This window comes from Hordeum vulgare, chromosome 5H (genome assembly GCF_904849725.1).
Source record: "Hordeum vulgare subsp. vulgare chromosome 5H, MorexV3_pseudomolecules_assembly, whole genome shotgun sequence".
Classification (NCBI taxonomy): Eukaryota; Viridiplantae; Streptophyta; class Magnoliopsida; order Poales; family Poaceae; genus Hordeum; species Hordeum vulgare.
In genome coordinates this window covers 172,460,493-172,532,581 of record NC_058522.1, presented here as the reverse complement: position 1 = coordinate 172,532,581, position 72,089 = coordinate 172,460,493, and positions in this window count along the sequence as shown.

The following is a 72,089-nucleotide window of genomic DNA, read 5'->3' as shown; positions in this document are numbered from 1 at the left end:
TATCATCAACGAAAGTCATGACTTCTCCGATCCCACTTTCAATATTATTGCAAATATCATAATCATCATGAGGCTTAAACAAATTTTCAAGATCATAAGAAAAATTGTCACCCCGATCACGATCATTGCAATAAGTAGTGTACATAGCAAAACTAGCATTGACAAGCTTAGGGTTTTGCATATTTTTAGCATGATTGTCATTAATAAAATTTATAATGAAATCATTGCAATCATGCTTTTCATTCAAGGAGCCCTCGTGAATCACTTCATAAATTTCTTCATCACGATTTTCCGATTCACGCATCTCAAGAAAAACTCCATAGAGAAAGTCAAGTGCACTCAACTCACTAGCAAATGGTTCAACAAAATTGGACCTCTTAAAGAGATTAGCAAGTGGGTGAGGTTCCATATCACTAGATTTTCAGCAAGCGAAGATGCAATCATATTAAAGGAAGATAGCACACAAGCAAAGGAAAGAAAGCAAAAAAGGCAAATATTTTTGTAAATTTTTATTTTTCAGAAGTGGGGGAGAGGAAAACGAGAGGCAAAAAAGTAAATGAAAGAGATGAGTTTGCGACACTTACTTGGATGAGCTTCACCTAGAACTTGATCCTCCCCGGCAACGACGCCAGAAATCCTTCTGCTGCCTCTTGAGCTTGCGTTGGTTTCCCCTTGAAGAGGAAAGGCTGATGCAGCACAGGAGTAGTAAGTATTTCCCTCAGTTTGAGAACCAAGGTATCAATCCAGTAGGAGAATCAAGCCAAGTGTCCAGAGTACCTGCGCAAACACAAACGAGCTTGCACCCAACGCTATAAAGGGGTTGTCAATCCCTTCAAGATTGATTGCAAAGTGAGATCTGAAGGCGGAAAGTGCAACAAAGTAAAAGGTTTAAGGCTGAAAATATGATGTGAAGTAGACTCGCGGGCCATAGTGTTCACTAGAGGCTTAAGTGTGTCGTCCATTGCACGACGCTTATCCTCCAACATAAGGGCCTTATTAACCAGATCGCTGAAGGTCCGGCATTCACATACAACCAGCTGTTACTGAAGTGACTGCTTCAGTCCTTCCATAAAGTGTTCCACTTTGGCGGCCTCAGTGGTGACATCTTCTGGTGCATATCTTGACAGGAGGTTGAACTTCTGCAAATACTCCTTGACGGACCCACTCCCGTGGCTTAAGGCTCGGAATTCCCTCTTTTTAATGGTCACCATTCCGAGAGGAATGTGAGCAGCGCGGAATCCCTCTTTGAACATAGCCTAGGTGATGACTTGCCCTGCTCGCATGATCTGAAATCCATACCACCAAGCTCTGGTTCTGCCTCCGAGATAGTGAGAAGCATAGAGTACTTTCTCATAATCGCCAGTACATTTGTCCAGCGCGAGGAGGTTTCTATAGTAAGGATCCAGTCATTGGCATCCAATGGTTCAGTCATCTCCGAGAATATGGGTGGCGTAGTTCACATGAACTCAGAGACAATGGAGCGACCATTGCCATTCCCGTTCTATGGCGGGTTGTTCACGAAGATGTGAGCCAGCTGCTGAATAGCGGCATTATTGGCTTGATGCTCCTCTCGGACAACTTGAAGGAACCGAGCCATAGTCAAGCTTTCAGGAGGAGGTGTGATAACCCACAAGTATAGGGGATCAATTGTACCCTTTCTCGATAAGTAAGAGTGTCGAACCCAACAAATATTCCCTCAAGTTATATTGACCACCGACAGAACTCTACGCACACTTTACGTTCTATTTACCTAGAACAAGTATGAGACTGGAAGTACTTTGTAGGTGTGATAGGAAAGGTTTGCAAGATAATAAAGAACACGTAAATAAAAACTAGGGGCTGCTAAGATAAAGAAACAATTATGTTAGTTTAACGAGTGTGGAAAAGTGGTGGTAGGAGTTGCGGAATTGTCCCTAACAATTGACTACATTACTAGAACGATAGCAAGTTTTATGTGGGAGAGGCCACTACTAGCATGTCATCCCTTACTTGGAATTATCTGCACTTATGATTGGAACTATTAGCAAGCATCCACAATGTCGGGACCCCGATCCGAAGCCATAGGAATCCGGCCTGTAACACATCGCATCTCTTTGCGGTCTCACGCAGGGTTATCCCCACGACTGCAGCCTTACCTTAGCCGGGACCGTTTGCGCCTTTTGACTCGCGTATGCAATTGTGTCGCTAGCAGTCCAATGTCAAAGAACCGGATCGACATGTCTAGTCATAAGCTAAAGCGGTAGTGCCGTACAAGGACAGGCATACATGACCCAGCAAAGTAGGTGTCGGTCATCGGCGGATGTAGACGAGTCGTAGCAAGCTACAAGGACTCCATTACAACGCGTGACATTTCCCAAAGGTACAGACACAGCAGCTAAGAAGGACACATGCCGGTCAACCAATGTGTCCGGAGCAATAGCGAACTACCATGGCTTGATGGAATCACAAAGGGGCATTTCCCCGTAAGGAGTTCTACTAAGGCATACGACTAGGTATTGGAACCCCATACATATCAAGTACAACACACATACGCATGGCATACCAATATGTATAGATACATCGATGGCATGACAACATAACCACAAACATACAACTTTATTTTAAAGGCTCGGATGAGCCTCACACATAATATTACAAGGTAGGGGTCTCACGACTCATCATCACAAGTCATACACACAATTCTTACAAGCCAGCGGAAGTTTTAAAACTGTCTGAGTACGGACAGATGGAAAGATAAAGGCACAAGGCCTGACTATCTACAGACCCATCATAGGGCCAAATCGTAGCTGGGATACCAGCTACTCATCATCGTCGATGTCTAGATAGAACCCTCCAATAGGGTCATTAACAGACCTCTGCAACAATTATTAAGCAAACGTGAGTACAAAAGTACTCATCAAGATTTAAGGATAAACTATCTACTCATGCAACGATCAACAAGGAGTGGTGGGGTTTCATGCGGAAAGTCAGCATTTGACTCTTGGCTAGACAACTTGCATTTTTAAATAGTTTAGACAACTTTGATTATTCGCACACGAGTCCAGTAACACCACAACAATACTCCATCGTGGAATATTTCTGTATTCCTACGGGAATGCCATCCACGACACTCACACTTATCTTGAAAATTTTATGAGTAGCCATTATAGTTATCTATGAACAACATATGTTTCCAAGTAGTCCATATCCGCGGACGAGGCTATTCAAAGAGATCATAACCCTGCAGGGGTGTACTTCTTCACACACGCTGTCGCCACTTATCGCCATGTGCACGTCATCCACCTCGGCAACCTTCAAGTCGAATACCAGCGAGGGAGTCGGCCACGACCATTAACCACACTAATACATAGTCCAGGTCTATCGCCTATCAGAGGGTAACCCGCACGGAAGTCCGACCGAGGTTTCTGCCACGGCCCCAAATGATGTGCGCAGGGTTCCCAAGCCCACCATCCGGGTGCCACTTGGTACACCGTGACACTACTTACCGCATCATAGCCCACCTCTAAGGTCAGCGCTACGCACGCCCTCCATCATGACTATAAACACCAGAAACTACTTGCAACTCCTGGATCGAGTATTAAGCGATTAATAAGTTGAGAGGGTCAATTAAGTATCCCAACGTGTGGTAGTATCTAGTCTTGGATTACATACACGGAACTCAGTTCCCAAGGACGGTTACAATGAAACAATCCTCCATGTACTCCTACATAGCCTTACACCGGTACCTTTGCCAAATCAGGTTCAACACATGACCTTTATCAACTCAACACATTCTCACGATCCCGTTCATCACCCAGATGACGGACCATACACAACTCTAAGCATAGCATGCATGGCTCAAGCATCGGCCAGGTATGCTAGGTTGCAAGGTTCAGCTATTTACCGTGACAAGGACAGGTCATGCAAAGGAAGTGAGTTCAGCTAACGTGGTAAAAGCATTGAAAACAATTTGACCTAATGCAATAAATAATAGCAGGAGCGAGAACATGGGATTTATCGGGCTGATCAAAATGGTTGCTTGCCTTGTTGCTCAACAGAGGGGTGATATCCGTCAGTCGGATAATCAGACGTATCCGGAGGGGCGGAGCCTACCGGAATATCAACAATCAATCAATATCAAACATATGCAACAAAATGATGCATGAAATGCAATGTAGCATGGTTTGAAATAACTAGCAGAACCCTTTGGGGTGATCTTGATTTGAAATCATAATTCAAATATCATTTGAATTATAATTTATCACCTTCTTTTAATTGATTTGACCTGATGATGTTTCATAACTTTGTTTTTCATGCATGAAAATAGCACCATTGGATTCCTTGGATTTTTCTGATCCATTTACATATCTTATTTGTCAAATTTGGAGTTATATTCAAATTTACATATATTATTTGTCAAATTTGGAGTTATATTCAAATTTCTATGAATTTCCAAAGTCTTTATTGCATCAGCATGACATCAGCAGGTCCAACTCGCCGTTGAAAGTCAAACCTGACCAGTGGGACCCATGGTCAGTGACTGTGGCCAGTTTTTAGTTTAAATTAACTTAATTTACTTAATTATCAGGGTTGGACCCACATGTCAGTGTCTGTTTAAGTTAATTAAATAAGTTATTTTTAATTTTTAGTAAACTTAATTAGCCAGGGTCTGGCCCCACCTGTCATACGCTTAGGGGGGTCAGATCCACCGGCGGCGAGGTCGATCTCACCGGCGGTGAGCTTTCGACGACCACCAGAATGGCGGAGGGGCTCGGGAATGCATCTCCGACGACCAAACGCACGGCGAAGGGCACCAAACGAACCAGCGCATAGCCGTGGTTCCATTTTTGTTGGGGATGATGCCGGTGATGAGCTTGGCGGCGGCTGAAGCTCGGGAATCGTCGGGGTCATCGAAACAGAGGGCAACACGCACGGGGCTGGGCTCCTACAACATCTACGCGACGCACTGAAGCCATTGGTGGCCTCAGATGGACGAGCCAATTACCGGAGAGCTACCGATGACGAGGTCCCTGGCGGATCTCGTAGGGCTCCGGTGGAATCGGGGCCTAGAGGAAGTGATCGAGGGGGAAAACTTAGGGGAAAGGACCCTGAGCTTACGGGGAGTGCAGAGGCGTCGAGAGTGGGCGCGGGGATGGCCTGACGAGGGAGAACGACGGCGGCGAACTCCGGTGACCCAAGGAAGAAGACGATGGATGCTCGGCGTCTCAAGGGTTCTTGGCGTCGCGCGAGTAGCTGAGGAGCTTCACGGAGTGAAGGCGAATCCGTTGCGCGGCTCAGGAGAGAGGGAGAGGGGCAGGAGCGACGGCGAGCTCAAGCTTGAGCTTGTAGTCATCGCGACCGAGAGGGGGAGAGAGAACAGAGCGAATGGGGAGGGGATGAGCTCCGGGAGGCCTTCGGGGAGCTTATCCCCGTTGCGCTAGCGCGACGCTGCGGCCAGGCAGACGCACAGGTGCGTGGCCGCGCCAGAACGAGCGGCGGCCACCTCCTACTGCTCGCTGGCAAGGAAGACGACGGGGAGCAGCTGGTCCTGGGCCAAGAGAGCGATAGGTAGTGCTTTTTCATTTTCTTTTCTTTTCAGTTTCTGCTTTATACTTTCTGTTATTTGTTTTGTTTTATTTTTGGCTACAAACTATTCCTAAAATAGTTTGAAAAATACCAGAGTGTTAGTTGGAATATTTCCAACGAGGCATGAAGTTTTCAACATTTTTGGAAACTTTAAATTATTTGAAATCAAATATATAATTGATTTCAGTAGCTTTTAATTTCAATTTAAAATGCCAAAAGTAGTTTGAAAATAAGTTTCATCTCTGATATCTTGTTTTCTATATTTATCAGAAAAGCTGAACTTTTCTTAAGGCCATTTTGGGTTCATTGATTTGACATCAATTTTGAAATGCTTTTGAATGAAGGGTTGCTAGGGTTTTTCTTTGGTTTTCCTGCTTTGATTTTGGGTTTTCATTTCATTTCCTTGGATGCATTGAAAGAAAACATGAGCACATCTTACTAAACCTAATAGGGATCAGGGATGTGACAACTCACCCCCACTCAAAAGAATCTCGTCCCGTGATTTGGAATTCGTCGGGAATAGCGTGGGGTACTCAAGTCGGAGATGATCGTCTCTTTCCCATGTTGCTTCCTTTTCAAAATGATTTGACCATTGCACTTTAAGAAACTTGAGGTTTCGACGTCGAGTGGTACGCTCAGCTTGATCAAGAATACGCACAGGGTATTCTCGGTATGAAAAGTTATCTTGGAGATCAAGCGTTTCATGGTCAACTTCACGGATAGGATCCGAAAAGCAACGCCTGAGTTGCGAGATGTGGAATACATCATGAACCTTGGAAAGATGCGTAGGAAGTTCCAATTGCTAGGCAACTTCTCCTCGTTTGGCAAGAATGCGAAAAGGACCAATGTAACGAGGAGCCAACTTGCCCTTGATACCAAATCGATGGCTACCCTTCAAAGGTGTCACCCGAAGGTAAGCCTTCTTGTCAACTTCAAAGGTCACAACCTTATGAGGACGAACATATTGGCTCTTTTGACGAGACTGGGCTGTTTTCAACTTTTCACAAATAATGCGAACTTGCTCTTCTGCATCCTGGATCATGTTTGGACCAAAGAGTTGCCTCTCGCCGGTTTCTGACCAATTAAGAGGTGTTCGACATCTTCGTCCATAGAGAACTTCAAAAGGAGCTTCGCCCAAGCTTGATTGATTACTATTGTTATAAGCGAACTCAGCAAATGGAAGGCACTTCTCCGAATTCATACCGAACGATATAACACAAGCTCGGAGCATATATAGTAGGACTTGATTCACTCTTTCTACCTGACCACTTGATTGAGGATGGAAAGCAGTGCTAAAAGATAAGTGAGTCCCCATGGCATTTTGAAAACTCTCCCAGAAGCGAGAAGTAAAGATACTTCCATGGTCTGAGTTAGTCTCCAGAGGAACACCATGAAGAGACAGTATTCAAGAGATATATAAGTCTGCTACATGGCTAGCTGTGATACTCTCACGAACTGGAAGAAAGTTAGCTACTTTCGAAAGACGGTCAATGACCAAAAAGATAGCATTATTTCCTTTCTTGGTCTTGGGAAAACCGGTGATGAAATCCATACTGACTTTATCCCATTTCCATTCAGGAATAGCCAAAGGTTGAAGGGTGCCAGCAGGCCTTTGATGTTCTGCGTTAACTCGACGACCAACGTCGCAGTTAGCAACGAACTCAGCAATTTCTCTCTTCATCCTAGTCCACCAAAACCTGTGGCGTAGGTCCTGATACATCTTAGTACTACCAGGATGAATGGTGAGAGGAGAATCATGAGCCTCCTTAAGGATCAATTTCCGCAGACATTTGCTCTTTGGAACCACTAGACGGTTCTGAAAGAAGACAACACCTTGCTCTTTGACAGAGAAATCCGTAGCGTTTCCGCTAGCAATATTCTCCTTGATCCTGGATATAACCTTATCATATGCCTGCACGACTATGATTTGATTCCTATGAGTAGGCTTCGCCACCAGGGTAGAAAGGAATCCTTGAGGAACAATGTGAAGATTTAACTTCCGAAATTCCTCATAGAGACGTGGTTGACCTCGTTGTAGCATCAAATTGTTACAATAAGACTTACGACTTAGTGCATCAGCCATAACATTGGCCTTCCCCGGGGTGTAAGTTATCCCTAAGTCGTAATCCGTGATCAACTCAACCCACTGTCTTTGCCTGAGATTCAAATCCGGCTGGGTGAAAATATATTTCAGACTTTGGTGATCAGTGAATATTTCGCAATGATTACCAAGAAGGTAATGTCGCCAGGTTTTAAGTGCATGGACTTCAGCTGCAAGCTTAAGATCATGTGTGGGATAATTATCCTCATTTGGACGCAACTGTCGAGATGCGTATGCAATCACATGACGATCCTGCATGAGAATGCAACCTAATCCTTGTCGCGAGGCGTCGCAGTAGATAACAAAGTCCTTAGAGAAATCTGGTGGTAGCAACACAGGTGCGTAAGTCATGCGTCCTTTTAGTTCCTGAAAACTATGCTCACACTGTGGTGTCCACTCGAACTTTTTATATTTCTTGAGTAGTTCAGTTAGAGGCTTTGCAACCTTGGAGAAATTCTCGACAAAGCGGCGACAATAGCTCGCTAGACAAAGAAAACTCCTAACTTGCTTAACCGATTCAGGTTGAGTCCAATCAAGGACAGCTTGAACTCTCTCGGGATTGACAGCAATACCCTTACCAGAGATTACGTGACCTAGATAGGTCACTTCTGGTAACCAAAATTCTCATTTTGAAAACTTGGCATAAAGGCGATGCTCTCGAAGTTTCATAAATACCATCCTTAGATGCTTGGCATATTCTTGTTCGTTCTTCGAGTAGATGAGAATATCATCGAGGTATACTATGACGAATTTATCCAAATACTCCATGAAGATTGAATTCATCAAGCGAGAGAAGGTGGCTGGGGCATTGGTTAAACCGAAGGACATGACGGTGTACTCGTATTGGCCATAACGAGTGACAAAAGCCGTTTTTGGAATGCCCCCGTTCTTGATCTTGATTTGAAGGTATCCAGCCTAAAATCCAATTTTGAGAAGACTGAGGATCCAGCGAGCTGATCATACAGATCGTTGATCCTGGGGAACGGATATTTGTTCTTTATGGTGACTATGTTAACTGGTCGATAATCTACAACCATCCGATCCGTTCCGTCTTTCTTCTTGACGAAGAGGACGAGACAAGCCCAAGGAGAAGAGATAGGACAAATGAAACCTTTATTCAAGGCCTCATCTAATTGCTTCTTAAGTTCGGCTAGCTCCAGGAGTGCCATCTTATATGCTCTTCTGGCTATTAGAACGGTTCCCGGAACAAGGTCTATCACAAACTCTACATCTCTGTCAGGTGGAATTCCTGGCAGTTCCTCTCGAAAAACATTTGGGAAGTCACGGACTACCGGAATGTCTTCAAGTTCCGGAAGAGGGTTGGCATTGAGGGAATAGAGTTGGCATTTGGCAACTCGAGTAGAGACATTGACTATCTCACCCGAGGGATGTGTAAGCTAAACATTTCTAGAATGAGTATCAATCTTGGCATAATGCGGTGACATCCAGTCCATACCCAAGATGATATTGATATCCGAATATTTCAGGGCTATCAAGGATGCTAGAAAAACTAGCTTGTCTACTAGAATTTCATTGTCATAGATTGTCCTGGAGGTTTGCCACTTACTAGCAGGGGTTTGGACAACCAATAGGATTGTCATATCAGGGAAAGACATGTTATGCAACTGTGCATAACTTTCTGAAATGAAGGAATGAGATGACCCAGTGTCAAAAAGAACAGACACTGGGTGATGATTAACAAGGAGCGTACCCAAAATGACGTCGGGATCCTCTGCAGCTTCTTCTGCTGAAACATAGTTCACACGGCCACGTGCAGGAGTTGGCTTCACATAGTAAGCTTTGCCCGACTTGCCTTGCCCAACGGACTTTTTGGGTTTCCTGGCACCCATATGCTGAGGACACTCTCGGGAATAGTGCCCTGGTTCTCCACACTTGTAACAGATCACCTGATTGGCATGTGGTGCAGCATTTCTAGCTGGACCACCATAGGTTTTTGCTGGAGGGTTGGTCTGATTCGTCTGAGCCGCCCCATAGGATGGCCTCGGAGTGTATCTTGGCGGCAGAGAATTATTTGGGACACACAGCCTGCGTTTTGGGAAAGCAGAACTAGATGACGAGCCAGAGTCACGGGAGTGCTTCTTGGTGACTTCATAATCAGTATGACCAGTCTCGACACTGATCGCCTTGTTGACAAGAGCTTGGAAGCTTGTACATTCGTGGAGGCGCAAATCACGACGAACTTCAGGGCTCAGACCCTTACGGAATCTTGCTTTCTTCTTGGCGTAAGTTGACACCTCCTCTGTTGCATAGCGGGCTAGGTTACCGAACTCCCGGCTATAGGCATCCACAGTCAACTTTCCCTCGGTGAATGCACAGAACTCCTCTCTCTTTCTGTCCATCAGGCCCTCTGGAATATGGTGCAGACGGAAGGCTGCACTCAAGTCTGCCCATGTGGCTGTTGGTCCGGCAGGACGCATAGCTTCAAAGTTCTCCCACCACAAATTGGCGGGTCCTTCCAGAAAGTACACCGCAAAGGTCACCATGTCGGCCTCAGAAACATTTGTAGAGCGAATCTTGCACGATATACTGCATAGCCAATCATCAGCATCGAGGGGATCGACGGAGTGATGGAACTTTGGAGGATTCAGCTTCACAAAGTCATTGAGGGACACTGCATCATTCCTAGGCTGACGAGCCGTATTTTGCGAAATACGCTCTAACAGACGGTTGGTCTCCCTCTTGTTTCTCTCTGCCTCAAGCATAACTTCCGCCAGAGATGGCGGGTGAGGCAGTTCCTCCTGCGATGCTTGACTACCCTCTCCTTGCTCATGAGCAGGGGCACGGTTCAACCTGGTGAACACCATCCTGACAAACAAACTCACAGCTTAGACCAATATCAACATCAACACTAACTATGGATTAAGAATGCACTGAACACATCGAATGCGGAAATGAATATCCGAACAACATGGTAACAAGAAACTGCTATATATACAACATGGTTCATACACACCATTACAAAGTTTAGTACAACCTTAACCGAAGATCAAACTACTGAAAACGTGAAACTATTCATCAGAGGCTTTCCAAGATTCCTATACATTATTTATCTATGCCTCCGGAATTCATCTCACGACACAAGCATACTCCACAAGACACACACGACTATGGAAGTATAACTACTACCATAAGATCCTTCCACTCACGGTTTCAGGCATGCGCATAGATCATCTCATAAAGATTGCCTCCATGGCCTGGGAGCTCAACCTGCGGATTAGGAAATACTCTAGCCTGAGACCCCTGGAATCCATAAGGACACGAGTGTGGCCTTGTCCCCTGACTGGTGATAGTAGAGATCCCCGAAGAGGAGTGACTGCTCCTATAGCAGGCCAGTCAACATGAGCCGGAAGATGGGTCCTAACAGGGTTCAGCATGTCCATATCTCCATACCCTGTGTGGACTACAGGTGCCAGATGTGTCAAAGCTGTCCACAGACGGGCACGTGTAGCATAAAGCTCCATACGAAGGACACGAGCATCCCTGTCTCTATTCTCTAGCATCTCAGCAGTGGACTGCAGCAGCGGATCCACCATAGAGGAATCAAAGTAGACCCCACTGAGGTATCCTTCTTCTCCTGGCTGAGAGGCAGGAACATAGCAGAACTCTGAATTTTGCAACAATGCATGTCTGGCCCTCATGATGGTCAACATTGAATAGGCAGCATCTTGTACTGCCATGTCAAAAGTGACCCCCAATCCATAAGACCAATGGATCGGCTCCTCAGCTCCACGGTAATCTCGGAATACCCTAACAGTGCAGAGGAACTGACTCTGATTAAAATCTCGGTACTGCTCCTCCAGTGTGTACTCTGGGTACCAGCGGTAACCTGATACTGCCATCATCCTGACTAGCATGGCCGAATAACCCGGCATATCAATGCACCTAGTCAAATGGACCACCTGACGAGAAGGCCGGCCAGGCATCTGAAAATAGAGAGTAATGCAAAAGCATTAGAGCTCTGAAGACAAAATTGGGCAGCATAACGATTGTAAATGATGAAAGCGTAACCACTCAACTACCAAGTTCAATTCCATGGTCATCAAAACTTACTTTCTTTTCCTGGGAATAAAAGAAACTGGAAGTAACTCTCGACTCGTTGTCCTATAATCTAACGATCAGAAACATGAGCCTAAGAGAAAGATAAGTAACCTAGTCCTTAATCCCCGCAGAGGAGACGAGGATGACCAGAATAGAATAAATTTAGAAGAGAAACAAAAATCTTACGTTCCCTTCCACAAACAATTCCCTCATGTATAACTAAAGCAATTCTAGACTCAACTGCGACCAGTTTGGCTTAGTAATCCTACAGTCAGTCAAGCTCTGATACCAACGCTGTCGGGACCCCGATCCCAAGCCATAGGAATCCAGCCTGTAACACATCGCATCTCTTTGTGGTCTCACGCACGGTTATCCCCACGGCTGCAGCCTCACCTTAGTCGGGACCGTTTGCGCCTTTTGACTCGTGTATGCAATTGTGTCGCTAGCAGTCCAATGTCAAAGAACCCGGATCGATATGTCTAGTCATAAGCTAAAGCGGCAGTTTCGTACAGGGACAAGCATACATGACCCAACAAAGTAGGTGTCGGTCATCAGCGGATGTAGAGGAGTCGTAGCAAGCTACAAGGACACCATTACAACGCGTGACATTTCCCAAAAGGGACAGACACAGCAGCTAAGAAGGCCACATGCCGGTCAACCAATGTGTCCGGAGGAGTAGCGAACTACCATGGCTCGATGGAATCACAAAGGGGCATTTCCCCGTAAGGACTGCTACTAAGGCATACGACTAGGTATTCGAACCCCATACATATGATGTACAACACACGTACGCATGGCATACCGATATGTATAGATACATCGATGGCATCACAACATAACCATAAATATAAAAACTTTATTTAAAAGGCTCGGAAGAGCGTCTCACATAATATTACAAGGTAGGGGTCTCACGACCAATCATCACAAGTCATACACACAATTCTTACAAGCCAGCGGAAGTTTTAGAACTGTCTGAGTACAGACAGATGGAAATATAAAGGCACATGGCCTCACTATCTACAGACCCATCCTAGGGCCAGATCATAGCTCGGATACCAGCTACTCATCATCGTCGATGTCTAGATAGAACCCTCCATTAGGGTCATTAACAACCTCTGCAACAATTATTAAGCAAACGTGAGTACAAAAGTACTCAGCAAGACTTTAGGATAAACTATCTACTCATGCAATGTATCAAGAAGGAGTGGTGGGGTTTCATGTGGAAAGCCATCATTTGACTCTTGGCTAGACAACTTGCATTTTTAAATAGTTTAGACAACTTTCATATTTCGCACACGAGTCCACTAACACCACAACAATACTCCATCATGGAATCATTCCGTCTCCCTACGGGAATGTCGTCCACGACACTCACACTTATCTTGACAATTTTATGAGTAGCCATTATTGTTATCCATGAACAACATATGTTTCCAAGTAGTCCATATCCGCGGACGCGGCTATTCGAATATATCATAACCCTGCAGGGGCGTACTTCTTCACACATGCTCTCGCCACTTATCTCCATGTGCACGTCATGCACCTCGGCAACCTTCAAGAAGAAGCCCAGCGAGGGAGTCGGCCACGACCTTTAACCATGCTAATACTTAGTCCAGGTCTATCGCCTATCTGAGGGTAACGTGCACGGAAGTCCGACCGAGGTTTCCGCCACGGCCCCAAACGATGTGCGCAGGGTTCCCAAGCCCACCATCCGGGTGCCACTTGGTACACCGTGTCACTCCTACCGCATCATAGCCCACCTCTAAGGTCAGTGCTACGCACGGCCTCCAACATGACTAGAAACACCAGAAACTACTTGCAACAACTGGACCGAGTACTAAGCGATTAATAAGTCGAGAGGATCAATTAAGTATCCCAACGTGTGGTAGTATCTAGTCTTGGATTACATACACGGAACTCAGTTCCTAAGGACGGTTACAATGAAACAACCCGCCATGTACTCCTACATAGCCTTTCACCGGTACCTTTACCAAATCAGGTTCAACACACGACCTTTATCAACTGAACACATTCTCACGATCATGTTCATCACCCAGATGACAAACCATACACAACTCTAAGCATAGCATGCATAGCTGGATAAGGCACATCATGGCTCAAGCATCTACCAGGTATGCTAGGTTGCAAGGTTCAGCTATTTACTGTGACAAGGACAGGTCATGCAAAGGAAGTGGGTTCAACTAACGTGGTAAGAGCACTGAAAACATTTTGACCTAATGCAATAAGTAAGTGCAGGAGCGCGAACATGGGATTTATCGGGATGATAAAAATGGTTGCTTGCCTTGTTGCTCAGCAGAGCGACAATATCCGTCAGTCGGATATTCGGTGGAATCCGGAGGAGCGGAGCCTACCGATAGAAATGACATCATTCAATATCGATCATATGCAACAAGATGATGCATGAGCATGGCATGAAGATGAAAGGTTGTAGGCTAATATAGCTACCATTTATTAAGTTGAAGTTGATTTGAATCAAGATTCAAATATCACTTCAAACCAGGTATTTTCGAATACCCTTTTAATTGATTCGACCTGATGCTCAGGTCATCTTGTTTTAACATGCATGGGAGTGATATGTTGAGTTGCTGGTTGTGATTGAGCATTGTTTGGTCATATCATTTGAAGTGGAATTCAAATGAATTTCAAATTCCAACACCAAAGCATTTATCCAATTTAACCAATTCACCATTTTGCATGTTTGGTGAAGTTAACATTTTCAAACATGTTTGAAAATGACATATTCAGATTCCTTCGATTTTTCAGATCATTTTTCATATATTATTTGTCCAATTTGGAGTTATACTCAAACTTTTATGAATTTCCAAAGTTTTGAACTTATTCTAGAATTATTTTTAAACAGAAAAAACTTTATTGCATCAACATGACATCAGCAGGTCCAACTGGTCGTTGAAAGTCAAACCTGACCAGTGGGACCCACTGGTCAGTGACTCAGGCGAGTTTTTAGTTTAAATTTAAGTTAACTAGTTAATTAGCAGAGTAGGACCCACCTGTCTGTGACTGCTTAGGTCAATTTAATTAAGTTAATTTTATTTTTACAATTACTAATTAACTAGAGGCTGGCGCCACCTGTCATAGACTCAGGGGAGTCAGATCCACCGGCTGCGAGGTCGTCCTCGCCGGCGGTGAGCCTCCGGCGACCACCAATATGGCGGAGGGGCTCGGAAATCTCATTGCGACGACCATTTGCACGGCAGAGGGCACCAGAGTGACTAGCGTTCACCCGCCGTTCCATTTCTGCACAGAACCGGGGCTGATAAGGCCGGAGATGACGCTGGCGACGAGCTTGGCGGCGGTCGAAGCTCGGGCGTCATCGGGGTTATCGAAACAGGGGCTTCACACGCGGGGCTAGGTTCCTACGACAACTTCACGACGCCCTGAAGCCACTGGTGGCCTCAGATGGACGAGCCGTTCACCGGAGGGCTACCGGCGACGAGCTCCCGCGGCGGATCTTGTCGGGATCCGGTGAAAACAGGGCTAGAGGAATAGATCGAAGAGAACGCCGGCGGCGAGCTTCGGTGACTCGTGGAATAAGACGACCTAGTCTCGTCGATTCACTGCATCCTGGCGTCGGGCTCATAGCTTGGGAGCTTCAGGGAGCTGTGGCGGATCTGTTGCACGTCTCAGAAGGAGGAGAGGTGGGCTAGAACGACGGCGAGCTCGAGCGGGAGGCAGACGGGGCGAATGAGGAGAGGGGAGAGCATGGAGAGGCTGCGGGGAGGTTATCCCCTCACGTGCCAGCGCGAAGCGGCGGCCAGGCAGGTGCACAGGTGCGTGGCCGCACCGGATAATGCGGCGGCCACCTCCTGCTGCCCACTGGCGAGGAGGAAGACGACAGAGAGGGAGCTGGGCTGGGCCAGGTGAGCGACAGGTATGCTTTTCCCATTTTTTTCTGTTTTGTTGCTGATTTGATTTGCCATTTATTTTGGCTCCAAAATTAGTTCAAAAATTATTTTGAATAGCCCTGAGTGATAGTTGGAATATTCCCAACTACTCCTGAGGTTTGCAACATTTTTGAAAACTTGAAAGTTTTTGAATTCAAATTTAAACTTGAATTCAGTGGCTTTTGAATTTAAATAAAATGCCAAATGTGTTTTGAAAATAGTTTTCTTCCCTGATAATTTGTTTTCAAGAATTATCAGAAAAGTTGAACTTTTCTTGAGGCCATTTTGGGTTCATTGATTTTAAAAAGTTTTGAATTTCCTTGTATTTTGAGAAGTGGCTAGGGTTTTTGGGGTTTTGTTTCACCACTTCCTTTGAATTTGTTTCAAGATCTTGAATGCAATGTATGTAAACATGAGCACAATGGTAAAACCTAGTTAGGGATCTAGGGATGTGACAAGATACTCCTTCGTGTCGGCATTGACCCAGTGGTCGTGGTAGAGGAAGATGGGCGTGCGGCGTACTTGGCACTTCTCGAGGCTATCACCCAATAGTAGGGGAAAGCCCATCTCCAAAAGCATCTCAGGTACGGTGGCCTGATACATCTCCATCGTATCTACTTTTCCAAACTCTTTTGCCCTTGTTTTGGACTCTAATTTGCATGATTTGAATGGAACTAACCCGGACTGACGCTGTTTTCAGCAGAATTAGCATGGTGTTGTTTTTGTGCAAAAATGAAAGTTCTCGGAACGTCCTGAAAATTTACGGAGAATATTTTTGGAAAATATGAAAAATACCTGCGCAAAGATCCACCGGAGGGGATGGGCCAGTGGGCCACAAGCCCTGTAGATACGATCCAGAGGCCAACGTGGCTACCAGGCTTGTGGGGCCAACGTGGCTCTGCCGCCCCCAATTCTAGTGCTATTTATTCCCTTTCATCCCGGAAAAAATCAGGACAGAAGAGTTCATTGTGTTTCACGATCCAGAGGCGCCGCCACATCCCGTTCATGCCCTGGAATGCAGATCCGGAGTCCGTTTTGGGCTCCGGATCAAGGAGATCGTCGCCATCGTCATCATCAAACTTCTTCCCTCTCCAATTCCCTGAAGCTCGTGAGTAATCTATTCGTAGGCTCCCTGGGCGGTGATGAGTAGGATGAGATCTATCATGTAATCGAGTTAGTTTTGACGGGGATTGATCCCTAGTATCCACTATGTTCTGAGATTGATGTGGCTACTACTTTGCCATGCTTAATGCTTGTCACTAGGGCCCGAGTGCCATGAATTCAGATATGAAATTATTATGTTGTCACCAATATATGTGTGTTAGATCCGATCTTACAAGTTGTAGTTACCTACTATGTGTTATGATCCGGCAACCCCGGAGTGACAATAACCGGAACCACTCCCGCTGATGACCATAGTTTGAGGAGTTCATGTGTTCACCAAGTGCTAATGCGTTGGTCCGGTTCTTTATTAAAAGGAGAACCTTAATATCCCGTAGTATCCATTTGGAGCCCGCTGCCACGGGAGGGATGGACAATAGATGTCATGCAATTTCTTTTCCCTAAGCACGTATGACTACACACGGAATGCATGCCTACATCACATTGACGAACGGGAGCTAGCCACATATCTCTCCGTGTTATAACTGTTGCATGATGAATGTCATCCAAAAAATCACCGATCCATTGCCTACAAGTTTGTCCCACTGCCATTCTTACTTGCTTTGCTTTGCTACTCTTACTACTATTGCTGCTACTATTACTTGCTTTGTCCTGCTGCTGTTGCCACTGCTATTGCTACTACTGTTACTTGTTGTTGCTGTTACTTGCTACTGTTGCTACTTGCTACTGCTGTCACTACTGCTGTTCCTTGCCACTGCTGTTACACGTTACACTGCTACTAGCTGCTACAATACTTTTCTGGCGCCATTGATACTTCAGTTAGGAATAATCTGCCGTCAACTGAGTCATTCCTAGCACCGTTGCTATCATACTACCTTTTCTGCTTTTACCCTGCTTGCAGATACTAATCTTTCAGGTGTGGCTGAGCCGACAACTCAACTGCTAATACTGGAGAATATCCTTTCACTCCCATCGTGTCGAACCAACAAATTTGGGTTCAATACTCTACCCTCGAAAACTGCAGCGACCCCACACGCTGGTGGGCCATTGCAAGACAATTGCTAATTGGTGAGCAATTGGAAGCAGCTCTTTTCTGGCGCCGTTGCCAGGGAGGATAGCTATATTCTCTGAGTCACTTGAGATTTATATCTGCTGATCGCTATGAAGAATCTGAAAGATCCAAGAACCAAAGTCTTGCCGTCAACCACGAGGGGAGGTAATGAACTGCCATCTAGCTCTGCACTTGATTCACCTTCAGTTATGAGTACGTTTGCGACACCACCTCCTGCTAGAAATCTTGATATGTCGCCTGTGCTAGATGATGCTAGAGATGCTTCTACTATTGATGATGCTTATGATGCTACTATGCCTGATACTGCTAGAGATGCTATGCCTGATACTGCTAGAGATGCTATGCCCGATACTGCTAGAGATGCTATGCCTGATACTCCTAGAGATGCTATGCTTGATACTGCTTTACCTGATGATTCTAGAGATGCTATTTTTCCTGATTATGCTATGCTTGATACTTCTAGAGATACTACCTTGCATGATATGCCACTAGGGGTATTCCTTAATGCTCGTATTGCTAGAGTTACTGTCAATGCTCGTAATGCTTCTGAAACTGCCGATACTATTGAGATAGAACCTGCTTTTGCTCCTACTAGATCTAGCTCTCCTAGATATGAATTGCCTGATATACATGAGGGTTATGTTATGGAGGGAGAGATAGCTGAGGATTTTCTTGCGTGTAAGGATGCCTATGACGCTAAGAAATTACTTCTCAAGTGAAGGAAAAATCTCTGAAAGCTAGGATGAAATACGACCCGAAGTTTGCCACTTCACCTATCGTTATCACTAATGAGGATTATGAATTCTCTATCGACCCTGAGATAATCTCTCTAGTCGAATCTGATCCTTTCCACGGTTATGAGTCTGAGACGGTCGCAGCCCATCTTACCAAACTACACGATATAGCTATCCTTTGCACTAGTGAGGAGAAGATCCGCTACTACTATATCCTTAAGTTGTTTCCTTTCTCTCTAAAGGATGACGCTAAAGCCTGGTTCTTCTCTTGCTCCTGGATGTGTGAGTAGTCCCCGGGATATGGTCTATTACTTCTGTGAGAAATATTTCCCTGCCCATAAGAAGCAAGCTGCCTTGCAGGAAATATGCAACTTTGCTCAACTCAAAGAAGAGAGTCTCCCACAAGCTTGGGGGAGACTCATCCATCTACAGAATGCTTTTCCTGATCACCCTCTTAAGAAGAACGAGATACTTGATATCTTCTATAACGGACTTACCGATGCTTCTAGAGACCACCTAGATAGTTGTGCCGGTTGTGTTTTTAGGGAACGAACTATAGAACAAGCTGAGATCCTACTGAATAACATCTTGATCAAAGATAATGCTTGGATTATCCCCGAACCACCTCCTAAGCCAACTCCTAAGAAAAGAGGTATTCTATTCCTTAGTCCCGAAGATATGCAAGAAGCCAAGAAATCCATGAAAGAGAAAGGCATTAGATTTGAAGAAGTCAAAAATCCACCGCCTATCGAAGAGATCCATGGTCTCGATAACCCGATACAAGTAGTAGAGGTGAATTCTCCGCGTGGATTCAATGAGAGTGATATTCCTTTTGACAAACTTGCTAGCCTACGCTTTGATGAATTTGACAACTTTGTTGCCAAAAAACAGAGTTTCAATGATGATGTTAGCAGAGAATTGGAACAAAGTAATCGTATGCTTAGTCATTTAAGTGCTTGTGTAGACAGAAATGTCAATGATTTAAAGCTTCTGAGTAAACATGCCTCTATGATTACTACTCAGGTAGAACAAGTACTTAAAGCACAGAATGACTTGCTCAATGAATTAAATGACAACTCTGTCAGAGTCATTACTAGAGGAGGCAAAATGACTCAGGAACCTTTGTATCCTGAAGGCCATCCTAAGAGAATTGATCAAGATTCTCAAGGAATTAATGTTGATACACCCAGTCATCCTAAGAAGAAGAAGAAGGATCATAGAAACCTAAATGTCAGTTCACAAAATACTGTCACACCTGAAAAACCAAATGATATTTCTGCGTCTGATGCAGAAACACAATCTGGTGATGAACATGAACCTGGTGACAATATGGATAACAATGTTCGTAATAATGCTCAACCTAGCAATGATAAGGATGTGGAGATTGAACCTACGGTTAATCCTGATAACCCACAACCTAAGAGATACGATAAGAATGACTTCACTACTAGGAAGCATGGTAAAGAAAGGGAGCCATGGGTTCACAGACCCATGCCCTTTCCTCCTAAGCCATCCAATAAAAAGGATGATGAGGATTTTGAGAGCTTTATTGAAATGTTGAGACCCGTCTTTCTGCAGATGCGGTTAATTGATATGCTCAAAATGTCTCCATATGCCAAGTACATGAAAGATATCATGACTAATAAACGGAATATACCAGATCTTGAGATCTCCACCATGCTCGCCAATTACACTTTCAAAGGTGGAACTCCTAAGAAAGTTGGTGATCCCGAAGTGCCCACTATACCTTGCTCCATTAAATTAAACTACGTAAGAACTGCCTTATGTGACCTTGGAGCTGGTGTTAGTGTTATGCCTCTCTCTTTATCATAGACATGAACTGGATAAGTTGACACCCACTAAAATTTCTCTGCAAATGGCCGACAAATCAACTGCTTTCCATGTCGGCATTTGCGAGGATGTGCCTGTTGTGGTTGCTAACGTTACTATCTTATCGGACTTTGTTATCCTACATATTCCTGAGGATGATGCCATGGCGATCATTCTTGGAAGACCATTCTTAAAAACCGCAAGGGCTGGTATAGATTGCAGCAAAGGCAATGTCACCTTCCATGTCAACGGTAATGAGCATACAGTGCAGTTTCCGAAGAAACGATATCAAGTACATTGCATCAATGCTATCGAAAAAACTTCATTGATTCTTATTGGGAGCTTTGAATGCCCTATTCCTCGTGTCAAGATGAAGTATGATTTGCTTGTTGGGGAGATTCATATCCCCGTTGAGGTGACTTAGTGGCTATTCGACAATTCTCCATTTCCTTTTGCGATTCGAAAAGGTTTTCTCGCGGGGATTTGATCAACCCCATTGACGGATTTCTTTCGATGACCATGACATGGATGAATCAAGGAGTCACATACCTCTGTTTTAAGCTTTCACTTGCTGTTGCTTAGAAGAAAAATGATAGATTTAGTTTAGTTTTTCCTGTTTTCTGTTTTAGCGTCCTGGAGAAAAGTACCCCAAAAATAAAAGTTCTTCGATGGTCCTTAAAATCAAATATGATTTTTTCTAGATTTTTTGAAAAATACTGGTACTGAGAGCTGGCCTGGGGGCCACACCAGTGGGCCACAAGCCCTGTAGCCGCGGCCTCCCCCCTGGCCGCGGCTACCAAGCTTGTGGGGCCCACAGGGACCCACTCCACTCATTCCAGCTCCCATCCTCTTATTCTACCGCCAGAAAAAATCATTTCGCAGCTCAAACCCGTGTTCTTGCTCATTTGGTTGCGATTTTCGATCTCCTTTCTCAAAGCACCATTCTTCGAACCGTTTTGGGGAAATTACTCCTTGGTAAGTGACTCCTCCATTGGTCCAATTAGTTTCTAGTCTAGTGCTTTATCCTTCGCGTATTCTTGCTACCTTGGTGACCCTCTTCTTGAGCTTGAAACATTGATTTTAGCTGTCCCAAGTAGTTTTAGCGCGTGATACGGTCTCGAGGCACTAGTAGGAGTAGTTGCTACGAGCTGGGTTAATCCTTACTCACTTTTCTTTTGAAGACTCTAAAAATTTCAGAATTTTTCAGAGTTAGAAAAGGGAAAAGATGAGGAGGTTCTTGAGAGGCTCTTCAAGCCGTAACCCCAAGGAGGACGAGAAGAACCCCCCAAGTACGTGGTTCCTCGAGTCACTGAAGTTCGAGCGTGCGAGTGGCCAAGTGATGAATTTTTGCGCGTCGCTGGGCTTTATGAAGACTTTAATTACTTGGTGGAGAACGCAGGTCTTACCGCGTTCGTTGAAGATAAGTGCCCACAATACCTCCTTCTCACCAATATTTTCGTTCAAAGCTTCAACTTATATCCGAGGAAGAATCCTCCTATGGTTGAGTTCATGTTATATGAAATCCCCCAGCGCATGACACTACAGGATTTTTGCAATGTGTGCAAATTACCTTATGTTGGGGATATTCATGATCCTCGTCCACGGGACCTGGAGGCTTTCATAGATACTATTGTTGTTGGAGAGGAGAGAGGAGTATCTCGCGCTGGAATTGCTAGCATACATTTTCTTGTGCTTCCGTACTTCTCATTATTTGTGGGAAAATGTTTGATTGGTCGTGGGGAGGCTGGATCACTTAGCTCTCCAGACCTTGCTGTTTTGCGCGAAGGCCTTTATAACAATAAGACTTATAGCCTAGGTGCTATAGTAGCTCAATGGTTGAACACAGACCGTTTCAAAGGTGTTGTCTATGGAGGTATATATGCTACCCGTCTTGCTAGACACTTTGAGATACCCGTTAGACTAGAGGAGGAAGAAGAGATGCTTCTTCCACAGAGATATCCGGATTATGACAGCATGGTTCGCCATGATTTTCTGGATAGAGATGCTAGTAGACGGATGATTTATATCCTGGTATTTAGTCAGGGTACTCGTGAGACTATTACTTTTCCTGCTCCTTCTTTGTTCAATCTTCATGCAGGCTGGTACACTATTAAATCCTCGGGCATCTACACATATTGGGGCTTGGCCCAACCATAGGTGCCCGTGCCCGAGCCGCCAGTCGAGTACCAGACGCCAGTTTATCAGTGGGAGCCATAGGAGCTCCCACAACAGTGGCATCCATGGTCCGCTCCGGAGTATCCCGGAGCTGGTTATTTCCCTCCTTGGGAGTAGACCAAGCTAGGACAAAAGCCTAAGCTTGGGGGAGTACGTCTTTGCACCAACTTTACATTCATGCTTATGCTTTCATTTTGTTAGTCGGTGTTTACACTTTGCCAGTGTATTATCCATGCTAATTTATTTTCATTTTCTTGTTTTCTTGTTTTGTGTCCTTTTGAGAAAACCCAAAAAGATTTTCCTTTCCTCTTTTGCTTGTTGGGAGCTTTCCCGTGTAAATAGTTTTCTTTTTCTTTGAGTCGAGGTTGAAGACCATGGTTACAATGTTTAGTGGCTCTCGCATGCATACCTGTTCATTTGTTAAAGAGTCATATTACTTTGTCTTCTCCTTTGTGTTTGCCTACAGATTCAGCTTAGTCCAATGCACGAGCACTCTTATTGTTGTTCACATCGTTCGATCGTGCAAGTGAAAGGCAATAATAATGATATATGATGAAGTGACTGAGACTGGAAAAGCTGGTATGAACTCTATCTATTTTGTTTTTGTAAATATGACTAGCTTGTCGTCCCAGATTCAGCTTTGTTGAGAGAGAACCATGTTTGCAATGACAACTTAGAGATCATAGTTTCTCATTCCATGCTTAATTAGCTAGGAGCTTATAATGGTTTGTCTTGAGTGCCAACATAGTTTTTGAGATGACTATGATGTAGTATGATAGGTTGGTATTCTCCTTTGAATGATTCAAGTGGCTTGACTAGCGCATGTTCATGCATGTAGTTGAAACAAAATCAACATAGCCTCTATGCTGTTCGTGTTCATGGTGATTTAGATCCTGCTCATGCTTGCACTTAATGTTAGTCAAACTCATTGCATCTTGATGACGGTTGTTGCTCTCTAGTTGGTCGCTTCCCAATCTTTTGCTAGCCTTCACTTGTACTAAGCGGAATACTGCTTGTGCATTCACTTCCATAAACCCAAAAGTTTTTCCATGAGAGTACACCATACCTACCTATTTGCGGTATCTACCTGCCGTTCCAAGTAAATTTGCATGTGCCATTCCCTAAACCTTCAAGAAATAATCTGTTTTGCTTGGCCGAACCACTCATGTGGTGACTGGGGGCTATTGGTATTTTCCATGTTAGGCGTGTTATCCTCGACATGTGTTTATTCACTGTCATTCACGAGAATGGGGTCGGTAATTGGAATGCCCAGTTCCACGCTTAAATCGAAAACATAACTGTAAAACAAGACTCCCCCCTGATTGATGTTAGTATGGACGGTACCCAAGGATTCAGCTACCCGTGGAGTGTGATTGATTGGTGGTGGGGGGGGGGTTAAAACTTTACTTTTCTGTTTGGGAACCGCCTATAGCATGAGTAGCATGGAAGATATTGAGAACTCTTGGTCTTTGCGTTGACAATGAAAGCATGCCACCCAAAATTATTATCTCTCTTTTGAAAGCTTGAGCTCTCGCACCTCTCCAAATCAATGCTTCCCTCTGGGAAGGGCCTATCTATTTATTTTACTCTTGAGTCATCCTCTTCTTATATAAGCACCAATTGGAGAGCACCTCTCTCATTTTTATGCTTTGCTTTTGATTGATATTGAGTATGACTATGCCTGGATCTTCGTTGCTATGAATTACAATGTTTAGTCAGCCCTTGATCTTTGAAAGTGCTCTCTATTTATGTTTTGCGGTCTCAGAAAGAGCTAGCGAGATACCACCTATTCATATTGCTTCATGCTTGTTTTGATTGAATTGTTGGTATCTTAAACTCATTATTATTTGCTCGCTAGCTAATTATGCCATTGATACTAGTTTACCGTGAGACCTATGTGTCACTTGCTTATGTGGTTAACTTGTGATCTTACTGAAATTCTGGTTATGAGTTAGACATAGTTGCAACAACAAGATCAAACAGAGTTTGTCAAAGTTTTTCTTTCTCTTTCAGTTTGTCAACTGCGTTGCTTGAGGATAAGCAAGGTTTTAAGCTTGGGGGAGTTGATACGTCTCCATCGTATCTACTTTTCCAAACACTTTTGTCGTTGTTTTGGTTTGCAAGATTTGAATGGAACTAACCCAGACTGACGCTGTTTTCAGTAGAATTACCATGGTGTTGTTTTTTTGCAAAAATGAAAGTTCTCGGAACGTCCGAAAAATTTACGGAGAATAATTCTGGAAAATATGAAAAATACCTACGCAAAGATCCACCGGAGGGGACAGGACAGTGGGCCACAAGCCCTGTAGTCGCGGCCTCCCCCTGGCAGTGGCTACCAGGCTTGTGGGGCCCACGTGGCACTGCCGCCCCCAATTCTAGCGCTATTTATTCCCTTTCATCCTGGAAAAAATCAGGAGAGAAGAGTTCATCGCGTTTCACGATCCAGAGGCGCCGCCACATCCCGTTCTTGCCCTGGATGGCAGATCTGGAGTCCGTTTTGGGCTCCAGATCAAGGAGATCGTCGCCATCGTCATCGTCAACCTTCTTCCCTCTCCAATTCCATGAAGCTCTTCATCGTTCGTGAGCAATCTATTCGTAGGCTCGCTTGTGTTACTACTGTTGCTGCTACTGTTACTTGCTTTGTCCTTCTGCTGCTGCCACTACTGTTGCTACTACTGTTACTTGTTGTTGCTGTTACTTGCTACTGTTGCTACTTGCTACTGCTCCCACTACTGCTGTTCCTTGCCACTTCTGTTACTCGTTACACTGCTACTACATGCTACAATACTTTTCTGGCACCATTGATACTTCAGTTAGGAATAATCTGCCGTCAATAGATTCTTTCCTAGCACCGTTGCTATCATACTAACTTTGCTTCTTTTACCCTGCTTGCAGACACTAATCTTTCATGTGTGGTTGAGCCGACAACTCAACTACTAATACTCGAGAATATCCTTTCACTCCCATCGTGTCGAACCAACAAATTTGGGTTGAATACTCTACCCTCGAAAACTATCGTGATCCCACACGCTGCTGGGCCATTGCAAGACAATTGCTAATTGTTGAGCAACTAGAAGCACGGCCATCTACATGATGTAGGGAAGAAGGTTAGAAAGTTTCTCATGGGTGCAGAATCTTAGGTTAAGGTCTAAGTGCACTAGTCATCTTGTCTATCGTCCATGCTACCTAAGTCTTCCTATAGTCAGGATGGCTGTGATACCAGCTCTGTGGGGACCCCGACTTATGAGTCGAGATCGCCGAATGAACGTGCTCAGTGATCCGAGAGATCAATGCTCACCGAACACACAGATACTGAATATTAAGAGTCTTACATCCAAGTACCGAATTATTAAATCATGTGACCGAATGGTCAAGTTCACAAGGTAGGGCCTATAAGGCCAAATCACACTGATACAACTAGTAGCGGAAATCTTAGGGCTAAGCGGGTGCTCATGCCATCAGCCTACACCAACAGGTATTCTGACTGGGAAGCGTCCTAGTTCGCAGGGGCGTCTCCGAAGACGTAGTCATCTCCAAACTCTGGTCCTTCCATGTCTGGTCAATAATATAACCAGTGGCAAGCCAATGAGTACTTTTGAATGTACTCACAAACAGCCCATGATATGAACAATGCAAGTGAAGGATAAGAGTAACATGCTTCTTTGGTGGATATATACTTGGTGGTAAATAAACATGATCATTGGTACGCATCATAAGTAAAACTACTTTTCAAGAACAGGTTACAGATATCAATATATCTGCCATGGGCTGAACCATCCGGGTACACCCTATATGCCAAGTCACGAAACATGGTCATATGAAATCTTTCATATAAACACCATTTAACATATACGCTCACAAACTTGGTTTATGCGGAAACGACTGGATGTAGTTTAAGCAGGATTACCCAACTGTCCTGGACCGTGGACACAACTATTCGAATAGTTTTACACTCTGCAGAGGCAGTACGCTGGACCAACGAGATCCGGGAAACTTCCGTGTCATCCACGAGTCATGGTATATAACATACCCGAGGTAAGTACCCGATCAATGCCTTTCCCCTGACGATACTAGACAAAGAGGTCCACTCGACTGGTACCCAGCCCACATGTTGTACGTCTTACGAGCACCGACTCTGGACAATATATACCATGCAGGGACCAACGGTGTGCCTGGAACACGTAAAAACGACATAGTCGCCCTACCTGGCACGACCCCATCACGAGAGTCACCACACATCACTCCCGCCACTAGTAATGTGGCTCTTTGCTAGCACCGACCAGAGTAATCAACACAACCCCATCCCATAAGGGGTTACGTGGTCGTACATGTAAGGTGGGACGGTTGACAGATCATAAATCTATTCCCATTTCCGAAACCATACTCACTCAAAATACCCGGTGCACCACTTCATCGAAAGTGGCCACCTATCTCATCATCACCCTCGGGCATTAGTGGCACCCGACGGGGTTTTCATAAACCTTTGATTTATACCAACAACATGCTCATGCTAATATCACACTAAGTTTACTTATCAACATGATATTAGCATGACCCTCATAGGTGGTAGGATCAAGCTCAATGCATGTGCTCCGGAGGAGCCATAGGTAACATCACTTCAATGATTTACTGGCACTTATGATCCTATGCAATGGAAATATTTGCTACACTAGCATGCAATATAACATATGCTCAGTCATGGTCAAAGGGTTGCTTGCCTTGGTCAGCTAGGTATACCGGGTCTGCGACGTCTTTCGGTCCGACTCCTTCATCACACGGGTTTTCTATCATCGTATAAAGATAAAATAGTAGGTAGCTCACTCTAAAATAAATCCCAAAGTTATTTTAAAAATGTTGGTTATTTCTGATAAATCTAGGTTGTTATTTTAAAAATATTTGCTTTTGTTTGTAATGAAGTAATATTTTTAACATCAACTGAACGGAAGCAAAACTACTCCAAATTAATCCTTTTTATTATTATAAAACAGAATAATTGCTGCAAAAATGCAACCATTGGTTCTATTAAATACTACACATTTTTAGAAGAATACGAGTGGAAAATCATATTATTACACTGCTTAAATATTTTTATTAAAATCTTTGAAAATCAAGTTTTTAAATAAAATAAAAAGGGCTACAGCCCGTAGCCTGGCTTGGCCTAGGACTGGGCCGGCCCAAAGGCCAGCCAGCTAGCCTGCCCAGGCGCGCGTGCCGTCAGGTTTGAACCTGACACGCGGGCCCCTGCAGTTAGAAACTGTGGGCAGCGAGGGAGCGAGATATGGGCCACCGACAGGTGAGGCACACCTGTCGGGGTCGTCTCCTACCTGTGGCCAGAGAGGAGGAGGAGCACGCCGGCGTGGCTACCGACGTCCTCAGGCCCAAACGAAGATGAAAATGAGTCTGGCTCATCGTTGCGTACCTGATGGTGTTCGAGGCAACGACGGAGAGGCTCAGGTTCACCGGCGACAAGGTAGCCGCGGCGGAGGAGTTTCGGACGAAGGTGAAGGTGGTGGCTAGGGGCACGGATTAGCTTGGGAAAGATGGGGAAAAGATCCCTGGTGTCACAGTGAGTGATTTGGTGGGCAGAGGGAGGTAGGAGCCGACGTGTAGCCGGAGATCGATCGGAGCTCCGAGGCGTAGGGGCCTCGGTCGATCTCGAGCACCGGGGCTCTGCTGGCTTGCTGGGTGGCTAGGGAAGTGCTAGAGGTTGCTGCGATATGCTGTCTGAGGGGAGGACTATATATAGGCCTGTGACGGTGAGCCGATTTGGGAGCGTCGCTGACTTACCGTGGCGCTGATGGGGGTGCAGACATGAGTTGGGGTCGAAACCACGGTCTCAGGACATGGTTTTGGACTGCCAGAACCTATTGCGGGGAAGGAAGAGAGAGGGGAGACGAGCATCCGTGGACGCGCATCCCCGGCCGGTTGTCGTGCGTGCGGGCACACGTCGCACCAGCTCTTAGCGTGCGAGAGGAGGGGCCCTGATGGTCGCCTGATGCATAGGGGTTGTGGGGGGAGAGGTGATGACCCACAAGTATAGGGGATCAATCGTAGTCCTTTCGATAAGTAAGAGTGTCGAACCCAACGAGGAGCAGAAGGCTCTCATAAACAGATTACAGCAAGGTAATAACTGCAAGCACTGAAAGTAGCGGTAACAAGTAACAAGTAGTTGCAACGGTGCAGCAAGTGGCCCAATCCCTTTTGTAGCAAGGGACAAGCCTCAACAAAGTCTTATAGGCGGAAAAACACTACTAAGGACACACGGGAATTTCTGTCAAGCTAGTTTCATCATGTTCATATGATTCGTGTTCGTTACTTTGATAGTTTGATATGTACATGGACCGGCGCTTGGGTACTGCCCTTACTTGGACAAGCATCCCACTTATGATTAACCTCTCTCGCAAGCATCCGCAACTACAGAAGAAGAATTAAGACAAAGTCTAACCATAGCATTAAACTAGTGGATCCAAATCAACCGCTCACGAAGCAGCGTATAAACTAGGGTTTAAGCTTCTATCACTCCAGCAACCCATCATCTACTTACTACTTCCCAATGCCTTCCTCTATCCCCAAATATGGTGAAGTGTTATGTAGTCGACGTTCACATAACACCACTAGAGGAAAAACAACATACAACATATCAAAATACCGAACGAATATCAAATTCACATGACTATTATCAGCATGGCTTATCCCATGTCCCCAAGAACAAAAGTAACTACTCAAAAGACATAATCATAATCATGACCAGAGGTGTAATGAATAGCATCAAGGATCTGAACATAAACTCTTCCACCAAATAATCCAACAAGCATCAACTACAAAGAGTAATCAACACTGCTAGCAACCTTACAAGTACCAATCGGAGTCGCGAGACGAAGATTGGTTACAAGAGATGAACTAGGGATTGGAGAGGAGATGGTGCTGATGAAGATGTTGATGAAGATGCCTCCCCTCCGATGAGAGGAGTGTTGGTGATGACGATGGCGATCATTTCCCCCTCTGGGAGGGAAATTTCCCCGGCAGGATCGTCCTGCGGGAGCTCTAGATTGGATCTGCTCAAGTTTCACCCCGTGGCGGCGGCGAAACCACGAAAAAACTCCCGTATGATTTTTTCCAGGTCAGGAAGCATCATATAGCAAAAGAGGGGGGCTAGTGGGCCAGTGGGCTGCCCACAAGCCTGCCCTGCGCCACCAGGGGGTGGTGGCAGTGGGCAAGCTTGTGGGGCCCTTGTGGCCCCCCTCCGGTAGTTCCTTCGCCCAGTATTTTTAATATATTCTAGAAGGTACTTAATAGCAGCATGATTAGAGTGAATAGTGACTTTGGAGTCAACTATGTAAGATCTGAACTTTTCACATGCAAACACGACTGCTAAAAATTCCTTCTCCGTAGTGGCATAGTTTCTTTGGGCACTGTCTAGAGTTTTACTAGCGTAGAGAATGATATTCAACTTCTTGTCAACTCTTTGTCCTAGAACATCACGAAAAGCATAATCACTAGCGTCGCACATGATTTCAAAGGGCAAGTTCCTGTCAGGTGGTTGAACAATAGGTGCGGTTATCAAAGCCTTCTTAAGTATTGCAAAGGCTTCCTGAAAATCCTCATCAAAAACAAAAGGAACATCCTTTTGCAAGAGGTTGGTATGAGGCCTAGAAATCTAAGAGAAGTCTTTAATGAACCTTCTATAGAAACCAGCATGACCTAGGAAACTTTGTATACCTTTGATATCTGTGGGGCAAGGCATTTTCTCAATTGCATCAACCTTAGCCTTATCAACTTCAATGCCTCTTTCAGAGATTTTGTGTCCTAAGACGATACCTTCATTAACCATAAAGTGGCACTTCTCCCAATTCAAGACAAGGTTGGTTTATTCGCATCTCGGTAAGACTCGATCAATGTTGCTGAGGCAATCATCACAGGAAGACCCGAAAACGGAGAAGTCATCCATGAAAACCTCGACAATCTTTTCACGAAAGTCAGAGAATATAGCCATCATACATCTTTGGAAGGTGGCAGGTGCATTACATAAGCCAAAAGGCATACGTCTATAGGCAAAGGTAGATAAAGGGCAGGTAAAAGTGGTTTTCTCTTGATCAGCTTGTGCAACAGGTATTTGCGAGACACCTGAATAATCGTCTAGAAAGCAAAAGTGTGTGTGCTTTGATAGCCTTTCTAGCATTTGGTCTATGAACGGGAAGGGTAATGATCTTTCCTGGTTGCCTTGTTCAGTTTCCGGAAGTCTATCACCATTCTATAGCCGGTAATAAGAATTTGTGGGATTAGTTCATCCTTATCATTAGGAACGACGGTGATACCTCCCTTCTTAGCAACGCAATGTACTCGACTTACCCAATCACTATGAGCAACAAGATAAATGATTCCTGCTTCCAGAAGCTATAATATTTCTTTTCTAACGACCTCTTTCATCTTAGGATTTAATCTCCTTTGATGATCAGCAACTGGTTTAAAGTTAAGATCGGTTTTAATCTTGTGCTGACATAGAGTAGGACTAATACCCTTAAGATCATCAAGAGTATATCCAATAGCAGCGTGGTGCTTCCTCAGAGTTTTTAGTAACTTCTTCTCTTCGCGCTCTGAGAGGAGAGCACTAGTAATGACAGGATATATCTCCTTCTCATCAAGATAGGCATACTTAAGAGTATCAGGCAACTGTTTAAGCTCGAACACAGGATCACCCTTTGGTGGGGGAGGATCCCCAAGCAGTTCAACAGGCAGATTATTCTTGAGAATAGGATGTTGTTCTAAGACAATTCTATATATCTCATCTCTCCTCCATATGCATATCATTTTCATGCTCAAGCAGATATTGCTCTAAGGATCTGTAGGAGGTACGGCAATAGAGGAAAGAGCAATGATTTCATCTCTACCAGACGACTCTCTTTCATGGGGTTGTCTTCCAAACTTGGAGAAGTTAAATTCATGAGACACACCCTCGAAACTTACCATGACAGTCTGCTTAATGCAATCAATGTGAGCATTGACAGTGTTGAGAAAGGGTCTACCAAATATGATGGGACAAAAGCTATCTTGTGCAGTACCAAGGACGAGGAAATCAGTAGGATACTTCGTCTTACCACACAGGACTTCTACGTCTCTCACAAATCCGAGAGGGCATATAGTGTCTCTATTAGCTAGCGTGATAGTGACATCAATGGGTTCTATCTCAGCAGGTGCAATCTCATCTTTGATTTCATAATAGAGAGAACGGGGTATTGCACTAGCACTAGCTCCCATATCACATAAACCATGGTAACAGTGATCTCCTATCTTAACAGAAACAACGGGCAGTCCAACTACAGGTCCGTGCTTGTCTTTCGCGTGAGGTTTAGCAATTCTAGCAGAGTCCTCACAGAATTTAATAACATGCCTGTCTATGTCTTTGGCTAAGAGATCTTTGATAATAGAAACACTAGGTTCAACTCTAATCTCCTCAGGGGGTGCAAGTGGTCCAATGTAACCCCTACGTATCACAGTTGGATCTTTAGAATAATCCTTTATCCTAGCAGGGTATGGTAGTTTGTCAGTGTAAGCACAAGGAACAACAGGATCACTAAAAGCTATGATTTTCTCCTCAACTATATTGGTTTTGGCTATGTTGCTTTCTACAGGAGGATGATATTTAAACCACTTCTCTTTGGGAAGTTCAACAAGAGCAGCAAAAGATTCACATAGAGAAGCTACTATCTTAGAGTCAAGTCCATACTTAGCGCTAAAATCTCTAGAAGTGTTTGTCTCAACAAAAGATTTAATGCAATCAAACTGGAAATTCATACCTGAGTCCTTACCTTCCTCCAGCTCCTAATCTTCAGAGTTGCGCTTGATTCTCTCCAATAAATTCCATTTGTGATCAATATCCTTCTTCATAAAAGAACCATCACAAGAAGTGTCAAGCATGGTACGATCTTCATGAGAAAGCCGAGCATAAAAGTTTTGAGTGATGATTTCTCTCGAGAGCTCATGATTAGGGCTTGAATATAGCATTGATTTAAGCCTCCCCCAAGCTTGAGCTATGCTTTCCCTGTCACGAGGCCAAAAGTTATAAATAAAGTTCCGATCACGATGTACTAAATGCATAGGATAGAACTTTTGATGAAATTCCAATTTCAACCGATTGTAGCCCCATGATCCAGCATCATCACATAGCCTATACCATGTCAACGCCTTATCCTTCAAAGATAAAGGAAAGACTCTCTTCTTTACCTCATCCTCGGGCAAACCTACAAGCTTAAATAAACCACAAACTTCATCTACATAGATTAGATGAAAGTCTGGATGTGAAGATCCATCTCCTGTAAAAGGACTAGCCAGCAGTTTCTCAAACATACCCAAAGGAATGTCATAAAATATATTTTCAGTAGGTACCTCAGGTTGAGGGGCCACTCCTCGTGCTTCCGTTCGTGGTGAAGATACCCCGAACAAACTCCTCAAAGGAAGAGTTTCCATAGTGACAAGTGACAATAAATTTCAGCACAGTATAAAAATGTTTCCTTACCAATTTCCACTTACGAAAGGCGCTTCACTCCCTGGCAACAGCGCCAGAAAAGAGTATTGAAGACCCACAAGTATAGGTGATCAATCGTAGTCCTTTCGATAAGTAAGAGTGTCGAACCCAACGAGGAGCAGAAGGCTCTCATAAACGGATTTCAGCAAGGTAATAACTACAAGCACTGAAAGTAGCGGTAACAAGAAACAAATAGTAGCAACGGTGCATCAAGTGGACCAATCCCTTTTGTAGCAAGGGACAAGCCTGAACAAAGTCTTATAGGACGAAAAACGCTCCCGAGTACACACGTGAATTTCTGTCATGCTAGTTTCATCATGTTCATATGATTCGCGTTCGTTACTTTGATAGTTTGATATGTGGGTGGATCGGCGCTTGGGTACTACCCTTACTTGGACAAGCATCCCACTTATTATTAAACTCTCTCGCAAGCATCCGCAACTACAAAAGAAGAATTAAGACATAGTCTAACCATAGCATTAAACTAGTGGATCCAAATCAGCCCCTCACGAAGCAGCGCATAAACTGGGGTTTAAGCTTCTGTCACTCCAGCAACCCATCATCTACTTACTACTTCCCAATGCCTTCCTCTAGGCCCAAATATGGTGAAGTGTTATGCAGCCGACGTTCACATAACACCACTAGAGGAAAAACAACATACATCATAGCGAAATACCGAACGAATATCTATTTCACATGACTATTATCAGCATGACTTATGCCATGTCCTCAGGAATAAAAGTAACTACTCACAAGACATAATATTAATCATGACCACAGGTGTAATGAATAGCATCAAGGATCTGAACATAAACTCTTCCACCAAATAATCCAACAAGCATCAACTACAAATTATAATCAACTCTACTAGCAACCTTACAAGTACCAATCGGAGTCGCGAGATGAAGATTGGTTACAAGAGATGAACTTGGGATTGGAGAGGAGATGGTTCTGATGAAGATGTTGATGAAGATGCCTCCCCTCCGACAAGAGCAGTGTTGGTGATGACGATGGCGATGATTTCCCCCTCCGGGAGGGAAATTTCCCCGGCAGGATCGTCCTGCCGAAGCTCTAGATTGGATCTGCTCAAGTTCCGCCCCGTGGCGGCAGCGAAACCACGAGAAAGCTCCCGTATGATTTTTTCCAGGTCAGGACGCATCATATAGCAAAAGAGGGGGGCTAGTGGGCCAGTGGGCTGCCCACGATCCTGCCCTGCGCCACCAGGGGGGTGGTGGCGGTGGGCAAGTTTGTGGGACCCTGGTGCCCCCCCTCAAGTAGTTCCTTCGCCCAGTATTTTTAATATATTCCAGAAAAAATCCACGTAAATTTTCAGCGCATTTGGAGATGTGTAGAATAGTGGACTAGGATTTGCTCCTTTTCTAGTCCAGAATTCCAGCTGCCTGAATTCTCCCTCTTCAAATAATCCTTGCAAAATAAGAGAGAAAAGGCATAAATATGGTACCACAAGTAATATAACAGCCCTAAAAGCAATAAATATCAACATGAAAGCATGATGCAAAATGGACGTATCAAGAGGCTGGAACTAGCCGAGAGCGTCGCCCCCACCTTGGTGTTCTTTGTAGCGCACCCAGAGCGCAGTTTTGGCATGCCACGGCATGCTGGCGCGCTCTGGGTTGCTTTGGACGTGTCTAGCATGTCCGGGGCACTGTCTTGGATGTTGCTAGCCATTGAAGTTGTTGGAAATATGCCCTAAAGGCAATAATAAATTAGTTATTATTACATATATTTGTTCGTGATAATCGTGTATTATCCATGCTATAATTGTATTGATTGGAAACATAGATACATTTGTGGATACATAGACAAAACACTGTCCCTAGTAAGCCTCTAGTTGACTAGCTCGTTGATCAAAGATGGTCAAGGTTTCCTGACCATAGACAAGTGTTGTCGCTTGATAACGGGATCACATCATTAGGAGAATCATGTGATGGACTAGACCCAAACTATGTACGTAGCATATTGATCGTGTCATTTTATTGCTATTGTTTTCTGCGTGTCAAATATTTATTCCTATGACCATGAGATCATATAAATCACTCGTACCAGAGGAATACCTTGTGAGTATCAAACGTCAAAACGTAACTGGCTGACTATAAAGGTGCTCTACAGGTATCTCCGAAGGTGTCCGTTGAGTTAGTATGGATCAAGACTGGGATTTGTCACTCCGTGTGACATAGAGGTATCTCGGGGCCCACTCGGTAATGCAACATCCCATACAAGCCTTGCAGGCAATGTGACTAAATGTGAGTCACGGGATCTTGTATTACGAAACGAGTAAAGAGACTTGCGGGTAACAAGGTTGAAATACGTATGCGGATACCGACGATCGAATCTCGGGCAAGTAACATACCGAAGGACAAAGGGAATGACATACGGGATGATATGAATCCTTGGCCCAGAGGTTCAACCAAAATATCTTCGTAGAATATGTAGGATCCAATGTGGGCATCAAGGTCCCGCTATTGGTTATTGACCGAAAAGTGTCTCGGGTCATGTCTTCATAGTTCTCGAACCCGCATGGTCTACACACTTAAGGTTCGATGACGTTTTAGTTTAGTTGAGTTATATGTGTTGGTGACAGAACGTTATTCAGAGTCCCGGGTGAGATCACGTACGTCACGAGGGTTTTCGGAATGGTCCGGAAACATAGATTGATATATAGGATGATTTCATTTGGTCACCCGAAGGTTTCAGGCAATTCCGGCAGTGTACCGGGAGTGACGAATGGGTTCCGGTGTTTACCGGGAGGCGCACCAAGTCCTTAGTGGGCTGGTGGAGTCAGCCCAAGAAGGCTATGGCGCCACAAGCAAAAATACGAAAGGAAAGAAAAAAAAATAGAGGGAGATGGGAAGGAAGGAGTGGACTCCTTCCCCACCAAACCGAATTGGGGTTGGAGTCCAACACCTCCCCCCTTGGCCGGCGCACCCTTGAGGGCCTTGAGCCCCAAGGCGAGCCCCTCACCTCATCCTATATATATTGGTGGTTTAGGGCCTTTTGAGACACAACTTTGCCACGTGCAACTCTAGCCTATTCCACATAGTTTTACCTCTCGATCGGATTTTTGCGGAGCTCGGGCGGAGCCCTGCAGGGGTAGATCGGCACCACAACCGTAGCACAGTCACGCTGCCAGAGAACTCATATACTTCTCTGTCTCTCTTGGTGGATAAAGAAGGCCAAGATCGTCATCGAGTTGTACGTGTGCTGAACGCGGAGGTGCCGTCCGTTTCGCGCTAGATCGGGACGGATCGTGGGACGAATCGCAAGACGGTTCGTGGGACGGATCGTGGGACGGTTCGAGGGACGGATCGTGAAGACGTAACACTACATCAACCACGTTTCTTAACGCTTCCCGCTAAGCGATCTACAAGGGTACGTAGATCTAATCTCCTCTTGTAGATGGACATCACCATGATAGGTCTTCGTGTGCGTAGTTATTTTTTTGTTTCGCATGCAACGTTCCCCAATAGGGGCATCATGAGCTAGGTTCATGCGTAGATGTTATCTCGAGTGGAACACAAAAGGTTTTGTGGACAATGATGTTCAATTTGCTGCCCTCCTTAGTCTTTTCTCGATTCAGCAGTATTGTTGGATTGAAGCGGCTCGGACCGAGATAACTCATACGCTTACGACAGACTGGTTTCATCGATTGACATGCAACCTCATTGCATAAAGATGATTGGCGGGTGCCTGGTTCTTCAACTTTAGTTGAATTGATTTTGACCTAGGCGGTCCTTGGAGAGAGGTTAAATAGCAATTTGCACATCTCCGTTGTGGTTTTTGCATAAGTAAGATGCGATCATACTAGATACCCATAGCAGCCACGTAAAATATGCAACAAAAATTAGAGGACGTCTAACTTGTTTTTCAAGGGTATGCTTGTGATATGATATGGCCAATGACGTGATGCGATATATTGGATGTATGAGATGATCATGTTGTAATACTTAATATCAACTTGCACGTCGATGCTACGGCAACCGACAGTAGCCATAGGTTTGTCTTTAAACTAACGTTTGTGTTTGTAGATGCGTTTACTATATTGCTAGGTCGTAGCTTTAGTTGTAATAGCATAGATAGCACGAAAACCTCGATGGCGGCACAATGATGGAGATCATGATGATGGAGATCATGGTGTGGCGCCAGTGACAAGAAGATCGTGCCAGGTGCTTTTGTGATGGAGATCAAGAAGCACAAGATGATGGCCATATCATGTCACTTATGAATTGCATGTGATGTTAATCCTTTTATGCACCTTATTTTGCTTAGAACGGCGATAGCATTATAAGGTGATCTCTCACTAAAATTTCAAGATGAAATTGTGTTCTCCCCGACTGTGCACCATTGCGACAGTTCTTCGTTTCGAGACACCACGTGATGATCGAGTGTGATAGACTCAACGTTCACATACAACGGGTGCAAAACAGTTGCACACGCGGAACACTCGGATTAAACTTGATGAGCCTAGTATGTGCAGACATGGCCTCGGAACACATGATACAGAAAGGTCGAGCATGAATCGTATAGTTGATATGATTAGCATAGAGATGCTTACCACTGAAACTATTCTCTACTCACGTGATGATCAGACTTTAGTTAGTGAATTTGGATCATGTACCACTCAAATGACTTGAGAGATGTATTTTTTGAGTGGGAGTTATTAAGTAATATGATTAATTGAACTAATTATCATGAACATAGTCAAAAGGTATTTGTGAATATGATGTAGCTTGCACTATAGCTCTAATTTTTTTATATGTTCCTAGAGAAAGTTTAGTTGAAAGATGATAGTAGCAACTTTGCGGACTGAGTCCGTAAAACTGAGGATTGTCCTCATTGTTGTGCAAAAGGCTTATGTGCTTAATGCACCACTCGGTGTGCTGCACCTCGAGTGTCGTCTGTGGATGTTGTGAACATCTGACATACACGTTTTTGATGACTACGTGATAGTTCAGTGTGTAATACTTAATGGCTTAGAAGCAGGGCACCCAAGACGTTTTGAAACATCACAGAAGATAAGAGATGTCCTAAGAGATGAAATTGAGATATCATGCTCGTTCCCTTGTTGAGAGGTATGAGACCTCCGACAAGATTCTTTTTCTACAAAGTAAAGGAGAAAAGCTCAATCGTTGAGCATGTTCTCAGATTGTCTGAGTACAACAATCGCTTGAATCAAGTGGGAGTTAATCTTCCAGATGAGATAGTGATGGTTCTCCAAAGTCACTGTCACTAATCTGCTGAGAGCTTCGTGATGAACTATAACATATCAAGGATAGATATGATAACCCTTGAGTGGTTCGCAATGTTTGACACTGTGATAGTAGAAATCAAGAAGGAGCATCAATTGTTGATGGTTAGTAAAACCACCAGTTTCAAGAAGGGGAAGGGCTAGAAGGGATACATCATGAAACGGCAAACCAGTTGCTGCACTAATGAAGAAACCCAAGATTGAACCCAAATCTGAGACTAAGTGCTTCTGTTATGAGGGGAATAGTCACTGAGGCGGAGCTACCCTAAATACTTGGTAGATGAGAAGGCTGGCGAAGTCAACAGAAGTATGTTTGATATACATGATATTGATGTGTACTTTACTAGTACTCCTAGTAGAACGAGGGTATTAGATACCGGTTCGATTCCTAAGTTATTAGTAACTCGAAATAAAAGCTACAGAATACACGGAGACTAGCTGAAGGCGAGGTGTCGATAAGTGTTGGAAGTGTTTCCAAAGTTAATGTAATCAAACATTGCACGCTCCCTCTACCATCGGGATTGGTGTTAAACCTTAATAATTGTTATTTGGTGTTTGCGTTGAGCATAAACATGATTGGATCATATTTATTGCAATACGATTATTCATTTAAAGAGAATAATAGTTATTATATTTGCTTGAATAATTACCCTCAATGGTTTATTGAATCTCGATCGTAGTGTTACACATGTTCATAATATTGGTGCCAAAAGATACAAAGTAATACTGATAGTACCACTTACATGTGGCACTGCCGCTTGAGTCATGTTGGTGTAAAATGCATGAAGAAGCTCCATGCTGATGGATCTTTGTACTCACTCATTTTTTTGAAACGTTTGAGACATGCAAACCATAGCTGTTGTTATAAACGTATGAAGAAACTCCATGCAGATGGATCGCTTCGACTCACTTGATTTTGAATCACACGAGACATGCAAAATCATACCACATGGAACAAGAAAGTAACTTGTTGGATGCAATACATTATTGATGTGTGCAGTCCAATGAGTGCCGAGGCACGCAGTGGATATCGTTATATTTTTACTTCACTGATGATTTGAGTAGATACATCAGTATTTACTTGATGAATCACAAGTCTGAAAATATTGAAAAGGTCAAAGCTATTTTCGAGTAAAGATCGTCATGACAAGAGGATAAACTATCTATGATATGATCATAGAGATGAATATATGAGTTGCGAGTTTTGGTACACAGTTAAGACAATGTGGAAGTTGTTTTGCAGTTCATGCCACCTAGAACACCATAGTGTGATGGTGTGTCCGAACGTCATAGCCGCGCCCTATTTGATATGGTGCATACTATGATGTCTCTTATTGAATTACCATTATCGTTTATGGGTTATGCATTAGAGACAACCGCATTCACTTTAAATAGGGCACCACATATTTCCGTTGAGATGACACAGTATAGACTATGGTTTGGAGAAATCTAAGTTGTCGTTCTTAAAAGTTTGGGTCTACGATTCTTATGTGGAAAAGTTTCAGTCTGATAAGCTCGAACCCAAAGGAGATAAATGCATCTTCATAGGATATCCAAAACAGTTGGGTACATCTCCTAGCTCAGATCCGGAAGCGAAGTGTTTGTTTCTAGAAACGGGCCCTTTCTCAAGGAAAGGTTTCTCTTGAAAGAATTGAGTGGGAGGGTGGTGAAACTTGATGAGGTTACTGAACCGTCACTTCAACCAGTGTGTAGGAGGGCGTAGGAAGTTGTTCCTGTGGCGCCTACACCAATTGAAGTGGAAACTGATGATGGTGATCATTGAGCTTCGGATCAAGTTACTACAAACCTCGTAGGTCGACAAGGTTGCGTACTACTACAGAGTGGTACGGTAACCTTGTCTTGGAGGTCATGTTGTTGAAGAACAATGAACCTACGAGCTATGGAGAACCGATGGTGGGCCCGGATTCTGACAAATGGTTGGAGGACATGAATTCCGAGACAAGATCCATGTATGAAAACAAAGTGTAAACTTTGGAAGAACTACTCGATGGTCGTAGGACTGTTAAGTAAAGATGGATCTTTAAAGAGAAGAAAAACGATGATGGTGAAAAGTCACCATTATGAAAAGCTCGACTTATCACAAAGATGTTTCCGACAAGTTCAAAGAGTTGACTATGATCAGAATTTCTCACTCGTAGCGATGCTAAACATATGTTGGAATTATGTTAGCAATTGCTGCATTGGATGTGAAATATTGCACATAGGATGTCAAAACATTGTTTCCTCCACCGTGTCCTTGAAGAAAGGATGTATGTGTTACAACTAGAATGTTTTGTCAATGCTAAGGATGCTAACAAGTATGCAAGCTCCAGCGATCCTTCTATGGACTGGTGCAAGCATCTCAGAGTTGGAATATACGCTTTGATGAGATGATCAAAGCTTTTCGGTTTATACAAGGTTTTTTGGAACTTGTATTTCCAAAGAAGTGAGTGGGAGCACTATAGAATTTCTGATAAGTATATGTGGTTGACATATTGTTGATCAGAAGTAATGTAGAATTTCTGTAAAGCATAAAGGGTTGTTTGAAAGGAGTTTTTCAAAGGAAGACCTGGATAGAGCTACTTTAACATTGAGCATCAAGATCTATAGAGATAGATAAAAACACTAAAGAGAACTTCCAATGTAATGCATGCCTTTACATGTTTTTGAAGAATTTCAAAATTGATCAGTAAAGAAGGAGTTCTTGGTTGTGTTGTAAGGTGTGAATTTGAGTAAGACTCAAAGCCCGACCACGACAGAATAAAGAGAATGGACGAAGGTTGTCTTCTATGCCTTAGCCGTAGACTCTAAAAGTATGCCCTGATGTGTGCCTTGCCACAAATCCGTAAAGAGGTAAAGAGAGTGGTCCAGGATTGAATCACTAAAAAGCGGTCAAAGTTATACTTAGTAACTAATGTACTAAGGAATTTTTCTCGATTATGGAGGTGATTAAAGAATTCGTGGTGAAGGGTTACGTCGATGCAAGCTTTGACACAAATCCAAATAACTGTGAGTAGTAAAACGGATTCGTACAGTAAAGTAGATATTTGGAGTATTTCCAAATAGCACGTAGTAGAAGCATCTATAAGATGACATAACCATTTGTAAAGCACACACGGATCTGAAAGATTCAGAACCGTTCACAAAAACCTCTCTCACAAGCAAGACGTGATCGAACCCAGGACCATATGGGTGTTGGATTCGTTAAAATCACATAGTGATGTGCAAGTGGGATACTGTTGGAAATATGCCCTAGAGGCAATAATAAATTAGTAATTATTATATTTCTTTGTTTGTGATAATCCTTTATTATCAATGATATAATTGTATTGATTGGAAACATAGATACATGTGTGGATACATATACAAAACACTGTCCCTAGTAAGCCTGTAGTTGACTAGCTCATCGATCAAAGATGGTCAAGGTTTCCTGACCATAGACAAGTGTTGTCTCTTGATAACGGGATCACATCATTAGGAGAATCATGTAATGGACTAGACCCAAACTATGTACGTAGCATATTGATCGTCTCATTTTATTGCTATTGTTTTCTACGTGTCAAGTATTTATTCTTATAACCATGAGATCATATAACTTACTGGCACCGGAGGAATACCTTGTGACTGTCAAACATCACAACGTAACTGGGTGACTATAAAGGTGCTTTACAGGTATCTCCGAAGGTGTCCATTGAGTTTGTATGGATCAAGACTGGGATTTGTCACTCCGTGTGACGGAGAGGTATCTCTGGGCCGACTCGATATTACAACATCACATACAAGCCTTGCAAGCAATGTGACTAAATGTGAGTCACAGGATCTTGTATTACGAAACGAGTAAAGACCCTTGCCGGTAACGTGGTTTAAATAGGTATGCGGACACTGACGAACGAATCTCGGGAAAGTAACATACCGAAGGACAAAGGGAAAGACATACGGGATTATATGAATCCTTGGCACAAAGGTTCAACCGATAAGATCCTCATAGAATATGTAGGATCCAATATGGGCATCTAGGTCCCGCTATTGTTTATTGACCGAGAAGTGTATTGGGTCATGTCTGCATAGTTCTCGAACCCACAGGATCTGCACACTTAAGGTTCAATGACGTTTTAGTTTAGTTGAGTTATATGTGTTGGTGACCGAAGGTTGTTTGGAGTCCCGAATGAGATCACGGACGTTACGAGGGTTTCCGGAATGGTCTGCAAACGAAGATTTATATATATGATGGTTTCATTTGGTCTCGGGAAAGTTTTGGGCAATTCCGGCAGTGTACCGGGAGTGACGAATGGGTTCCGGTTGTTTACCGGGAGGGGCCCACCCATACGGCAGTGAGACCAAGGCCCTAGGGTGGCGCACGTAATCTTTAGTGGGCTGGTGGTGTTAGCCCAAGAAGGCTATGGCGCCACAAGCAAAAATACGAAAGGAAAGAAGAAGAAAATGAGAGGGAGGTGGGAAGGAAGGAGTGGACTCCTTCCCCACCAAACCGAATTGGGGTTGGAGTCCAACTTCTCCCCCTTGAGGGCCTTGAGCCCCAAGGCTAGCCCCTCCCCTCCTCCTATATATATTGGTGGTTTAGAGGTTTTTGAGACACAAATTTTCCACGTGCAACTCTAGCCGATTCCACATAGTTTTACCTGTAGATCGGATTTCTGCGGAGCTCGGGCGGTGCCTTGCAGGAGTAGATCGTCACCACCACCGTAGCGTCCTCACGCTGCCGGAGAACTGATCTATTTCTCCATCTCTCTTGCTGGATCAAGAAGGCCAAGATCGTCATCGAGCTGCACGTGTGTTGAACGCGGAGGTCCTGTCCGTTCGGCGCTAGATCGGGACGGATCTTGGGACGGATCGCGAGACGGTTCGTGGGATGGATCATGGGACGGTTCGAGGGATGGATCGTGAAGATGTACCACTACATCAACCGTGTTTCTTAGCGCTTCCCGCTGAGCGATATACAAGGGTACGCAGATCTAATCTCCTCTCATAGATGGACATCACCATGATAGTCGTCGTGTGCGTAGGAATTTTTTTGTTTCCCATGCAATGCTCCCAAACAGAAGTCCCGTGGGAGCTTCGGCAGGTCAAGGGAGACAAGAGAAACAGATGCTGTCAGCTTTGAGCTGAAGCTTAGAATGGAGATTTGGGCATTTCTACTTTGAACCAGAGAGGGGCCAGTTGACTGGGGCTGTGCACTGATACTAGCCACCTAATCTGAGAGTTTGGGGCAAAGGGTTGGGGTTTAGCTAAGGTTAGAGGGGCATTTACCCATCTGTCAGAAGGTGCTCGACAGTGGTTTGGGGTGGTTGCACCCCACGACTGGTTCTGCAACTTAACAGGATTGGGTTTGATGCTAAAAAATGGGGTTTCACCAAGTTTGAGCTCCATTGGACAAGTTTAGCTTTGTAAACTTGAAAACTTCACCATTTGACCAGATATGTTCCTTCCAAAGAGAGTGTGGGCAAATTAAGTCCCACAAATCCCATTTTTGGTGTGGAACCCTCATTTGAGGTATTAGGTACTGCTGCAAAGTTTCAACTCAATTGGACAAACTTTGCAATGTAGAATTGCTCTAACTTCAATCTGGACAGAAGGGGTTTTCCAGTTATTTGGTGTCCTTAATCACCTTGGATGAAGGTGAAACTTTATCTGGACACCAAATATGGCTTAGGAATACCACTAGAGTTTTGTAGGACTTTATTGAGAATATTTCCTTTGGCAATATTTCAAAAGGTTAAAACAGATACAAATTATTTTCAGGGTTTTACTCAAAGAATATTAATACAAATAGGGGTTAAAAATCTTATGTGTGGAAAATATATGTCCTTGTGATCATCTCGAAATTTAATCAGATTTTTATAAGGCAGAAAAGTATTTTTCCATATAGGAATACCATTTCTGGCCTCAGAAATGGACATGCATATGAAGTAGAAAAATAATTCACAAAATAATTATTTTGTGGTTTTGGTGCACTAAAATGGTGCTAGAATCAGATCACCAACTGTGGCTGAGGACACTCCTTGCCATCAAGGGCATGTAGTGCAACTCAAAGCAGGGCTTCCCTTTGAACAGAAATTAGATAATGGTTTTGAAAATAATTTGATCTTGAGAAATGTGGTTTCTATCATCACATGATCAAGCACACAAGCATACAATGACAATCATGGCACTTAGAACATTAGTTTGAAAAAGTTTTAATAAACTCAGATTTTTGAATTACAGAAAAAATGTGGTAGTGAAAACAGGGTGTGACATGTGGCCTTGAATGGCATATTTTGAACACACAAAAAGTCTTGAGTTCAAATAAGTTCAAAATAATGAAATCCATTTTGTAATAGATGAGTTTTCGTAAGAAACCATGATACTTCCAAAGAGAATGCCCGATTTGTACACGAAGTGCATCCAGTTTTTTCCATAACCCTCTCAACTTTTTAGCACATGTTATGTGGGTGAAATGATAATACCATGCCAACTTTCAACCTATTCAGTGTTTATTTGTACTGCTTTTCAATTTATGGGTCATTTAGCTCGAAACAAATTTAGTAAATGGATGAAAAATACCAAATGAACTCAAAAAGTGTTGAAAATTGATGATGTGGCCTTGAATGGTGCATTTTAAATACACAAAAAGTCTTCAGTTCAAATAAGTTCAAAAAATAAAATCCATTTTCTAACAGATGAGTTTTCGTAAGAAACCCTGATACTTCGAAAGAGATTGTCCGATTTGTACACGAAGTGCATCCAGTTTTTGCCGCAACCCTCTCAACTTTTTAGCACATGCTATCTGGCTGAAATGATGATACCATGCCAACTTTCAACCTAGTCAAAGTTCATTTGTAGTGCTTTTCACTTTTTGGGTCTTTTTACTCAAAAAATGAGTAAATACATGAAAAATACCAAATGAACTCAGAAAGTGTTGAAAATTGATGATGTTGCCTTGAATGGTGCATTTTGAATACTCAAAAATTCTTGAGTTCAAATAAGTTCAAAAAAATGAAATCCCTTTTGTAACAGATGAGTTTTCGTAATAAATCGTGATACTTCGAAAGAGATTATATAACTTGTCCACGAAGTGCATCCAGTTTATGCCGCAACCCTCTCACCTTTTTAGCACATGCTATGTGGGCGAAATGATGATACCATGCCAACTTTCAACCTATTCAGAGTTCATTTATAATGCTTTTAAATATTCTGGGTCATTTAGCTCAAAAAATCAGTAAATGCATGAAAAATACCAAATGAACTCAAAAAAAAATCAGTAAATGCATTTTGAACACACAAAAATTCTTGAGTTCAAATAAGTTCAAAAAACTGAAATCCTTTTTGTAACAGATGAGTTTTAGTAAGAAACCGTGATACTTCGAAAGAGATTGACCGATTTGTACACGAAGTGCATCCAGTTTTTGCCGCAACCCTCTAATATTTTTAGCACCTGCTACGTCGGTGAAATGATGATACCATGCCAACTTTCAACCTATTCAAATTTCATGTGTACTGCTTGTTAATTTCTGCGTCATTTAGCTAAAAAAATCTGTACATGCATGAAAAATACTAAATGAACTCCGAAATGTTGAAAATTGATGATGTGGCCTTGAATGGTGCGTTTTGAATACACAAAAAGTCTTGAGTTCAAATAAGTTCAAAATATGAAATCCCTTTTGTAAGAGATGGGTTTTCGTAAGAAACTCGGATACTTTGAAAGAGATTGTCCGATTTGTACACGAAGTGCATCCAGTTTTTGCCGCAACATTCTTAACCTTTTAGCACATGCTATCTGGGTGAAGTTATGATACCATGCTGACTTTCAACCTATTCCAAGTTCATTTGTACTGCTTTTCAATTTCTGGGTCATTCATCTCAAAAAATCAGTAAATCCATGAAAAATACCAAATGAACTCAGAAAGTGTTGAAAATTGATGATATGGCCTTGAATGGTGTTGTTTGGACACACAAAAAGTCTTCAGTTCAAATAAGTTCAAAAAAATGAAATCCCTTTTCTAACAGATGAGTTCTCGTAAGAAACTCTTTTACTTCGAAAGATATTGTCCGATTTGTACACGAAGTGCATCTAGTTTTTTCTGCAATCCTATAAACTTTTTAGCACATGCTATGTGGGTGAACTGATGATACCATGCCAACTTTCCACCTATTCAAAGTTCATTTGCAATGCTTTTAAATTTCTGGGTCATTTAGCTCAAAAAATCAGTAAATGCATGAAAAATACCAAATGAACTCCGAAATGTTGAAAATTGATGATCTGGCCTTGGATGGTGCATTTTGAATACACAAAAAGTCTTGAGTTCAAATAAGTTCAAAATATGAAATCCCTTTTGTAAGAGATGGGTTTTCGTAAGAAACCCGGATACTTTGAAAGAGATTGTCCGATTTGTACACGAAGTGCATCCAGTTTTTGCTGCCACATTGTCAACCTTTTAGCACATGCTATCTCGGTGAAGTTATGATACCATGCCAACTTTCAACCTATTCCGAGTTCATTTGTACTGCTTTTCAATTTCTGGGTCATTCATCTCAAAAAGTCGGTAAATGCATGAAAAATACCAAATGAACTCAGAAAGTGTTGAAAATTGATGATGTGGCCTTGAATGGTGCAGTTTGTACACACAAAATGTCTTGAGTTCAAATAAGTTCAAAAAAATGAAATCCCTTTTCTAACAGATGAGTTTTCGTAAAAAACCCTCATACTTCGAAAGAGATTGTCTGATTTTTACACGAAGTTTAGCCAGTTTTTACCGCAACCCTCTCAACTATTTAGCACATGCTATGTGGGTGAAATGATGATACCATGCCAACTTTAAACCTATTCAGAGTTCATTTGTAGTGCTTTTAAATTTCTGGGTATTTTTGCTAAAACAAATCAGTAAATGCATGAAAAATAGCAAATGAACTCAGAAAGTGTTGAAAATTGATGATGTCTCCTTGAATGGTTCATTTTGAAAACACAAAAAGTCTTGAGTTTAAATAAGTTAACAAAAATGAAATCCCTTTTGTAACAGATGAGTTTTCGTAAGAAACCATCATATTTCGAAAGAGATTGACCGATTTGTGCACGAAGTGCATCCAGTTTTTGTTGCCACCCTCTCAACTTTTTAGCACATGCTATCTCGCTGAAATTATGATCTCATGCCAACTTTCAACCTATTCAGAGTTCATTTGTATTGCTTTTCAATTTCTGGGTCATTTAGCTCAAAAAATCTGTAAATACATGAAAAATACCAAATGAACTCCGAAAGTGTTGAAATTGATGATCTGGCCTTGAATGGTGCATTTGGAACACACAAAAAGTCTGGAGTTCAAATAAGTTCAAAAAATGAAATCCCTTTTGTAAGAGATGAGCTTTCGAAAGAAACCGTGATACTTCGGAATGATGATACCATGCCAAATTTCAACCTATTCAGAGATCATTTGTACTGCTTTTGAATTTCTGGGTCACTTAGCTAAAAAAATCAGTAAATGCATGAAAAATACCAAATGAACTCCGAAAGTGTTGAAATTGATGACCTGGCCTTGAATGGTGCATTTGGAACACACAAAAAGTCTTGAGTTCAAATAAGTTCAAAAAATGAAATCCATTTTGAAACAGATGTGTTTTCGTAAGAAACCCTGATACTTTGAAAGAAATTGTCCGATTTGTACACGAAGTCCATCCAGTTTTTGACGCAACCCTCTCAACTTTTTAGCACATGCTATATGGGTGAAATGATGATACCATGCCACCTTTCAGCCTATTCAGAGGTCATTTGTACTGCTTTTCCATTTCTAGGTCATTTAGCTCAAAAAATTAGTAAATCGATGAAAAATACAAAATGACCTTAGAAAGTGATGAAAACTGATGATGTGGCCTTGCATGGTGCAGTTTGAACATACAAAAAGGCTTGAGCTCAAATAAGTTCAAAAAAATGAATTCCATTTTGTAACAGATGAATTTCGTAAAGAAACCCTGATATTTTGAAAGAGATTGTCTTATTTGTACACGAAGTGCATCCAGTTTTTGTCACAACCCTCTCAACTTTTTAGCACATGCTATGTGGTGGAAATGATGATACCATGCCAACTTTCAACCTATTCAAAGTTCATTTGTAGCGCTTTTCACTTTTTGGTTCTTTTTGCTCAAAAAAAATCAGTAAATGCATGAAAAATAATAAATGAACTCCGAAAGTGCTGAAAATTGACGATGTGGCCTAGAATGGTGTATTTTGAACACACAAAAAGTCTTGAGTTTAAATAAGATCAAAAAAATTAAATCCCTTTTGTAACAGATGAGTTTTCATAATAAATCGTGATACTTCGAAAGAGATTGTCCAATTTGTACACGAAGTGCATCCAGTTTATGCGGCAACCCTATAAACTTTTTAGCACATGCTATGTGGGTGAAATGATGATACCATGCCAACTTTCAACCTATTGAGAGTTCATTTGTAGTGCTTTTCTATTTCTGGGTCATCTAACTCAATAAAATTACTAAATGCATGAAAAATACGAAATGAAGTTAGAAAGTGTTGAAAATTGATGATGTGGCCTTGAATGATTCATTTTGAACACACAAAAAGTCTTGAGTTCAAATAAGTTCAAAAAAATGAAATCCCTTTTGTAACACATGAGTTTTCGTAAGAAAGCCTCATCCTTCGAAAGAGATTGACCGATTTGTACACGAAGTGCATCCAGTTTTTGCCGCAACCCTCTCAACTTTTTAGGACATGCTATGTGGGTGAAATGATAATACCATGCCAACTTTCAAACTACTCAGAGTTCATTTATAGTGCTTTTCTATTTTTGGGTCATTTAGCTCAAAAAATCAGTAAATGCATGAAAAATACCAAATGAACTTCGAAAGTGTTGAAAATTGATGATGTGGCCTTGAATGGTGCATTTTGAACACACAGAAAGTCTTGAGTTCAACTAAGTTCAAAAAAATGAAATCCCTTTTGTAAGAGATGAGTTTTCGTTAGAAACCGTGATACTTCGAAAGAGATTGTCCGACTTGTACACGAAGTGCATCCAGTTTTCGCCGCAACCGTCTAAACTTTTTAGCACATGCTATGTGGGTGAAATGATGATACCATGCGAAGTTTCAACCAATTAAGAGTTCATTTGTATTTCTTTTCAATTTCTGGGTTATATAGGTAAAAAAATCAGTAAATGCATGAAAAATACCAAATGAACTCAGAAAGTGTTGAAAATTGATGATGTGGCCTTGAATGGTGCATTTTAAGACACAAAAAGTCTTGAGTTCAAATAAGTTCAAAAAAATAAAATCCCTTTTTTTAACACATCTGTTTTTGATTAAAAACGTCATTTAAAATAACCTAAAACCTACCAAATTGAATATAACGATGAAAACATACTTATATTAAATAGCAGGAAAAAGAATCACTCAAAGATCTATTTTTTAGTAAAATTATTCACAAAATAAAATAAATAAAGTAAAAAACGAAACAAAAAAACTAGATTTTTTTGAAAATGCCACCTATTGGGCCACCACGGCGTGAATATGACTAGAAACCCAACGAGAGAGTTGGGCTAGGATTCAGGCCCGTAGAAAGACCAGTAGGCCCACACACAGTGACAAATTAGGCCCAGAAGCCTGCAGTTGAGAGGAGCTCAAGAGGCTCTGCGCACCAGCGCTCAAAAACCACTCCCGGGCTCTCTCGGCTAGCAAGGTGGGACTAAATATCCAACCGCACCGTGCCTGTGGCAGGCACATGCCTTTAGTCCCGGTTTGTGCCACCAACCGACACGAAATACACCCTTTCATGTGAGTTATTGGCACCAACCAGGACTAAAGGTCTCTCTTCCTACCCTTTGGGCTGCTGAAAATTGTCATTTAGTCCCGGTTTGCGGCACCAACTAGGACGAAAGGTGTGCGTTGGTCCCGGTTTGTGCCTCGAACCGAGACCACAGGTTTTCGCAAGGAGAAGAGGGAAAACAATTCCCCAACGCGTCCAACAGGAGAAGCAACCGTGCCCCCCCTGCTCAAGGCGTCCACCAAAGATGCATATTATTGTTATCCTTCACTTGCATTGTTCATATCATGGGCTGTTTACGAGTACATTCAAAGTGCTCATTGGCTTGCCACTGGTTATTTCATTTACCTGGTATGAGAGAATAAGATTTGGTGAAGAGTAACTCGCTAATGTTCTTGCGAGCTAGGAAGCTTCCCAGTCAGAATGTGTGTAGGATAAGGCTGGTCGCATGGGTTCATGCTTTCGACCGATATTTCTGCTATTGGTCCGGTTCGGTGTGTTGGCCCTCAAGGCCCTATATATGTAAGACTTGACCGCAAAGGTCATATGTTGTATCAAACGGTGTGTATGGATGTAAGACTCTTAATATTCATTATATGTGTGTTTGGTGCGCATTGATCTCTGGGATCACTGAGCATATTCCTTCGGCGATCTCGACTTGTAAGTCGGGGTCCCAAAAAACTTCCGTTCATGGGCTGATATTAAGTAATCATTTTCTTTGCGTGGTAGGGTTTGGAAGAAGTTCTCCAATAAAGTTCCCGGTCTAAACAAAGAGTTGCGATTTACGCACCCCAACGTAAGTAGTACTAGCTAGTTCCACGCATCTCTAATTGATTGAAATATATCATTACCATGCTTGCTTATCAGTTTGATTGAACTCTATTCTCGTAAAGTATATGTACCTGGAAGAATGGACTGTTTTATGTAGATACAACGTATGCGAGTTCATTCGGCACTCGACCTCTGAGCGGGGCTTCTCGAAGGAACTATTTGAAGTACGTAAATAATATTCACAATTTTATTTTATATATTACCATCAATTGTGTTGATTTTTAATCATATATATGCATGTATTGACCCCCTTCTTTAAATTAGATCAGCGAGATGCGGGATCAACTCCTACCATATGATCGCATACGAGAAATTCAAGAGGAATTGGCAGGATTCTTTCTTGACCACGTCATACCTAAAGACGGAGAATACCATGTGTATTTGTGATTGGATCTTAATTAGATGATGTTAGGGATGGTACAAGATGTTATAGTGTATATATATGTTAGGGATTGTAAATGGTTTCCTTCAGTTTCTTATTAGCTAGCGTCAAGTTCTTTATATATGTATAGTAGCTCGTAGGCAATAGATCAGTGATGGGTAGTAGCTAGCTGTTGGAATTATGCCCTAGAGGCAATAATAAATATAGTTATTATTATAATTCCTGTATCAAGATAATCGTTTATTATCCATGCTATAATTGTATTGAATGAAGACTCATTTACATGTGTGGATACATAGACAAAATACTATCCCTAGCAAGCCTCTAGTTGGCTAGCCAGTTGATCGAAGATAGCCAGTGTCTTCTGATTATGAACAAGGTGTTGTTGCTTGATAACTGGATCACATCATTAGGAGAATCACGTGATGGACTAGACCCAAACTAATAGACGTAGCATGTTGATCGTGTCATTTTGTTGCTACTGTTTTCTGCGTGTCAAGTATTTGTTCCTATGACCATGAGATCATATAACTCACTGACACCGGAGGAATACTTTTTGTGTATCAAACGTCGCAATGTAACTGGGTGACTATAAAGATGCTCTACAGGTATCTTCGAAGGTGTTAGTTGAGTTAGTATGGATCAAGAATGGGATTTGTCACTCCGTGTGACAGAGAGGTATCTCAGGGCCCACTCGGTAATACAACATCGCACACAAGCCTTGCAAGCAATGTAACTTAGTGTAAGTTGCGGGATCTTGTATTACGGAACGAGTAAAGAGACTTGCCGGTAAACGAGATTGAAATAGGTATGCGGATACTTACGATCGAATCTCGGGCAAGTAACATGCCGAAGGACAAAGGGAATGACATACGGGATTATATGAATCCTTGGCACTGAGGTTCAAACGATAAGATCTTCGTAGAATATGTAGGATCCAATATGGGCATCCAGGTCCCGCTATTGGATATTGACCGAGGAGTCTCTCGGGTCATGTCTACATAGTTCTCGAACCCGCAGGGTCTGCACACTTAAGGTTCGACGTTGTTTTATGCGTATTTGAGTTGTATGGTTGGTTACTGAATGTTGTTCAGAGTCCTGGATGAGATCACGGACGTCAAAGGGTTTCTGGAATGGTCCGGAAACGAAGATTGATATATAGTATGACCTCATTTGATGACCGGAAGGTTTTCGGAGTTACCGGGAATGTACCGGGAATGACGAATGGATTCTGGGAGTTCACCGGGGGGGGGGGGGCAACCCACCCCGGGGAAGCCCATAGGCCTGGAGGGTGGCGCACCAGCCCTTAGTGGGCTGGTGGGACAGCCCAAAAGGGGCCCTATGCGCATTGGAAGAAAAATCAAAGAAAAAAAAAGAGGAGGTGGGATGGGAAGGAAGGACTGCCACCCACCAAACCAAGTCCAACTCGGTTTGGGGGGGGGAGACCTTCCCCCCTGGGCTCGGCCGACCCCCTTGGGGCTCCTTGAGCCCCAAGGCAAGGTCCCCTCCCTCCCACCTATATATACGGAGGTTTTAGGGCTGATTTGAGACGACTTTTCCACGGCAGCCCAACCACATACCTCCACGGTTTTTCCTCTAGATCGCGTTTCTGCGGAGCTCGCGCGGAGCCCTGCTGAGACAAGGTCATCACCAACCTCCGAAGCGCCGTCACGCTGCTGGAGAACTCTTCTACCTCTCCGTCTCTCTTGCTGGATCAAGAAGGCCGAGATCATCGTCGAGCTGTACGTGTGCAGAACGCGGAGGTGCCGTCCGTTCGGTACTAGATCGTGGGACTGATCGCGGGATTGTTCGCCGGGCGGATCGAGGGACGTGAGGACGTTCCACTACATCAACCGCGTTCACTAACGCTTCTGCTGTACGGTCTACAAGGGTACGTTGATCACTCATCCCCTCTCGTAGATGGACATCACCATGATAGGTCTTCGTGCGCGTAGGAAATTTTTTGCTTCCCATGCGACGATCCCCAACAGTGGCATCATGAGCTAGGTTCATGCGTAGATGTCTTCTCGAGTAGAACACAAAAGTTTTTGTGGGCGGTGATCTGCGTTTTGCTGCCCTCCTTACTCTTTTCTTGATTCCGCGGTATTGTTGGATTGAAGCGGCTTGGACCGACATTACACGTACAATTACGAGAGACTGGTTTCATCACTACGAGTAACCCCGTTGCTCAAAGATGACTGGCAAGTGTCGGTTTCTCCAACTTTAGTTGAATCGGATTTGACTGAGGAGGTCCTTGGATGAGGTTAAATAGCAACTCATATATCTCCGTTGTGGTGTTTGCGTCAGTAAGATGCGATCCTACTAGATACCCATGGTCACCACGTAAAACATGCAACAAAAAAATTAGAGGACGTCTAACTTGTTTTTGCAGGGTATGCTTGTGATGTGATATGGCCAACGATGTGATGTGATATATTGGATGTATGATATAATCATGTTGTAATAGATAATATCGACTTGCACGTCGATGGTACGGCAACCGGCAGGAGCCATAGGGTTGTCTTCATACTAACGTTTGTGCTTGCAGATGCGTTTACTATTTTGCTAGGATGTAGCTTTAGTAGTAATAGCATGAGTAGCACGACAACCCCGATGGCGACACGCTGATGGAGATCATGGTGTGGCTCCGGTGACAAGAAGATCGTGCCGGTTCTTTGGTGATGGAGATCAAGAAGCACGTGATGATGGCCATATCATGTCACTTATGAATTGCATGTGATGTTAATCCTTTTATGCACCTTATTTTGCTTAGAACGATGGTAGCATTATGAGGTGATCTCTCACTAAAATTTCAAGACGAAATCGTGTTGTCCCCGACTGTGCACCGTTGCTACAGTTCGTCGTTTCTAGACACCACGTGATGATCGGGTGTGATAGAAGCAACGTTCACATACAACGGGTGCAAAACAGTTGCGCACGTGGAACACTCGGGTTAAGCTTGACGAGCCTAGCATGTGCAGACATGGCCTCGGAACACATGAGACCGAAAGGTCGATCATGAATCATATAGATGATATGATTAGCATAGGGATGCTTACCACTGAAACTATACTCAACTCACGTGATGATCGGACTTGAGCTAGTGTAAGTGGATCATGAACCACTCAAATGACAAGAGAGATGTACTTTTGAGTGGGAGTTTAGCGTATAATTTTGATTAAGTTAAACTCTAATTATCTTGAACATAGTCTAAGTCCACTTTGAATATATTTGTGTTGTAGATCATGGCTCACGCGACAGTCACCCTGAATTTTAATACGTTCCTAGAGAAAGCTAAGTTGAAAGATGATGGAAGCAACTTTGTAGACTAGGCTCGTAATCTTAAGCTAATCTTACAAGCGGCGAAGAAGGATTATGTCCTTAATGCTGTGCTAGGAGATGAACCACCCGCTATGGCTGATCATGATGTTAAGAATGCTTGGTTAGCACGTAAGGAGGACTACTCAGTAGTTCAATGTGCAGTCTTGTATGGCGTAGAACCGGGACTTCAACGTTGCTTTGAGCGTCATGGAGCATTTGAGATGTTCCAGGAGTTGAATTTTATCTTTCAGAAGAATGCCCGGATCGAGAGGTATGAGACCTCCGATAAATTCTATGCTTGCAAGATGGAGGAAACCTCGTCTGTCAGTGAACATGTGCTCAAAATGTCTGGGTACTCAAACAGTCTAGCTGAGCTGGGGATTGAACTCCCGCAAGAGGCTATCACTGACAGAATCCTTCAATCACTGTCGCCAAGCTATAAAAGCTTTGTTTTTAACTACAACATGAAAGGGATGAACAAGTCTCCCGGCGAGCTGTTTGCGATGCTGAAAGTCGCAGAGTCTGAACTCCGTAAAGAGCATCACGTGTTGACGGTGAATAAGACCACTAGTTTCAAGAGAAACGGCAAAGGCAAGAAGGGTAATTCAAAGAAGGGCGGCAAGACTGTCGCCAATCCGACGAAGAAACCCAAAGTTGGACCTAAGCCTGAAACGGAGTGTTACTATTGCAAGGGTATGGGTCAGTGGAAGCGCAATTGCCCCGAGTATCTGGCAGATAAGAAGGCGGCCAAAGAAAAATCAGGTATATTTGATATACAAGTTATTGATGTGTACTTAACCGGCTCTCGTAGTGGTGCGTGGGTATTCGATACCGGTTCTGTTGCTCATATTTGCAACTCGAAACAGGAACTGCGGAATAGACGAAGGCTCGCGAAAGATGAAGTGACGATGCGCGTAGGAAATGGTTCCAAGGTTGATGCAATCGCTGTCGGCACAGTTTCACTTAACTTACCATCAGGATTAGTTATGAACTTAAATCATTGTTACTTAGTGGCTGCGTTGAGCATGAACATTATATCTCGATCTTGTTTATTGCGAGACGGTTACTCTTTTAAGTCAGAGAATAATGGTTGTTCTATTTCTATGAGTAACATCTTTTATGGTCATGCACCCAATGTGAGAGGATTGTTCATATTGAATCTTGATAGCAATACACACATACATAACATTGAGACCAAAAGAGTTAGAGTTAACAATGATAGCGCCATATTTTTGTGGCACTGCCGCTTAGGTCATATTGGTGTAAAGCGCATGAAGAAACTCCATGTTGATGGTCTTTTGGAGTCACTTGACTTTGATTCACTTGACACGTGCGAACCATGCCTCATGGGCAAGATGACTAAGACTCCGTTCTCCGGAACAATGGAGCGTGCAAGTGACTTGTTGGAAATCATACATACCGATGCGTGTGGTCCGCTGAGCGTGGAGGCACGCGGCGGATATCGTTATTTTCTCACCTTCACTGACGATTTGAGTACATATGGTTATGTCTACTTGATGAAGCACAAGTCTGAAACATTTGAAAAGTTCAAGCAATTTCAGAGTGAAGTTGAAAATCATCGTAACAAGAAGATCAAGTTCCTACGGTCTGATCGTGGGGGTGAATATCTGAGTTTCAAGTTTGGTGCTCACTTAAGACAATGTGGAATTGTTTCACAGTTAACACCGCCTGGAACACCACAGCGTAATGGTGTGTCCGAACATCGTAATCATACTTTATTAGAGATGGTGCGATCTATGATGTCTCTTACCGATTTTCCGTTATCGTTTTGGGGTTATGCATTAGAAACAGTTGCATTCACTTTAAATAGGGCACCATCAAAATCCGTTGAGACGACGCCATATGAACTGTGGTATGGCAAAAGGCCAAAGTTGTCGTTTCTTGAAGTTTGGGGATGTGATGCTTATGTCAAAAAACATCAGCCTGAAAAGCTGGAACCCAAAGCGGAAAAGTGCGTCTTCAGAGGTTACCCAAAGGAGACAGTTGGGTACACCTTCTATCTCTAATCCGAGGGCAAAGTGTTTGTTGCTAAAAACGGAGCTTTTCTCGAGAAGGAGTTTCTCTAGAGAGAATTTAGTGGGAGGAAGATATAACTTGACGAGGTTGTCGAACCTCTCATCACTCTGGATGGTGGCACAGGGCAAGGGGAAACCTCTGTCGTTGCGACGCCGGTTGAGGAGGAAGTTAATCATGATGATCATTAAACTCCGGTTCAAGTTTCTGTCAACCACGCAGGTCGACGAGACCACGTGCTGTCCAGAGTGGTACGGTAATCCCGTCTTATCAATCATGTTGTTGGACAACAATGAACCTGCAAATTATGAGGAAGCAATGGTGGGCCCAGATTCCAACAAATGGCTAGAAGCCATGATGTCCGAGATAGGATCCATGTATGAGAACAAAGTGTGGACTTTGGAGGCACTGCCTGAAGGCCGCAAGGCTATTTAGAACAAATGGATCTTTAAGAGGAAGATGGACGCTGACGGCAATGTCACCGTTTATAAAGCTCGACTTGTGGCAAAGGGTTTTTCACAAGTTCAAGGAGTTGACTACGATGAGACATTCTCACCCGTAGCGATGCTTAAGTCCGTCAGAATCATGTTAGCAATAGCTGCATATTTCGATTATGAAATCTGGCAGATGGATGTCAAAACGGCGTTCCTTAACGGTTTCCTTAAGGAAGAATTGTATATGATGCAACCCGAAGGTTTTGTCGATCCCAAGAATGCTAACAAGGTGTGCAAGCTCCAGCGATCCATTTATGGACTGGTGCAAGCATCTCGGTGTTGGAATAAATGTTTTGATGAGGTGATCAAAGCATTTGGGTTTATACAAGTGGTTGGAGAATCTTGTATTTACAAGAAAGTGAGTGGGAGCTCTATGGCGTTTCTAATATTATATGTGGATGACATATTGCTGATTGGAAACAACGTGGAGTTTTTGGAGAGCATAAAGGATTACTTGAATAAAAGTTTCTCTATGAAGGACCTAGGAGAAGCTGCTTACATTCTGGGCATTAAGATCTATAGGGATAGATCATAACGCCTGATAGGACTTTCACAAAGCACATACCTTGACAAAGTTTTGAAGAGGTTCAAAATGGAACAGTCCAAGAAGGGGTTCTTGCCAGTTTTACAAGGTACGAGATTGAGTAAGACTCAGTGCCTAGCAACTGATGAAGATAGAGAGCATATGCGCTCCGTCCCCTATGCTTCAGCCATAGGTTCTATCATGTATGCAATGTTGTGCACTAGACCGGACGTTAGCCTGGCCCTAAGTATGGCTGGTAGGTTCCAGAGTAATCCAGGAGTGGATCACTGGACAGCGGTCAAGAATATCCTGAAGTACCTGAAAAGGACTAAGGAGATGTTTCTCGTGTATGGAGGTGACGAAGAGCTCGCTGTAAAAGGTTACGTCGATGCAAGCTTTGACACAGATCCGGGCGACTCTAAGTCGCAAACCGGATATGTATTTATTCTTAATTGGGGTGCGGTAAGCTGGTGCAGTTCCAAGCAAAGCGTCGTACCAGATTCTACATGTGAAGCGGAGTACATGGCTGCCTCGGAGGCGGCTAAGGAGGGTGTCTGGATGAAGCAGTTCATGACGGATCTTGGAGTGGTGCCAAGCGCACTGAATCCAATAACCTTGTTCTGTGACAACACGGGTGCCATTGCCTTAGCAAAGGAACCACGGTTTCACAAGAAGTCCAGACACATCAAACGACGCTTCAACCTCATCCGCGACTACGTCGAAGGAGAGGACGTAAATATATGCAAAGTGCACACGGATCTGAATGTAGCAGACCCGCTAAATAAGCCTCTTCCACAGCCAAAGCATGATCAACACCAGAACTGTATGGGTGTTAGATTTATTACAATGTAATTCGCATGATGATGTGAGGGCTAGATTATTGACTCTAGTGCAAGTGGGAGACTGTTGGAATTATGCCCTAGAGGCAATAATAAATATAGTTATTATTATAATTCCTGTATCAAGATAATCGTTTATTATCCATGCTATAATTGTATTGAATGAAGACTCATTTACATGTGTGGATAAATAGACAAAATATTATCCCTAGCAAGCCTCTAGTTGGCTAGCCAGTTGATCAAAGATAGTTAGTGTCTTCTGATTATGAACAAGGTGTTGTTGCTTGATAACTCGATCACGTCATTAGGAGAATCACGTGATGGACTAGACCCAAACTAATAGATGTAGCATGTTGATCGTGTCATTTTGTTGCTACTGTTTTCTGCGTGTCAAGTATTTGTTCCTATGACCATGAGATCATATAACTCACTGACACCGGAGGAATACTTTGTGTGTATCAAACGTCGCAACGTAACTGGGTGACTATAAAGATGCTCTACAGGTATCTCCGAAGGTGTTAGTTGAGTTAGTATGGATCAAGACTGGGATTTGTCACTCCGTGTGACTGAGAGGTATCTCGGGGCCCACTCGGTAATACAACATCACACACAAGCCTTGCAAGCAATGTAACTTAGTGTAAGTTGCGGGATCTTGTATTACAGAATGAGTAAAGAGACTTGCCGGTAAACGAGATTGAAATAGGTATGCGGATACTGACGATCGAATCTCGGGCAAGTAACATACCGAACAACAAAGGGAATGACATACGGGATTATATGAATCCTTGGCACTTAGGTTCAAACGATAAGATCTTCGTAGAATATGTAGGATCCAATATGGGCATCCAGGTCCCGCTATTGGATATTGACCGAGGAGTCTCTCGGGTCATGTCTACGTAGTTCTCGAACCCGCAGGGTCTGCACACTTAAGGTTCGACGTTGTTTCATGCGTATTTGAGTTGTATGGTTGGTTAACGAATGTTGTTCGGAGTCCCGGATGAGATCACGGACGTCACGAGGGTTTCCGGAATGGTCCGGAAATGAAGATTGATATATAGGATGACCTCATTTGATTACCGGAAGGTTTTCGGAGTTGGCGGGAATGTACCGGGAATGACGAATGGGTTCCGAGAGTTCACCGGGGGGGGGGGGGGAACCCACCCAGGGGAAGCCCATAGGCCTTGAGGGTGGCGCACCAGCCCTTAGTGGGCTGGTGGGACAGCCCAAAAGGGGCCCTATGCGCATTGGAAGAAAAATCAAAGAGAAAAAAAAAGAGGAGGTGCGAAGGGAAGGAAGGACTCCCACCCACCAAACCAAGTCCAACTCGGTTTGGGGGGGGAGACCTTCCCCCCTTGGCTCGGCCGACCCCCTTGGGGCTCCTTGAGCCCCAAGGCAAGGTCCCCTCCCTCCCACCTATATATACGGAGGTTTTACGGCTGATTTGAGACGACTTTTCCACGGCAGCCCGACCACATACCTCCACGGTTTTTTCCTTTAGATCGCGTTTCTGCGGAGCTCGGGCGGAGCCCTGCTGAGACAAGGTCATCACCAACCTCCGGAGCGCCGTCACGCTGCCTCGACCCCACGTGTAAGGATTCTACCGCGTCAGTACTTTGTGTGAGAGAGAGTGGGGAGACCCTGCATGTTAGGATATCATGCTGCCCCACTAGTTAGGCGATAACGGTCAAAGCCTAGACCGGACCGAAGAGCTCCGTTTGTGCTTTTTTTTAGCAGCTCGTAGAGTAGGGATCGCAAAACTAAGCAGGTCAAAGCAACAAGGATCACAAAGATAGAAATCCCTAATAAAATAGCATGAAATATCAAAACTTAGAGGTACATGTGATACGTATCAACCCCTTATCAGACCATAGGTTGCGCCTCGATTCCGAAGAGTGGGAGGGTATGGAGGTACACATTTGTGCCGATGACATAATGATGGGGGTAGTGGAGCTCCGTACCTATGAAATTGATAAACACATGTTGGATATAGAGGTGGAGGATATGGAGCACTCATAGCGAGAGGACATGGAGGTGCTTTGGGGAGAGGAAAACCCATGGCAGGTCATTTAGGATTTAGTGGTGGTGTATCAATCCAAGTTTTAGAGGACACACTACTTCGAATCCTAGGATGATGAAAACGAGTTCGGCGAGTGGGACACGGGAAAAAGGTTACTCAAATTGTTGTCGACGTGTATTTGTATTCGATTTTGTCTCATGATGCTACCAAGTCGATGATGGCACACTTGAAATGTGAAGCCGATCGTGTTCCCATAGGTTCTATTATTGTTTTAATGTATTTTGCAACTTACGCAAAAATGACTATGCTACGAAAAATCATGTTACTGGTTTTTATATATGAATTTCTCGCATCCATGTTGAAAGGATCGATATGGTTGACTAGAGGGGGGGGGGGAATAGGCAACTAACAAATTTTGTGCTTTTCTTTAAACAAATTTGGTTTAGCAACAAATAGGTTGTCTAGATATGCAACTAGGTGAGCAACCTATATGATGCTAACAACAAAAATTAAAAAGAAATAACTAAATACAAGTAAAGGTAAGAAATAACCACAAGTGGAACCGATGAAGATGAGAATGTGTTCCCGAAGTTTGTTCCCTTTGAGGGGAAATACATCTCCGTTGGAGTGTTGTGGAGGCACAATGCTCCCCAAGATGCCACTAAGGCCACCGTATTCTCCTCGCCCCCTCACACAATGCGAATTGCCGTGATTCCACTATGTGGTGCCCTTGGAGGTGGCAACCGGACCTTTACAAACAAGGTTGGGGATTTCTCCACAATTTAATAGGAGGCTCCCAACAAAACCATGGAGCCTCACCACAATGGAATGTGGCTCCGAGGTGACCTCTTCCGTGTAGGGTGCTCAAACACCCAAGAGTAACAAAATCAACACAAGAACTTCGGGAATCAATTTTAATTTGGTGGAAATGTAGATCTAGGTCTCCTCCTTCAATCCCTAGCACGACAACAAGTTTGGGTGGCTAGGGCGAGAGCACAGGCAACAAAGCTTGAGTGCATCAATGGTGGAGAGAGACACGTAATAGATAAGAGGGAGGAGGAAGAAACCCCTCCTTTTATAGGCCCCCCAATTTCTAACAATTACAACTGCTTTTTTACACTTGGGCGGTACAACCGATTGTCAGGGAGGTACAACCGGTCTACCTAAATTAGCGGAACAACTCGTCTGCCACAGCCGAACAACCAGGAGAAAAGAGAGACTTGGTCGTGATATTCCACCAACCACGGTCGCTGGGCGTGGATAAGTCCCAAGCGGTAAAATCACTTGGAACACTGGTAGTACCGGCTATAATTTATATAGCGTTACAACCTAGCCACCACTGCCCAACATCCACAGCAGAACATAGCTGTTACCGGTTGTGGACCAGTGCCGGGACAACCAGTACAACCATCGAGGGGTTGAGCGGTACAACCGCCCATGGCAGCGGTACAACTAGTCAATTAGAAAACAGGGGGCTCTTCTCTTAATGATGCGATGGGAAGAGATGGGTGAAAAAGTGTGTATGAAGAATTGATTCACCCATAGAATTCCAATGTGGATTGCCTCTTAATAGTACAAGATCCCTATGACCAAAGAGAATAAACACGTAGGGAACACATCTTCGATCTTTTTCGTTTGGAGGGAATAACTAACCGTCTTGTGTTTTGCATATGATACCTGCACACTTGATACCCAGTTAGATAACATAGTGAGTTGTCATCATCATAAAAACATTTAAGCTGGAGAATGCTCTTACAGATGTGGGTCTCCATAATAACACGTTTGATATGTGGCATGATAGGTCGGATAGTAGACATATGGGTGACCAGAGACATGATCGCGCCTACCACACTTGTATTACTCACGAACAGTCATGCCTTGCTGAATAAGGTGCACACATCTAGCGCTCGGGACCTAACAAGAAGGGATAGCAAAACACACGAAGTGTTCCCGACCACAACCTTTTCCACTGGAGGAGCTAGCACAATCGAGGCATGGACAATGGGAAATTCAAGGAGAAGACTAGTTAATGATTTGCATAAATACTAACTACACCTAGGAAGCTTAGATAGCGATGTGAAACATAATTAAACTGCATGAGCCAAGGACAAGTTTATATACACGAGAAGGGGTACTAGGAGCAAGGCCGGTTAGTAATTGTAGGTGTGCTGGATACTTGGTCCTAGAGTTTTTGTCGGGATTGGGCATGTTGTCTTGTAGATTGCGGCCTCCCTCCTGCTAGCTATTCTAGGCGGCATGTATGGTGCTTTTCCTATTAATTTCGTCGGCATGTTACTGAGGTTTTTGTTTACCGATTGACGACAAAGTATATCTAAATGTTGTTGTGTGTAATAATAATAATCAAAAGTAAAAGGTGATTCGCATGGTACGTCCAAAAGTGAGCCATCCGGGTAATCTATCACATTAGAGTATCTAACCCAGCCAAACACAATACTCGACCACCAAACCAGATGCTCGCTCTATGTGCAGGACACCAACCACACATCGACCCAATTAACAACCTCCTTGATATGTCTCCAATGCATCGATAAAATCTTATTGTGCCATAAAATTATATGCTTTTGTGTATCTTTTTTGGGAACTAACCTATTAACCTAGTGCCTAGTGTCAGCTCTTGTTTTTTTCTTGTCTTTGGTTTTCTAGGGAATCGGTTCCAAACAAAGTCCAAACACAATAATTTTGTGGAGAAAAGTGACCCTGGAAGCTTTGAAGGGAGACGAGAAGACACACGAGGAGACGACAAGGTAACAAGGAGCATCGGGGGGTGAGTTTGCCGTGATTCCTTGTGGGGGCCCTCATGGCTCCATCCGACCTAATTCCACCTCCATAGGTTGTCTAAAATCGAGAAACCAACGAAGAGCCACGTGAAACACTTATTTTGCTGTCACAGGTCTCTCTTTTCACGGGAGGCCATCTAGAGACATTTTTTTGTACCGTGCTGGATGGGGAATCGATCAAGGAGGCCATCTACATCAACCTTGTTGCATCCATGATGATGTGTGAGTAGTCCACCGCAAACCTACGAGCCATAGCGAGTAACTAGATGGCTTATTCTCTCTCTTTTACCTTCAATACATAGTTCACCATAATTCCCACAGTGATCTGTGTGTTGTAATCCTCTTTTTTGCAATGTGTTTTTTCGAATCCGATAAAATGTGGTCCTATGATCAGATTATTCATGAATATATATCGAGTCTTCTCTGAATACTTTTATGCATGATTTTTATGGCTTCGTATTTCCCTCCAAACTATCAATTTTATTTGGCCAACTAGATTTATTTATCATTAGTGGGAGTGATGCATTGTGATTGGTTCAATATTGTCGTGCTCAATCCAATGACAAAAAGGGATATGACATCTATTGTATTGCTGCCATTAAGGATAAAATGACAGGGTGTGAACATATTTCTTGTCTAACTTTTCGTACATTATGTCATCCTACTCCAAGCATTATTCTCTTTTATATTTAATACTCTAGATGTATGATGGATAACGGTCGATGAGTGGAGTAATAGTAATAGATGCAGGTAGGAGTCGGTCTAATTGTTTATGGATGTGATGCCTATATACATGTTCATTGTTGTGAATATCATATCCTAACTATGTGCTATTTTCTTAATTGCCCAATAGTATTTTTTTTACCCACCATATGATATGTTCAAGAGAGAAGTCTCTAGCTGAAACTGTGCCCCTGGGTCTACTTAAACATATTTATTAAAACTCCAAAAATACTTCGGTGCAATTTATTTACTTTCATATATTTCTATTATCTATCCACCAGTATTTAATCCTTGCAAGTATCAAGTTCAAGGGGCTTGAGAAGACTCTTACCTGCATTGGGTGCAAGTGTTTGGTTATGTGTGTGTAGGTATTGTTGAAGGGGGTTTGCATGATTCTCCTATTGGTTTGATAACATTGGTTGTCAGTAAGGAAAATATTTATCACTACTATGTTGCATCGCCCCTCCTCTTCGGGGAAACCCATCATAGTTTAGAAGTAACTGGAAGAATTTATGGTGCCGTTGGTAGGGAGACATCATCAAATTGTTCTCAGGTTCCTTCACGCAAATTATCATTCACTTGTTCAAATTTTTATTTGCCTTTATATCTGCTTGCTCAAAATATCAAAAACACAAAAATATTTACCTTTGCTAGTTTACTTGTTTCTCCTGTTAGTTTGCTTGTGAAAGAGCTAGTTATCGACTAGAGGGGGGTGAATAAGTCATTTTTATGAAAAGTTCCGAAACAGTAAATGTAATCAAAGATAAGAGGAAGATATACAAGAGCAGTTAGGATAACAATCCAGAATCTTAGCATAGCATGCAATACTACAAAGACATTCAAACATATAGAGCATAGTGATCATACACACTAAGATGTATCAAAGATAAACTTAGGTGGTGTGAAGATAAATGATAGTTAGGAATGTCTTTGACGAATGTATTCGAGTTGCAATGATCAAGCAATTGCTTCATAGTATAGTACAGTAAGTAAGAGACTGGAAGATAGAACTGGTAGCTTGATGAAGACACATGATATGTCGGACATGTTCCAGTTGTTCTAAAAACTATACGTCTGGTTGGGGAGGCTTAGATCTCATCTTCACCTTAATCGCCTTGAGCGAATGTCTCTCATAACACACACAATCACTCAGGTATGTCTTCACGGAGACTTCCGAAACACGTACAAACTTGGTCACCCGACAATCCGGAATGACTCTTAGATTTTTTAGACCATGGTCACTCGGCAAACTATAATTACTCTTGAATGCACTAGACCATACCACCTAACCGTGTGGAAGATCATAGTCTTCAAGTGTAACAAGTCTGCAGTTCTCTCAGAACAGAACGACTTCGGCAAAGCTCAAACACACTTGCTCTAGCTGTTTCGGTTTATTCTTGTAGGATAGTTCTCTCTTGCAATGTATTCGAGGTGGGTTGCACCAAAATGACAACGGTCGTATCTAACTCTAAGCAGCCACCAACTTATGGAGGAGGGGGGTCTATTTATAGCCACCAAGTAACCCTACATGATATGACCAAAATGACCCTGAGTCAATGGCCAACTGACACGTGTTCCAATAGTCGGATTTCACATACACACGCTATAACATTACTTGGGCTACAAGCAATGCTAACTCAACCAACTTTGGTAGAGATTTCCTCTCATTGTCTTCATTGGTAGACATAAGTAATTTAGGGTTTAGCATTACGTCATCGTCTCACTTTGATCACATCGACTCCCCTTAATACCATGGGGGTTCCTACGACTCAGGAAAGAAGAATGAAAATAAGAAAATATTATCTTCAAGCGATTATCTTCGTAAACCACCAATGGCTTCGGCCATCATCAATGTCTTCGCAAATTTTTGGGGGTCATCTTTGACTGTCAAACATAATCTCGAGGGACTTCTATCTGTGTTAACCCGTGAGCTCTCACAAACACACAAGTCTCTCAACCACGTTTGTCTTCAATATTCCAAAACCAACAAGTGGTAGCACTAGATGCACTTACAATCTCCCAATTTTTTGTTGATTGATGAGAAATTGGTTGAAATTTTCTACGGTGATAAAAATTTGTGAAGATAAACACTTGGAGATTATGATTGCAAGATATAGAGAGCTCCCCTGAAGATGTTCTTTTGAATATTTTGCTTTGAATGCAAAAGCACATGGCAGGTTGTAGTTAGTGGAGATCTCCCCGTATATCTAGGAATCCAATCACATTGCATTTTAGTGGTTTCACTAAGATAACGAAAAGCATAGTGAAAAATGGCATGTGCTGAATGACTTCGGACACATATGATAAGATATGGAATAGTGCCATAGTTACGATAAACAGAGAATGTGCAGAAGTCCATAAGGACATCAGTTTTACATCCCAAAAGAGCAAATGTTCAGAACAAGAGTTATAAACTTAACAAAATAGTAGCACCCAACCCATATAGACCCGTTCAAATACTATAAATATAATGCTTGTCTCTCATTATTATAGAATTACCAAAAGGGCGAAGACATTGGGCACTACTTGTCCCCAGCTTGTGACGTCATGGTGCATCAGGGTTGATGGAGGTTGGAGGAGAGGGGCCTAGTGAAGTGGTGAGGCGATCCATTGGTGCGGCAGGAGAAGTGACATCATCAACTTCATCATTCACAAGATTTGCATGAACAAATGGTGCTGAAGAATAGAAGTCACTATCTTCGAGGGATGGTGTCTTGCATTATTTCTCTCTACAAGGAGCAGGGGCATAAAATATGAAGTATTTGTCATAGACATCCTCACGAATATCTTCCTATGGAGCCATGTGGTTCAATGTTTTCCAAGAACGCGTGCTAGTTTCATGTGCAACAATGTCATTTTTTGTGGAGATGTTGCAAATGTGATTACTATCTGTTACCAGACATTGCATATGTCCTTGCATCCCCTCATGGTGACGATCTTGCTGGTGTTTGAGACAAATAAGAAGCTCTCGTTCAGTCATGGCATGTTCACGTCTGGGTTGGGGCTCTTGAGGCAGAGTACTAGCAATGGTTTTAGTTGAAGTGACACTTGGCTATGGGTGTTGAATTGAGCCAATAAGCCTTGCCCTAGCTGGATCAGATGGTATGAGTAGCCCTCCAACATCAGTAGTGCCACTTGTGCCTTTAATTATGGGATTCTTGCCGTTGGATGGATAAATGTTTTTGTGTCTGCCTTCCACATCTAGAAGATATATTCCATGATTAGGAGTAGAGTGTAGAAACATTGTATTTGATCTATGCTTAATGAAGTGCATGATCCATAGCTCTTAGACCTTGAGTTCAAATATATTGATGCTATTGGCACCAGGGTTCTAAAAAATAAGTCTTAAAGATTGAACCTAAATCTGTAGACAACATTGTATATCAAAGTATTCAATGACCCTTCCAACTTGCTTGAAGAAGAATGTCCTTTGATTGGCCGTATGCTGTGATGAAGAATATAGTAGAAGTCTTCGACAGATATTAAATATCATCAACAAAGAATGATGTGGGCAAATCAGTATCTCGGGCCAAACACTTCATCAATGTCAACATCTTAGTCAGGTTGGTGTCACACACTTCAAGATGCTTCTAGTGGCTTCTTCATAAGTAGAAGATTTTGGATCAAGATCTTCGCCTGATGCAGCAAGTGGAGTGGTGGAATTGGCTTCATGTCTTGAGCTGCGGTGGTTTCAACAACTAGTACGTCATAAGTTGTTTGAGCCTCTGTGGTAGAAGATTCATGAAGAACAACTTGCCTCTCAACATTTTCTGTGGCATGAGGAGCCATGCAGATGGGCATCACAAGAAGGGGCTCCTCATGAGTTGGTGGAGTGTCAAAAGAGCTTGAGGGGCCTTTGGCTGCTGGGTTGAACTTGAAGACTTTGTCTTCTTTGTCTTCAGTCTCTTGACAGGCTAGGCTTCAGCTTCATAAGCATGTGAAGACTCGCGCTTCCTAGATCCAGCCCCAACTTGCTTGGTATTCTTGATGGTTACTTCATAAGAAGGAGGGGGTGTTCTTGATGGTTACTTCATAAGAAGCCTACTCGAAAGACAATGCTTGGCATCTCTTGTTGTGAAGACGCACGCTGGCTCGAAGACATAGATCCTTGCCATGACTGTTCAATGATTCTAGGGTCAAGATCCGGCTGGCCAAGCACTTTGTCTTTAGAGTTGCATTGTGAGCTTGGACCATCTGAGCGGTTTTCTTATTGAGATGCCCAAGGGTTTCATCATTAAACTCATCAGGAGAGAGTTCAATCATATTTGTAGCATCCATCAAGGAAACGGATGGCTTTAGTCCACAGGAAGCAACATGTTTTCACTTTAGTCTCCTATTGATGCGATACTGATCCTCAGTTTCAACTTGTTCAGCTGGTCTTGATCTTAAGGCTTGTGGTGAAGCTCTTGGCCTTCTAGCCTTCGAAGCTTTAGGCCTTGAAGCCTTTTATTTCTCCATTGTCTTTGGATCTGTAATAGGAGGTTGGTCTTATTCCTCAGATGTGTTATGAGCCACTGTGTGAGCACGAATACTTGAAGTATCTCGTTGCTCTGGCACTGGATCTCGTACCATGTATGGGAAGAAGCAAATCTTGATGGCTTCACCCTTTGTCTTGGATGCATACTTTATAGATAATATCTGTTCATGGAGCCTTCTCAGCATTATTTTTGGCATACTCATCTGTGACGAAGCAATAGTAGAACCATTCTTCAACCTAATATCTTCGGATCCATTGGATCCGATTCTTGTGTTGATAGTATTTCTCATATTGATCGGACTTGTACCGATCATATAGATCTGATGGAAGATCTTTGGCGGTGTTCCGTCGTCTTTGTATCCCTACTTTCTTAGGATTTTTGTCTCTCACCATAGTCTTTGACTTGGGCAAAAACTTCATAGGTTGATCCAAATGAGAGTAGTCTACAAAGTAATTTAGACTATAAGATCCAATTGATTCTGCCGTGGACATGTATATGTGAAAGAATTAGAGATGCGAGGGCATAGACGAGGTCATATAAATTCTCAGATGATTTTGAAGAGAAAACATGAAAGTTCTAATTATCAACTAGATAGGGGGTGAATAGGAGATTTCTATGAAAAGCTTTGAAACAATAATTGTATTCAAAGTTACGCGGAAGCGATACAGGATCTGGTAGGGATAAGTATCAAGGATCTATGCAAAGCATGCAATACTACGAGGTCATCCAATCATGTAAAGTATAGTTATCATGCACTAAGATAAACCACAGATAAACTTAGGAGGTGTGAAGACAAACAACAGTTGGGAATGTCTTTGGAGAATGTCTTCGGGAGAATTGATCAAGCAATGGATTCAAAGAACAGTAAGTAGGAAGAGTGAAGGATAGAACTAGTAGCTTGACAAAGAATCACGATTTGTTGGACCAATTCGAGTTGCTTTAACAAGTGTATGTGTGGTTGGGGAGGCTTATACCTCGTCTTAGCTATTATACCTTGAGCTGAAGTCTCTTAGACAACACCCAATAACTCAGGTAAGTATTCAGGGGAGACTTTCTAAACCCGTACAAACTTGCTCACTTGTCAATCCCCAATGACTCTTGGATTGATCTAGACCATGTTCACCCGGCAATCCACAATGACTCTTGGATGCACTGGACCACGAGACCTAATCATATGGAAGATTACAGTCTTAGAGTACAACAAGTCTTCAGTTCTCTCAGAATAAAATGACTTCAGTAATGATCAAACGCTCTGGATCTAGGTCTTTGGGTTTACCTTGGAGGATAGATCTCTCTCTCAATGTCTTTGAGGTGGGTTACTTCAAAATGACAACTACTGTATCAACCTAAGCAGCCACAAACTTAAGGTGGAGGGGGTGGCCTATTTGTAGCCAACAAGCAACCCTACTTGATATGGGCGAAATGACCCTGAGTCAATGGCCAACCGACACGTGTTCCAGGAATCGGATTTCAAAGACACAAATGACAACATTACTTGGGTTGCAAGTAATGCTAACTCAACCAGCTCTAGAAGATATTTCCTCTCAATGTCTTCGCTCGAAGACATAGGTATATATGGGTTGAGCATTACACGAGCACCTGAAGTTGATAACATTGATCCCACTTGACAGTATCACTACAGGAATCTGAGAATTTACCGTGTGCCATGGCTGAAGGCAAAGGGGGGAACACCCGACGGCAAAGGCTTTGCCTTCCGTCAGATGACGGCAAACTAGACGGGAAAAAAATGTCCGGTGAAGAGGTTATTTGCCGTCTACTTTTGTAAGGCGGACGGCAAAGGATCTTTACCATGAGGGGGCAGACGGCAAATAATATGGGAGAGCAGATCCACAGATGCTCCCGTCAAGTGCTAACGGCAGGCTTCTCCTCTTTGTCGTCTGCCCTACCCTCTTTGTCGTCAGACATGTTTGAGGCCTACGTCAAAGGGGGGTACCGAGCCCCTCTCTCCCTCCCACCTTTGTCGTCAGCCCTCCCCCCTTTGCCGTCTGCCCTCCTCTCTTTGTCGTCAGCCATGTTTGAGGCCGACGGCAAAGGGGGCACCCAGCCCCTCCCACCTTTGCCGTCAGCCCCCCCCCCCTTTGCCGTCTGCCCTATGGCCTTTGCCGTCGGTGGGCGGACGACAAAGGCTCAAAACAACCCCTGTTTATTTTATTTTCTATTATATCCGGAAATTTACACAATAATCAGGATATAAATATATATATTTGACATAAATAAATTTGTTTCCGTACTCATAACCACATTAAAATAACTTTCATCCATAGTACATACGTATTATGCAAGTTGCATCCGTACGAAACCATATATTACACCAGTTTCATCCATGCATACAAAGTTTCATAGATATCCATATACTACAATAGTTTCAATACAAGAATTCCATCAATATAACCCAAGCTTCCCGTGAAGTGAATGTAATCTGCAAAATGACAAATAAGAAAGTTAGAAGAAGAATACTAGATGAATAAGAGAAGTATAGGTTATTTCGAAGAGAACTTAGCTATGTATAGGCCATTTAATGGCTAAGTTAGGTGGAATAGGTCATCTTGGAGCTACATAGCATTATTATGTCATTTAGGAGAGAACTTAGCTAGGTATAGGTCATTCTAGAGCTGACTTGGACAAAATATGTCATTGTGTAGCAAACTATGATTATTAATCCATTTTGACCTTATTATGTCATTTTGGAGCTAAATTAGTCATTTTAATGAGCTAACCAAGGTTCTTATGATGTTTTTACTTAACTAAGCTAATTATGTCATTTTGGAGGATAATTAGCTAAGTCTGTCTTTGTTGGGGAAAATAAGCTACGTAGAAGAAGAAAGAGAAGAAGCAAGAACAGAAGAAGCAAGAACAGAAGAAGAAGGAGAAGAAAAATAACAAGAAGGAGGAGGAGGAGGAGGAGAAGGAGGGGAGAAGGATAAGGAAGAGGATAAGAATAAGAAAAGAAGAAGGACAAGAAGAAGGAGAAGGAGCTTCTCTCCTCCTTCTCCTTCTTCTCCTTCTTCTTCCTCCTTCTCCTTCTCCTTCTTCTTCTCTTCTTCTTCTCTTCTTCTTCTTCTTCCTTCTTTTCATTTTTCCTCTTTCTTCCCCTCTTTTCCTCTTCTTCGGGCTAAATTAGCTAATTATGCCTTTTTGGAGCTAATTATGTCATTTTGGAGGATAATTAGCTAAGTATAGGTCATTTTTTATTAAATAGGCCATTTTGGAGCTAACTAAGCTAATTATGTCATTTAGGTGGAAGCCAAGCTAAGTATAGGCCATTCTAGAGCTAACTTGGGTAAAATATGTCATTTTGGAGCCAACTATGATTATTAAGGCATTTTGGAGCTAAATTGGCTAATTATGACATTCAGGTGGAAGCCAAGCTAAGTATATAATACTCATGAGCTAACCAAGGTTCTTATGACATTTTGAGCTTATTATTTCATTTTGGAGCTAAATTAGTCATTTTAATGAGCTAACCAAGGTTCTTATGATGTTTTCACCTAACTAAGCTA